This window comes from Bufo bufo, chromosome 4 (genome assembly GCF_905171765.1).
Source record: "Bufo bufo chromosome 4, aBufBuf1.1, whole genome shotgun sequence".
Taxonomy (NCBI): Eukaryota; Metazoa; Chordata; class Amphibia; order Anura; family Bufonidae; genus Bufo; species Bufo bufo.
This window is the reverse complement of record NC_053392.1, coordinates 22,291,296-22,352,243: the sequence shown is the minus strand read 5'-3', so window position 1 is coordinate 22,352,243 and position 60,948 is coordinate 22,291,296. Positions and strand designations below refer to the sequence as shown.

General features: G+C 44.6%; 1 protein-coding gene across 1 annotated transcript; it reads right to left on the bottom strand.

Annotated features, from left to right (window-relative positions):
• Positions 1–477: 477 nt before the first annotated feature.
• LOC120998903 (vomeronasal type-2 receptor 26-like) lies at positions 478–30,441 on the bottom strand. Its single transcript, XM_040429781.1, has 4 exons — positions 30,418–30,441; positions 29,661–29,784; positions 25,357–26,259; positions 478–656 (listed from the first exon to the last, which is right to left on the bottom strand). The coding sequence occupies exons 1-4, from the start codon at positions 30,439–30,441 to the stop codon at positions 478–480; spliced, it is 1,230 nt and encodes a 409-aa protein (XP_040285715.1).
• Positions 30,442–60,948: the final 30,507 nt, after the last annotated feature.

Below are 60,948 nucleotides of genomic sequence, written 5' to 3'. Positions count from 1 at the left end.
TGCTGTCAGAGGTGTCTTGGTTTATTTTTGGTGCTCTCCTGGTCTGGTGGGGGCCCATTCCTGGGAACAAATTCCTGCTGCACACTTCAAACCTGCTGCTTGCTGTCGTGCTGAGTTAGGCCAAGCTATGTGTAGGCCTTTTACTGGACCCTTAACATCTACCTGCTGCTGATGCTAAAGTCTGTCCTGACCCTGATGACTTATGTGTAGGCCTTATACTCCACCGTTACCGATACTTGCTGTTGTAGGTCCTGACACTGCTGAGTTATGTGTGGGCCGTATACTACAGTGTTACCATGTACCTACTGCTGTCTGTCCTGCTGTCTGTCCAGATCAAGATGAGTTTGACCCTGGAATAAAGTGGCCTTACAACTAACTTATAAAATTACACCGTAACATTACATTATAAAAAACGAAAGCACGCTGTATCAAACTGAAAAACAGTATTTATAACAAACATAATAACAAAACATGCCTCTAGGACAACTTTTGGAGCTTCGATAATAGCTCGTCCATTTGTTTAAATCTGAGAAGGTACTTTTTCTCCATTTCCCTCTCTTTCTTATTGACTCGCTGACGCATCATTTTCAATTCCATCATGTCTTTGCAGTATTCTTGTTTAAGCTCTTCAAAGTGCTTTCTGCACTTCTTCACTACTGAAAAAAAAAATGAAAAAAAAAAAAATTTCAATTACGATTACTTACAAGACAATTAGTGCATTGTGTTTAGTATGTGTTTAAACACTGCCTATTTACATCTAAATACAATAACTATAGATCTTTATGTTAATTATATTTTGGTCTTCTTAGTGATAGTTCGGATAGAGTATAATGTTATTTATTTGGTTAGTTAATAGTTTTTTGGTAGTTTACAGAGAATGGTTCATTATTTTTTTTTTTCTATTACACTAGTTTCTGTTGTCCCCTCATTGTTGCCACTTTTAACTACTTCACAGCCGGTCATTAAGAGTAGGCCTCAGCGGGACGTGACTTGACGCAGAGGGACAGTCTATTACGGACCAACAGACACCCTGCCCCCGGGCATAAACGTTTGTGAACCGGGGTGCAAATGCTGCTCAGCTAAACAGGCAGCCATGTTAACTAAGGGCGGCTATTTTTCAGATTCATTACACATGTGCATTGCAGCTCCGGAGATGCAGGGTGGTGGGGGGATCGTGGGATGCTTGTGAATATGTTATGTATACCAAATTATAGTAATGTGTGCACATATTTACCCTCCCGATGGGGGGTGTAGACCACCTCTTCCTCCTGTTCTAGAGCTGGGGGGGCAGAATCTGGTGGCCGGGAAGGTCCAGCCTCCTACTCAGTCGCCTCTGTCTCGCCAACATCTTGGGGGGAAGTGGCCTCCACATTTTCTCCCTTCTCCTGCTCCTCTCACTTCTCCTCCTCCATGGGCACCTCCTCAGTTTTTGTTTTTTTGGGTTGGCGGACGGAGGGAACGGGTCGACCTGTAATAATGACACAATTTTAAGAATTTATACAAACAACTCAGAAATCATAATAAAGGTAAAGATTAAGAAATTTCTATATGGAGGAATCTGCATGGGATTATGAATTATACCAATAGTGGATTTGCCTCATTTTGTTGGTAATAAAAAAGTTATATAGATGGGTGGAATTTGTTAGGAAGGTGCCCTATAGGGTATTGTGACTGGGTAATTGACATTTAGGGAAACAAAACAACAGTTCGGAAATTAGATAAGGGGTTATTGGATGGTGTTATGTTGGGTATATAATTTTTTGTGGCTGCCAGCATTAGACTGTCTGCCAAGCCGCATTTTGAAGATCTGCTGCCAGACCCGCCCTCCCTCCCTGTTCATTTAGTTGTCATGAGAACTTTATAATTAGAAGGAGGCTTAAAGTCTCCCCCTTAACTGTGACTTTGACGGTGACCGCCCCTTCAACAGTGACTTTGATTGTGACCGCCCTTTTAACAGTGACTTTCACGGTGACCGGCTCTTTAATAGTAACTTTCACGGTGACCGGCCCTTTAACTGTGAATTCCACAGCGCCCGTCAGTTGGCAGTTAGGATTTAAGTAAAAGGCTGGCAGGCTTGTATTGGATAATACAGGTAATTTTTTGGGAATATCTCAGGAACGGTACGTCATAGAGAGCCGAGACCCCCGCAAGATTTCTTTCCAGGTAGCAGGGAATGTGTATACCAAGTTTCGTTGAAATCAATGGTTGCGTTTTTGTGTTTTTGCGGAACATACACACATACATCCTTTATATCCCATGCAAATTGTGTGGGGGATGTATGTAATGGTCGGGGACTTTGACCGGAATACTGATTGATGTTTGCAGTTTATGTGGATATAAACAAAAATACCTATATATATTTATGTGTGTGTGAAAGGTACGAAATCATCCGGTGACATCATACATCAGTACCGCGCTGGTATAACAATATATATACAATCTCAGCGAGGTAGAGATGTATGATGTAACCGGAAGATTTTGTACGTGTCACACCAGGTATTAAGTAATCATTTGAAAAGGGATGAAATACGGATGTAGTAGAGAAAACACACATGCTTTATGAGACGTGTTATGTAAACTTAATGCAATTAAATGCGTTAAGATATTTTATAAAATGGCTTTTGTTTCAAGATTACGGGATGAGTTAAGAAATTTTAGTTAAGAGTTTGTGTGTTAACCATACTACATCTGTACGGATTAGCAGCATAACTGAATATATACATTACTGAGTGTTGTAGAGAGAGATACACAATTCATGTAAGCATTGTACCTGGGCGTAATCGCCTACTGCAATCTTCTACACGATCTGGGTGCAGGCGTTTGAGGTCGCAATATTTTTTTTGAATGGCCTTGGGGTCATGTCATATGCCGCTTTTTCATTTTAATTCCACCCGGACAGACCGTACAATGGCCTCTTTTTCAACCCTTTTCTGGGTCCAAGGGTATCCCCGCTCCAGAAAGCGCTGAAAGATAAAGATAAAAGGCCATCCTTCATATAAGATAGGGCCAGGGACTATCCATAGGATTCGGTATATTGGGCAGACTAGATGGGCCAAATGGTTCTTATCTGCCGACACATTCTATGTTTCTATGTTTCTATATTGTACAGCATGGTATATGAATTATACTGTACAGTCGTGGCCAAAAGTTTTGAGAATGACACAAATATCAGTTTTCACAAAGTTTGCTGCTAAACTGCTTTTAGATCTTTGTTTCAGTTGTTTCTGTGATGTAGTGAAATATAATTACACGCACTTCATACGTTTCAAAGGCTTTTATCGACAATTACATGACATTTATGCAAAGAGTCAGTATTTGCAGTGTTGGTCCTTCTTTTTCAGGACCTCTGCAATTCGACTGGGCATGCTCTCAATCAACTTCTGGGCCAATTCCTGACTGATAGCAACCCATTCTTTCATAATCACTTCTTGGAGTTTGTCAGAATTAGTGGGTTTTTGTTTGTCCACCCGCCTCTTGAGGATTGACCACAAGTTCTCAATGGGATTAAGATCTGGGGAGTTTCGAGGCCATTGACCCAAAATTTCAACGTTTTGGTCCCCAAGCCACTTAGTTATCACTTTTGCCTTATGGCACGGTGCTCCATCGTGCTGGAAAATGCATTGTTCTTCACCAAACTGTTGTTGGATTGTTGGAAGAAGTTGCTGTTGGAGGGTGTTTTGGTACCATTCTTTATTTATGGCTGTGTTTTTGTGCAAAATTGTGAGTGAGCCCACTCCCTTGGATGAGAAGCAACCCCACACATGAATGGTCTCAGGATGCTTTACTGTTGGCATGACACAGGACTGATGGTAGCGCTCACCTTTTCTTCTCCGGACAAGCCTTTTTCCAGATGCCCCAAACAATCGGAAAGAGGCTTCATCGGAGAATATGACTTTGCCCCAGTCCTCAGCAGTCCATTCACCATACTTTCTGCAGAAGATCAATCTGTCCCTGATGTTTTTTTTGGAGAGAAGTGGCTTCTTTGCTTCCCTTCTTGACACCAGGCCATCTTCCAAAAGTCTTTGCCTCACTGTGCGTGCAGATTTGCTCACACCAGCCTGCTGCCATTCCTGAGCAAGCTCTGCACTGGTGGCACTCCGATCCCGCAGCTGAATCCTCTTCAGGAGACGATCCTGGCGCTTGCTAGACTTTCTTGGACGCCCTCAAGCCTTCTTAACAAGAATTTAACCTCTTTCCTTGAAGTTCTTGATGATCCTATAAATTGTTGATTGAGGTGCAATCTTAGTAGCCACAATATCCTTGCCTGTGAAGCCATTTTTATGCAACGCAATGATGGTTGCACGCGTTTCTTTGCAGGTCACCATGGATAACAATGGAAGAACAATGATTTCAAGCATCACCCTCCTTTTAACATGTCAAGTCTGCCATTTTAATCCAATCAGCCTGACATAATGATCTCCAGCATTGTGCTCGTCAACATTATCACCTGAGTTAACAAGACGATTACTGAAATGATCTCAGCAGGTCCTTTAATGACAGCAATGAAATGCAGTGGAAAGTTTTTTTTTGGATTAAGTTAATTTTCATGGCAAAGAAGGACTATGCAATTCATCTGATCACTCTTCATAACATTCTGGAGTATAAGCAAATTGCTATTATAAAAATTTAAGCAGCAACTTTTCCAATTTCCAATATTTATGTAATTCTCAAAACTTTTGGCCACGACTGTACATTACTGAGTGTTGTAGAGAGAGATACAAAATCCATGTAAGCATTGTACCTGGGCATAATCGCCTGCTGTAATCTTCGACACGATCTGTGTGTAGGCGTTTGAAGTCGCAATATTTTTTTTGAATGGCCTTGCGGTCATGCCATATGCCGCTTTTTCATTTTAATTCCACCCGGACAGACCGTACAATGGCCTCTTTTTCAACCCTTTTCTGGGTCCAAGGGTATCCCCGCTCCAGAAAGCGCTGAAAGATAAAGATAAAAGCATATAATCACAATTTTTTTATTATACAAATATTCAAAAAAATAATCCACTACAAAAGTTACATATTTAAAAGGAAAATATTAGATTTAATGTTACCGATATAAGATCAGATTGTATTGTGATTATATGTATATTGGCCAGCTAAGCTGCGATGTACCTGCCTCGTGAAGTGACGGTACGGTATTGGGTGTACTGCTGGTTTACCTCCCCATGTTGCACCCTGCAAATACTTTTGATCCGACAAAAAAAGCTCATGGACAAAAAATTTAATCTACAGTATATATATTGTGTGTATGGTATATAGTGTGTGGTATATATTGCATGGCAGGAAAATGGACGTGCTATGTGAATGTGATAGATATTTATCTGCTGTCCATACATACATGCTACTGACATAGTGCTGTGAAGTAACAAGAATACTCAGTGCATCAATTTAGCTAATATAATGGTATAATCTTCTTTGTCTAATAGTTGTAACTTTTTTCTCTTCTGAACTTCTGATTTAAAAAGAATTAAGACTCTTAAAAAAAAGATTATAGCACTATATTAGCTAAATTGCTCTATGTTTGTATTTTACGAATATTTGCTAAATTGCTATATATTCTTGAAAACGAATATATAACAATATAGCGAATATATTCGTTATTTAGAATATTCGTCAGTTTTTTTCAATATGAAAAAATTATTACTTCCAGCTTAATTTGCTTGTGGATCAATGAATCATTGGCCCACAAGCAAGAAGCAGTGAGGAATCATGTTTTCAGATGTTTAAAAATCACGAATATTCAATATAGCGAATATATAGCACTATATTCAAAATATTTGCAAATTCTCAAAGTTGCGATATTCGCTAAAAATATTCGTTATTAGAATATTCTCGCTCAACACTATTCAGCAATAGCAAAATGGGCTACTTCTAGTCACTGTTTCAATTTTCCTCCCCAGAAGTCCATGGGGTCAGGAAATAGTGTTGTACTGATATCCTTCACCCACCGCTGCCTCACTCCTTCCTGTAGGCCCAGACACTGCACTACTCACAGTGGCCCCACTCCTCTTCCTTCCACAGCTCTGGTTCCACCCACCATGGTCTTCTGTGAGCCAATCATACTTTAAAGGCTTCCAGGCCTGCTCTATAGTGCACATGCATGGTTACTCTCAGCCTCTTAAAAGGTCAGCATGCGCACGTCCAAATCCTTTCCCACCCTGTCCCTAGGTATATAAGTTGCCCTCCCCTCTGAAAGGGAGCTTGAGTTTTAGGTTTTCTAGTCTCTAGTAAAACGCTAAAGTGTATTTTCTGTCTGACTACCCATTTACCTTACTCCAGCCTGACTACCGACTCTGACTTCTAGTTGCCTTCCCTGACCTAAACCTGTTTCTTGGATTACCCTACTGCCACCGGTCCTGATCTCAGCCTTGTCTCACGGATATCCTTGTATGCTGCCTGCTCTAACCTCGGCGCATCTCCTGACTAGAGATGGCCTTGCGGTTCGCCCGGCGATCGGTTTGCGGCAAACTTTATTCATTCGCGGTTCGCCAAACATGCGAACATATGGCGATATTCCCCGGCGCCATATTCTTTTACATTGTGAAGAACTTTGACCCATGACACATCCATCAGGTGGTACAGGACAGCCAATTGAGACATTTCAGCACATGGACATACCCCCTACCTTATAAATAGACCTGATCTGGCTGCCATTTTACATTCTGTCTTTTGTCAGTGTAGGGAGAGGTTGCAGTGTGGAGCAGGGACAGGCTGTTAGGGACACCAAACGCTAGCTAATAGGTCCACAAAAGTCCTTTTAAGGACTGGTATAGGTGTGCAGTATATAGGGGTGTAATACACTTATAATATACTTTCTAATATAGAAAGCATATTATAGAAGATTTGTATAGTGCAGCATTGTGACTGGTGATCGGTTCTGCAGCGATACTACAACTACAAAGAGTGACAAACGCAATTAGAAAGAAGTATTATAACTGGTGTGATAGACCAGTGGCCCCCAAAACAACATATTGAAGCGGGGTGTTATCTAAGAATATACTTTTTAAATAGTGTATTTGGGTACTGCAGAAATGTAGCCTCTTTCACTGCGTTCCCTCTGCTACACACAGTGAGAAAATTTACAGGAATTTTTTTTTATAACTGGTGTGATAGACCAGTGGCCCCCCAAAATGACATATTGAAGCGGGGTGTTATATACCTTCTTCCACATACACTGCACTTCTTTAGATACTTTTGTCCCAGGGTCATTAAAAAAATGACAGGCAGAGGAAGAGGCAGGCCCTTCCGCAGGGGTGGTAGGGGTAGGGCAGGAGCACCAGGCTGGAGCCTAAGTGGGAAGTTGCAGAAGGTGCGTTCAATTACGTCAAAGGACGCACCAGACTTGGTTGAGTGGCTTACTCAGCCTTCCGCTTCTGCACCCTCCTCATCCTCTCTATCTGCACCCTCTTCACTCTCTGCTGTGTGCACCCCCAAAAACACCACCACCAACACCACCACCATCATATACCCTCCGCCTGAGTCACAGGAATTATTTTCCGATCCATCACAAGACATTTCCGATGCACAGCCATTCTTGGCATCGGATCAGGAAGAGGAGGTAGCAACAGCCGCCACTCAGCAGTCTGACGACAGTACCCAGATCAGCCCAAGGAGGTTGGTCCCCACTGTTGCTGGTGTGTGGCCACCAATGCTTTTAATACTGGGGAGGGAGGGGGGGCCGCACTGGCCACCAATGCTTTTAATACTGGGGAGGGAGGGGGGGTCCGCACTGGCCACCGATGCTTTTAATACTGGGGAGGGAGGGAGGGAGGGAGGGGGGAGCCGCACTAACCAGCAATGCTTTTAATACTAGGGAGGGAGGGAGGGCGCCGCACTGGCCACCAATGCTTTTAATACTGGGGAGGGAGGGGGGGCCGCACTGGCCACCAATGCTTTTAATACTGGGGAAGGAGGGAGGGGGGGTCCGCACTGGCCACCAATGCTTTTAATACTGGGGAAGGAGGGAGGGGGGGTCCGCACTGGCCACCAATGCTTTTAATACTGGGGAGGGAGGGAGGGGGGGTCCGCACTGGCCACCAATGCTTTTAATACTGGGGAGGGAGGGGGGGCCGCACTGGCCACCAATGCTTTTAATACTGGGGAAGGAGGGAGGGGGGGTCCGCACTCGCCACCAATGCTTTTAATACTGGGGAGAGAGGGGGGTCACACTGGCCACCAATGCTTTTAATACTGGGGAAGAAGGGAGGGGGGGGGCGCACCTGGCCACCAATGCTTTTAATACTAGGGAGGGAGGGAGGGGGGCATACTGGCCACCTATGCTTTTAATACTGAGGAGGGAGTTTTATTACTGGGGAGGGAGGGAGGGGGGGTGCACTGGCCACCAATGCTATTAATACTGGGGAGGGAGGGGGGCCGCATTGGCCACCAATGCTTTTAATACTGGGGAGGGAGGGAGGGGGGGCCGCTCTGGCCACCAATGCTTTTAATACTGGGGAGGGAGGGGGGGCGCACTGGCAACCAATGCTTTTAATACTGGGAAGGGAGGGAGGGGGGGCCGCACTGGCCACCAATGTTTTTAATACTGGGGAGGGAGGGGGGCTGCACTCGCCACCAATGCTTTTAATACTGGTTAGGGAGGGGGGGCCGCACTGGCAACCAATGCTTTAATACTGGGGAGGGAGGGAGGGGGGCCGCACTGGCCACCAATGCTTTTAATACTGGGGAGGGAGGGAGGGGGGGGCGCACTGGCCACCAATGTTTTTAATACTGGGGAGGGAGGCTGCACTGGCCACCAATGCTTTTAATACTGGGTAGGGAGGGGGGGCCGCACTGGCAACCAATGCTTTAATACTGGGGAGGGAGGGAGGGGGGCCGCACTGGCCACCAATGCTTTTAATACTGGAGAGGAAAGGAGGGGGGGCCGCACTGGCCACCAATGCTTTTAATACTGGGGAGGGAGGGAGGGGGGCCGTACTGGCCACCAATGCTTTTAATACTGGGGAGGGAGGGAGGGTGGGGCCTCACTGGCCACCAATGTTTTTAATACTGGGGAGGGAGGGAGGGCGCCGCACTGGCCACCAATGCTTTTAATACTGGGGAGGGAGGGGGGCCGCACTGGCCACCAATGCTTTTAATACTGGGGAGGGAGGGGGGTCTGTCCCCCTGCTGCCTGGCAGCACCCGATCAGGGGGCTGAGATCCGCACATTTAACCCCTCAGGTGCGGCACTGCCCCCTGAGGTCCGCAGGGGGCAGTTATGTACACAGTTCTTAGTATATTCTAACTTGAAGCGTCCCCATCACCATGGAAACTCCTCTCTGTTAGAATATACTGTCGGATCTGATTTTTCACGATAGTGAAAACTCAGATCTGAAAAAGCTGTTATGCAGATGGATCCGCACTGAACGGATACCATTGTTTGCATTTATAGGTGCGAATCCGTCTGTGCAGATACCAGATGGATCCGCACCTAGCTTAGGAGTGAAAGTAGCCTAAAATAGGGACTCTTGACTTTACATTGAAAGTCAATGGGGGATGGATCCGTTTACAATTGCACCAATATTGTGTCAATGTAAACGGATCCGTCCCCATTGACTTACATTGTAAGTCAGGACGGATCCGTTCGGCTCCGCACCGCCAGGCGGACACCAAAACGCGCCAGCAGGCACTGCCAGTTTTCTCAGCCACCAGTCAGCGCCAGCTGTTTCAGCCATCAGCTGCAGTCTCAGCACCACCAGTCAGTGCCAGCAATCAGTGCCAGCAGTATCAGCCACCAGTCACAGTGCCAGTGCTCTCAGCACCACCAGTCAGTGACAGCTGTATCAGTCACCAGTCACAGTGCCAGTGGTCTCAGCACTACCAGTCAGTGGCAGTCATATCAGCCACCAGTCACAGTACCTGCAGTCTCAGCCAAAAGTCAGTGCCAGTGACGCATATTACAGCTACATATAAGTCAGTATTACAGTAAGAGAAAATATTATCTATACTAATAAAAGCCCTGTGTACGTGCGTGCGTGTGTGCCGATTATAGAAGTGCGCATGCGCAGCGGACGGAGACACACACACACAGGCCAATCCAGGTCGCAGAGCCGGGCTCGGGGCACAGCAGCGCTCAGGGAGGAGGACGCCGGGAGTCGAGCACAGCGGCTTTCAGTAGTTGTACTCTGCCCGGAGCACACGGGACAGCGCAGCCGTCACAGATCCCGGGGAGCCGTCCACACTGAGAGACGACTATCTTACTCAATATGCCGCACTGCGCATGCGCCCGCTTCCCCACACGCGCAGGGCGGCCAGACGCCGCTCCATCGGCACACACTCCACAGACACTACATGTGCAGCATCCTATTGTAATGGCAGCGGGGGTCAGTCACTGTATTGCACCGGCCCCGCTCACTTACTACATGGTGAGGCAGGAGGCCTGGCGGGCGGCCAGGCACTGGTAGCATAACTCACTAAGTGACACCCCTGCTCCACCCACTGCATGAATGAAGCAGGCGGCGCAGGCGCATGACCTAGTGAGTAAAGCTGCCAGTGCCTGGCAGCCCGCCCGGCCTTTTCCCTCACCATGTAGTAAGTGAAGAAGTGAAGATCGTTATTATTATTACAGTTATTCAAAGTATTACTACTCTGAGCGAGGCCGGTGCAATACAGTGACTGCACCGGGCCCCGCTGCCATTACATTCACACTAAACAGCGACACTGTTATGGGGGGATCTGTGGATGACACATAGCATAAGATGCTATGTGTCATCCACAGATACCCCCATAACAGTGTCAGCCACAGACCCCAATAAGTGTCACCCACAGACCCCAATAAGTGTCAGCCACAGACCAGCCCCATAACAGTGTCATCCACAGATACCCCATAACAGTGTCAGCCACATATACCCCCATAACAGTGTCAGCCACAGACTCCAATAAGTGTCAGCCACAGACCAGCCCCATAACAGTGCCATCCACAGATCCCCCATAACAGTGCCATCCACAGATCCCCCATAACAGTGCCATCCACAGATCCCCCATAACAGTGTCATCCACAGATCCCCCATTACAGTGCCATCCACAGATCCCCCCATACCAGTGCAATCCACAGATCCCCCATAACAGTGTCATCCACAGATCCCCTATAACACTGTCATCCACAGATCCCCTCATAACAGATTCATCTTGTCACGGATGGTGTTGCAGAAAGCTGGAACTTATAAATAAACATCCGACTGGCTTGATCCCAAACTAAGGAGCATATGGGTGAGCCCTATAAAACCCCTAGAGCTCTCCCCGACTGCTATGCCCATGCAAAGATCTCCATGGTAGACAATTGCATGTCCTCGTACCTTATACTATATGACACCTGAAAACCCTATAATAGTGAGGTTACACGACCACCGGCTCCCTGCACTTAACACGGACGGAGTCAGGGTCACCTACAATCAAGCCAGCAAGAAACACAAATAAAGGAAACAGACTTATCTGAGGAATCAGGAGAAGCAGCCTCCAGCAGTGAACACAATCCAGGAAGAAATATAAACCGCAAAGTGAGGCAGTATGGGAGGGAATATAAAGGGAGACAATCAGTGCAAATAGGTGACAGCTGGGAGAAGAAAAGGAGATGAGAAAGTGAAAACAAAGAACATCATACAACAGGTAGAGAAGAACGTCTGACAGACCTTCTCACAGAGCTGGCGGTGACACATCCACAGATCACCCATAACATTGACATCCACAGATCCCCCATAACAGTGTCATCCACAGATCCCCTATAACACTGTCATCCACAGATCCCCCATAACAGTGCCATCCACAGATCACCCATAACAGTGCCATCCACAGATCCCCCATAACAGTATCATCCACAGATCCCCTATAACAGTGCCATCCACAGATCCCCTATAACAGTGCCATCCACAGATCCCCTATAACAGTGCCATTCACAGATCCCCCATAAGAGTGCCATTTACAGATCCCCCATAACAGTGTCATCCACAGATCCCCCATAACAGTGTCATCGACAGATCCCCCCCATAACAGAGCCATCTACAGATCCCCATAACAGTGCCATCCACAGATCCCCCATAACAGTATCATCCACAGATCTTCTATAACAGTGCCATCCACAGATCCCCCATAACAGTGCCATCCACAGATCCCCCCGATAACAGTGCCATCCACAGATCCCCCCATAACAGTGCCATCCACAGATCCCCCCATAACAGTGCCATCCACAGATCCCCCCATAACAGTGTCATCCACAGATCCCCCATAACAATGTCATCCACAGATCCCCCATAACAGTGTCATCCACAGATCCCCCATAACAGTGCCATCCACAGGACCCCCCATAACAGTGTCATCCACAGATCCCCCATAACAGTACCATTCACAGATCCCCCATAACAGTGTGCCATCCACAGATCCCCCATAACAGTGTCATGCAAAGATCCCCCATAACAGTGCCATCCACAGATCCCCCCATAACAGTGCCATCCACAGATCCCCCCATAACAGTGCCATTCACAGTTCCCCCCATAACAGTGCCATCCACAGATCCCCCCATAACAGTACCATTCACAGATCCCCCCATAACAGTATGCCATCCACATATCCTCTCCATAACAGTGCCATTCACAGATCCCCCATAACAGTGCCATCCACAGATGCCCCCATAACAGTGCCATCCACAGATCCCCCATAACAGTGTCATCCACAGATCCCCCCATAACTGTGCGATCTACAGATCCCCCATCACAGTGCCAGCACTACTGTTCTAGCGCCCGTTATTGTAACGGGCTTAATGTCTAGTATATTATATTCTGACATTCCTTTTCACTATGTGTTTGACTCTCAAAATTGTTGTTGGAAATTGCGTCAACGTGGTGCAGAAAAAATTATTGGACAAATGTATTCTGTCAACTTAATATCAGATGCAGAGCGTTACTGTCTGCGTCTACTATTGCTGCATGTGGCTGGTGCAATATCCTTTAATGATGTGAGGACGGTACATGGAAATGTCTATCCCACTTTCCAAGATGCTGCAAAAGCAAAAGGACTTATTAATGATGATGACGTGTGGGAGAACACTCTGGAAGATGCTGTCCACTTCACAATGCCTAAACAATTTAGGGAATTATTTGCATATGTCTGCGTTTTTGCATCATTGCAAAATGTGAATGCACTTTTTCTAAAATATGAGCAATATCTCATAGAAGATTTAGTTCACAAACATAAACAACACAATGATGATTGCACAATTTGTCGAAGGTTCGCACTTACAGAAATAGCCAACATTCCGGTACTACATGGCAAAAACTGTGAAGATTTTGGATTGCCTTCCACAATGCCAAATACTGATCAACTTTGGAATATGTATGACAAGGAATTACAAAATACAAAGCTGAAGAAATTGAGAAAACATTAAACATAGAACAAAATAGAGCTTCAGAAAAAATATTGTCTGCAAGCAGAAATGACAACCTTTGCAACCGTTGTTTTTTCTTGGATGGTCCAGGAGGCAGTGGTATAACCTATCTTTACAAAACTCTTCTCAACACAGTTCGTGGAGAAGGTAACATTGCACTCGCTGTAGCCTCAACAGGTATAGCAGCCAGTCTTCTTGAGGGTGGAAGAACATACCACTCACAGTTCAAATTATCTGTTCCGATAGTTGAGAACTCAATATCAAATATGCGTCTCAATTCTGATGATGCTAAAAGTTTGAGATCATCTACAGTACTCATTTGGGATGAGTGTACAATGGCCCCGTCTATTGCTCTTACAGTGGTTAACAAACTGCTAAAAGAAATAATGGATAACTAGAAAGTTGGAGGAAAAGTTTTATTACTTAAAAACTAAGATAAAAACATCCTGCACGGTATGATATACAAATGTGCGGATGTCCCTGGCCATATTATTGAAGAAAACCACAGAAATAAGATAATAATGCACTTAGTAAAGTAGATGCAAGCATTATATATATTGACAAAGTCCTCACTCTGATATGATAATATCTGAGACACTTAGTCAATATATTTTGATCAAAACACATCTAAGCCCGCCTACCAAGCGCCAAGGTGGTCTCAGGTCAGGCGGGTCCTACGCTAAACCTACCTAAGCCATTGGGCTTCTATGTTCAGGAGCGCAGACGCCGCACATATTTCTGTGGTTTTCTTCAATAATATGGCCAGGGACATCCGCACATTTGTATATCATACCGTGCAGGATGTTTTTATCTTAGTTTTTTCTGTGATTTTTTTGTCTATGTAGTATTTGCTTGAGGGAGTGGCACCTTCAAGTGTGAATGCGCACCTATTTTATCTTGGGAGTAGCATTCCTCTGCACTTTTGCCCTTCCTATCCAATAGAGCGCCTTGATTAGGTGGTACATATAGGTGTGCTGGCTCCTCCTCCCATTGGCTGCTTGATGCACATGGAGGTGACTAGGAGCAGCACACCATATGTGCGGCGTCTGTGCTCCTTAACATAGAATCCCAATGGCTTAGGTAGGTTTAGCGTAGGACCCGCCTGACCTGAGACCACCTTGGCGCTTGGTAGGCGGTCTTAGATGTGTTTTGATCAAAATATATTGACTAAGTGTCTCAGATATTATCATATCAGAGTGAGGACTTTGTCCATATATAATGCTTGCATCTACTTTACTAAGTGCATTATTATCTTATTTCTGTGGTTTTCTTCAAAAGTTTTATTACTTGGTGGAGATTTTCCTCATGGTGACCGGACAAAAATTGTTGAAGCATGTATAAAGTATAATAAACTGTGGCAAAACTTCCAAATACTTAACCTTACAAACAATATCCGTTCAGTTGATACTGAATTCAGCAATTGGTTGATCCAAGTTGGCAATGGTGATACACCACACATTGATGGTTTGCCTGAAGACATAATTGAAATCCCTTCAAAAATTTTATGTACAGGGAATATTGTCAACGACTTATTTGGAGAAAGAATTTTAGTTGCTGATGTCTCAAAGATAACAAAAAAATGTATTCTTTGCTCAAAGAACTCTGATGTTGAACATTTTGGAAAGAGATACTGTGACATTCCTTAGCTTAAACTCAATTGATGACTTAACTGAGGAAGATATGTAGAACTATCCTATTGAGTTTCTTAATGTGCTAACTCCAACAGGAATGCCGAGGCATAAACTGAATCTTAAAAAGGGAGCAATAATTATGGTCCTCAGAAATATAAACACTGAAAGAGGATTGTGCAATGGATCCCGCCTCTTTGTTAAAGACTTGAAAAGAAAGCTCATTATTGCTTAAGTAATAACAGGTTCAGTTGAAGGGGACATGGTCTTTATTCCACGTATTGATTTAGCTCCATACTCTACTAATTTGCCATTTACCTTAAGAAGGCGACAATTTTCAGTTGCATTAGCCTTTGCCATGACAATTAAGGGGCAAACCTCAGGGGCAAACCTTAGATAAAGTTGGCATTTACTTGCCAGAACCAGTATTTAGCCACGGTCAGTTATATGTTGCATTATCTAGAGTTAGAACTTTTTCTGATGTGGTTGTAAAGGTTGTAGATGGTCCTGAACAAGGCAAACTGTTGCCAAATTCAGATAGAATATTTACAAGAAATGTTGTGTATAAAGAAATTTAATAAAAAAAATTTCAAGAGGTAAAAAAATACAACATTTTTCCTGAATATCTGCTTCAGGTATTGTATATTGCAGATTGTTACAAACTATACTTACTGTATTGTGATATATACGTTTCATTTTTATACATTTTTATTTTATTATTAATTTACTTTTGACTTCTTTCCAAAATATTTTCGACAAAAAAAAATTAGACAAGAAATACAATGTGGTTAAATTATCTTACTATTTAATATAGACTGTTCCTACTAAAGTTTATGCACTACTGTTCTAGCGCCCGTTATTGTAACGGGCTTAATGTCTAGTTTATGAATAATTAAATGACCTGCACAGTATATTCATAGATTTTTTTGTCTCTGATAACAAAACCTGACATCTCATTGCTTTCCATCACTCTAATATTATATCCCCATGAAACCAGATGAGAACATAAAAACACTGAAGATTGACAGTAAAAAAAGACCACATGGTCCATCTACTCTGCCCTTCTATTATTTCATTTTTAGATTTATCTTAGGATAGATAAACATTTATGGTTAACTAGATTAATAAGTGTCGCTAAAATATAACCTTTATTTGGTATCTCTTAAAATGATTGGGGAAGTTTTTATATATCATAAAATATAGTCCTATCCCCTTTGTTACTCAGTGATACTACACCAGATGGACAGCTAGAAAACTGCAGGCTCCGCTATCCACCTGGGAACTAGTGTTAATGTGGGGGAGGAGGAGTATATATTCAGTGCAGACAGCACAGGTGGTTTATGATCGTCACCACCCTGTGTATCTGGTAACTATGTTACCTAATATGTGCACCTGGACCTAGTGTTGTCGCTCATATCATTCAACAAACAAGCAGTCACCAATAGTCTCTCACACACCTGTTTCTTTGTGAGCCTCCAGTGCTATCCACCCACCAATTAACTAATGCTGGCTATGCCAAATTAGCTTTGCTGGCTATAACATATTAGTTCTAGCTGTCTCATGTGCGCTATGAAAAATTCAGATACTGTCCTGATCAAAAGTTTAAGACCACTTGAAAAATGGCAAAAAATCATATTTAGCATGGCTGGATCTTAACAAGGTTCCAAGTAGAGTTTCAACATGCAACAAGAAGAAATGGGAGTAACACAAAACATTTTTTGAGCATTCAATGTAATGAAAATAATGAATAAACTGAAACAGGCTGTTTTTCAGCTGATCAAAAGTTTAGGACCACACCTCCAAAAAAAAAATAAACACCCCCAAAACAGAAATCAAACTTCCAAACATGATCTCAGTAATGAGTAGCTCCGCCAATATTGTTTATCACTTCCAAAATTCTTTTCGGCATGCTTGATGCAAGCGTTTCCATGAGGTGAGTGGGAACATTTCTCCAAGTGGTGAAGACAGCCATCTACTGTCTGGAACTGTTGTCCATTTTTGTAAACTTCCCTTGCCATCTATCCCCAAAGGTTCTCAATTGGATTTAGATCAGGGGAACACGCAGGATGGGCCAAAAGAGTGATGTTATTCTCCTGGAAGAAGTCCCTTATCCTGCGGGCATTGTGTACTGTAGCATTGTCCTGTTGAAAAACCCAGTCGTTACCACACATACGAGGGCCCTCAGTCATGAGGAATCCTCTCTGCAACATCTGGACATAGCCAGCGGACGTTTGATGCCCCTGCACTTCCTGAAGCTCTATTGTTCCACTGAAGGAAAAAGCACCCCAGACCATTATGGCGCCTCCTCCACTGTGGCGCGTAGAAAACATCTCAGGTGGGATCTGCTTGTCATGCCAGTAACATTGGAAACCATCAGGACCATCAAGGTTACATTTTTTCTCATCAGAGAATAAAACTTTCTTCCACCTTTGAATGTCCCATGTTTGGTTCTCACTTGCAAAGTCCAAACGAGCAGTTCTGTGGCGTTCAAGGAGACGAGGTCTTTGAAGCCCTTCAGTCTCAGATGCCGTCTGATGGTTATGGGGCTGCAGTCAGCACCAGTAAGGGCCTTCATTTGGGTCAAGGATCGTCCAGTGTCTTGACGGACAGCCAATTGGATCCTCCGGCTCAGTGCTGATGAAATTTTTTTGGGTCTTCCACTTTACTTTTTTGTTCCATAACCCTCAGAATCATTTAAGAAATTCCAAATCACTGTCTTAATGCGTCCCACCTCAGCAGCGATGGCGCGCTGTGAGAGACCCTGCGTATGCAGTTCAACAACTCGACCACGTTCAAAAAGGGAGAGGTTTTTTTGCCTTTGCCATCACAACGTGTGACTACCTGACAGAAATTGACAATGAATCCAAATCTGTGCACAGATTTGGCCTTTTAAAAGCATGTGGTCCTAAAATTTGGATCAGCTGAAAAACAGCCTGTTTCAGTTTAATCGTTATTTTCAATTAATTGAATGCTCCAAAAATGTTTTGTCTCACTCTCAATTCTTCTTGTTGCATGTTGAAGCTCTACTTGGAACCATGTTAAGATCCAAGAATGTAAAATATGATTTTTTGCCATTTTTCAAGTGGTCTTAAACTTTTGATTAGGACTGTATTACTGCTGTCCTATACTTAAACCCTTGATGCGTTTCTGAGGCAACTATTAAACATTAGCCTCTTCATCAGGAGCGGTTTATTTCAGCAGCAGACAGACAAACATTCAGACATGCTGCACACTGTTAGAGACGAATACATTTTGGGAGAAATCACGGAACCGTGCAGCCTTTTTGAAAACTAGACATTTTTTACAGAAAGGTTTCCAGAAATATACAGCAGAATTAGATTCAGACATGCTGCACACTGTTAGTATCAAGCGTGCAGCACACAGAGACAAAGCCTACGGCACCGGGATGGCGGTAACACGGCCGCTCAATGTGCCTGTTTATGTAGACCTATTCCCGCCCCCTCTGGGCTGTGTCGGCATCGCGGGATCCAATCAGCTTCGGGGGAGTGTCAGGTCAGGCACTCCCCTGCCCCACCTCTTCATCGCTGGAGCACGAGAGGGTAAGTGATATATGAAGTAACTACAGGCGGCTCAAAAGACTCATACAGTGACTGTATAACCCCCATACCAAGCCAAGGAATTAACTGGAGTTATCATCAGCTCGCTTACAGTGCAGATTGTACAAGTACGGATCAATTCTACTGTCTATTGTGCTCAATGCACGCACTACACGTACCATCAGACACAATATAGATATGGGGCACAGTGTGAACCATTACCTGACACCATTGGAAGACATGTCATAACACATATATATTGGTCACTCGTTATGGAAAAAAAAAATCCCCAGGTGGATAGCGGAGCCTGCAGTTTGCTAGCTGTCCATCTGGTGTAGTATCCCCGAGTAACAAAGGGGGTAGGACTATATTTTATGATATATAAAAACTTCCCCAATCATTTTAAGAGATACCAAATAAAGGTTATATTTTAGCGACACTTATTAATCTAGTTATCCATTCAATACATTGGGTCGTCAAACGATTTACATCTTTTTATGAGTTAATCCTAGATAAACATTTATCAGCATTCGCTTCTTTGGTTTGGCGATAAATATCTATCCACTGTGATCAGGCGGAAATGTGTAAAAATCCTCATGGATCCATGAGTCTGATTTATTTTAACAAAGGTAATGTGTTGGACACTTATACAGGATAATTTTGCCCACTTGAGTGTAAAGACGGCACCTGCCGAGTTGAAATTACACTGAAGGCTGGACAAGACAGTTCAGCGACAGCAAACTGGGCCAGTTCCAGCCACTGTTTCAATCTGCCTTCCCAGGAATCCTTGGGATCAGGAGATAACATTGCCCCTGCTGTCTCCCTTCTTTCTGTTGGCACAGATGTTGCACTACTCACAGTGACCAGCCCCACTCCCCTTTCTTCCACAACTCTGGTTCCGCCATCCTCTGGCATCCTCTGTGAGCCAAGCCTTGGTGTCTACTTTACAGGTCTCCATCCCTGCTCTATAGGACATGTGTGCTTCTTCTTGGCCTCTTGCAAGGTCAGCTTGCGCACGTCCAAAGGGTTAAAGGGTGAATACCAGAGGATTGTCTGGATACTGCTTGCCCTAACCTTGGCCTATCTCCAGACTACACATATTCTCTCATCCTTCGCTGCGTTTCACTGGTGTCTCTTACCTGCCTGCATCAAAGTTTGTCCCTGTCAGGGGTTAAAGGGTGAATACCAGAGGATTGACTGGATAAAGCCCTTAGTGTTACCCCTAAGCCAAACCGGTCTGTTGGTATAGTAGGTTCACACCCACTGCCCATAAACAGTGTATGTGTCAGAGAAAGGGCACACAGTCATGTACAACACAAGACAATTTTAAATAATTTAACAAAAGACAGCCGGCCAGAAGTGCAAATATTATGTAGCAGAATAAAATGTGGTTGAAGGCGCAGAACTGCGCAACATTTTGAAAATGAAGCAGTATTTACACACAAATGGCCATAAGTACCAATGCCATAGAGAAGAATACAATGTGGGTGAAGGGGCAGAAGAATGAATTAAGAAGAAGAATGAATTTCAAAATTAGACAAATTTTACAGACAGCTGTCAAGAAGTAATACTGCCATAGAGACGAATACATTTTGGGAGAAATCACGGAACCGTGCAGCCTTTTTGAAAACTAGACATTTTTTACAGAAAGGTTTCCAGAAATATACAGCAGAATTAGATTTGGTGAAGACATGGAACTGGGCAATATTTAAAAAATGAGACAATCTTTACCTGCAGCTATTAATAATTAATTACATTTGGTGGAAGATGCCATTTGCCTCACTGAATACTCTGTACGACAGTACAATGGAGGCTGGACAAGACAATACAATGCCTCCCCAGAAGTCCATGGGGTGAGGAAACAGGGTATGTGCCAGACAAAGGGCATAATCATTTAGAAAAGGAGACAAATGTAAAGGGTTTCTGTCATACACATTTCACTGATATAACTACTAGTGTTGATCGAGCACCTTAGTGCTCGGGGCTCGGGCCGAACACATCGTGATATTCAGGTGCTCAACCGAGAACCTGAGTATAATGGAAGTCAATGGGAGAACCCGAGCATTAAACCAGGTACCCCCTGCTCTGAAGAGGGGAGGGTGTCTGGTTCATAAGAAAATGTCAGAAATTATTGGTAACACCACCGAAATGGTTCTGTAACAGCATGGGGCGGATGTATGGATGCATCTGGGACTCGCTGGTCGCTGCTGGGAACTATGTTGTCCAAATAGTACGCCACTTTTACATAATGACAATAATACGCACAAAAACAAGGGGGAAAAAAAGATTTTAGAGGAAAAATTGATAGAAAACATTCTTTCCTGAATATAAAAAGCAAGTACAAGGAAGAGGCACTCCGATACACCCTTAGTTACACATAAAGGAGGGCATCCTACACACTCTTTAAAAATTATGACTGATGGCCTGCTGGTGACCCTCAAAAACATTAGGAGTAAGGGCCTGCTGATCTGACCATCTAAAACCTTAGGGGCGAGGACCTGCTGCCGCTTTGGTGACTCTAGTTAACCTGGGGCCGATGGCACGTCCCCGTGACGGTGACGATCTATTCGGACGTCAGGCCTATCAACTTTCTATGTAATTGTCTGCTCAAAACCATTGTAAACTACGGGTAACGGGGAATCAGTGTTTAATTCTGGAGAGGGATCCTGAGAAACGGCAAACACATCCAAGGAAGGCAAGCGGGTGGGGGGCAAATCACACACTCCCGACTCGTGGAGGTAGTGGCGATAAATAACAATACAGGACTCTTAAGATGCACTGTTTTTGGAATGAGTAATAAAAAATGTTAGCTGTCATATTGTTTAGATACATATAGGTGTCATATAGCTTAGATACATATAGGTGTCATATAGCTTAGATACATATAGGTGTCATATAGCTTAGATACATATAGGTTCTCATATAGCTTAGATACATATAGGTGTCATAGAGCTTAGATACATATAGCAGTCATATACATTAGATACATATAGCAGTCGTATAGCTTAGATACATATAGGTGTCATATAGCTTAGATACATATAGGTGTTATAGAGCTTAGATACATATGGGTGTTATATAATTTTGATACATATAGCAGTCATATAGCTTAGATACATATAGGTGTCATATAGCTTATATACATATAGGTGTCATATAGCTTAGATACATATAGCAGCCATATTGCTTAGATACATATACTGTAGGTGTCATATAGCTTAGATACATATATCATTGATAGAGCTTAGATACATATAGCAGTCATATAGCTTAGATACATATAGCCGATATATAACTTAGATACATATAGGTGTCATAGAGCTTAGATACATATAGCTGTCATATAGCTTAAATACATATAGCTGCTATATAGCTTAGATACATATAGCTGTCATATAGCTTAGATACATATATCAGTCATAAAGCTTAGATACATATAGCTGTTGTATAGCTTAGATACATATAGGTGCCATATAGCTTAGATACATATAGCAGTCATAGAGCTTAGATACATATAGGTGCCATATAGCTTAGATACATATATCAGTCATAAAGCTTAGATACATATAGCAGTCATATATGACCCATATATGTATCTAAGCTCTATGACACTTATATGTATCTAAACTATATGGCACCTATATGTATCTAAGCTCTATGACACTTATATGTATCTTAGCTCTGTGACAACTATATGTATCTAAGCTATATGACACCTATATGTATCTAAGCTCTATGACACCTATATGTATATAAGCTATATGACGGCTATATGTATCTAAGCTATATGACTGCTATATGTATCTAAGCTTTATGACACTTATATGTATCTAAGCTCTGTGACAACTATATGTATTTAAACTCTATGGCACCTAAATGTATCTAAGCTCTATGGCACTTATATGTATCTAAGCTCTATGACACCTATATGTATCTAAGCTCTATGACACCTATATGTATCTAAGCTATATGACGGCTATATGTATCTAAGCTATATGACACCTATATGTATCTAAGTTCAGTGACAGCTATATGTATCTAAGCTATATGGCACCTATATGTATCTAAGCTATATGACACCTATATGTATCTAAGTTCTGTGACATATAAAAGAAAAAGAAAGAAAGCAGCACACAAAAAAGGAACGGGTGCAAAAAAATCCTCCCAGGAGACCTGCGACCAAGATCCCAAATGTAGATAATGTAGCAAAAGAAGGCAGCACTCCAGATTGCAGTAAAAAAGTGGACGGTTTATTCACTCATCAGCAACGTTTCAGCTCTCACATTGGAGCCTTTTTCCAGCTGAGTAACATGTGCAAAATCACATACATATATAGTGCAAGTAATTACCAAAATACAAATTGACCCATCATATAATAAAGTGCAAATGCATAGACATAACCATCATATTACAAATATAGTCAGTGTATTGTCATAATTTGATATAGCAGCAGTACAGACATAACCGTAAGAAAATTCATAATATAGTAAATGTGATATAAAATCACCAAACTGTCATAATGACCAATCAAATGTGAGGGTGAACAGGTGTGTTTAAACATGATATAACAATCAAAAAAGATTAAAAACCTTTGAATGAGTCACTTGCGGCTGACAGGGCATGGTAGGAACTGTTGGCGTCCGGAAAGGAGCATGGCGCATGCGCCGCTCCAACCACTATCGCGAGATTCACTGAGGTAATGTGTGGTAAAACAACCACATCAAAGATGGCCACTTTGAAACAATGCTTTAGGGCGCATGCGCGTACCAATGCTACCGCCCATACGAGTTTGACAGACACAGATACAGTGTCCGAGCGCCGCAGTATACAGCAGAAACAGCTGATCTATTCATCGGGGGCCGACGGGTCAACGTGGGTCACCAGTGAGATATCTGTACATGTGGGATGATGCGGTTGTCACACCGTTAGCATCCCACTGTCCAGATTGCCCTTTTTTATAATCTTGTAATAAGTTCTATTAATATTCATGGTCAGTACCGGTCTGTGCGATGGTGTGACTCAAGCCCCCTCTGGGACTGGGGTGACACCTACACAGACGGGCACAGTTGACCTATTCTATATACATCTATATATACTATGAGCCCCGATGCAGTTCTATCTGTGTCCTTTAGGCCGATTTCAAGTGGACATTGTCTACTGTATGGCTATAAGGGACATGGAGCGGATATGCTGGCAATCTGGACAGTGGGATGCTAACGGTGTGACAACCGCATCATCCCACATGTACAGATATCTCACTGGTGACCCACGTTGACCCGTCGGCCCCCGATGAATAGATCAGCTGTTTCTGCTGTATACTGCGGCGCTCGGACACTGTATCTGTGTCTGTCAAACTCGTATGGGCGGTAGCATTGGTACGCGCATGCGCCCTAAAGCATTGTTTCAAAGTGGCCATCTTTGATGTGGTTGTTTTACCACACATTACCTCAGTGAATCTCGCGATAGTGGTTGGAGCGGCGCATGCGCCATGCTCCTTTCCGGACGCCAACAGTTCCTACCATGCCCTGTCAGCCGCAAGTGACTCATTCAAAGGTTTTTAATCTTTTTTGATTGTTATATCATGTTTAAACACACCTGTTCACCCTCACATTTGATTGGTCATTATGACAGTTTGGTGATTTTATATCACATTTACTATATTATGAATTTTCTTACGGTTATGTCTGTACTGCTGCTATATCAAATTATGACAATACACTGACTATATTTGTAATATGATGGTTATGTCTATGCATTTGCACTTTATTATATGATGGGTCAATTTGTATTTTGGTAATTACTTGCACTATATATGTATGTGATTTTGCACATGTTACTCAGCTGGAAAAAGGCTCCAATGTGAGAGCTGAAACGTTGCTGATGAGGGAATAAACCGTCCACTTTTTTACTGCAATCTGGAGTGCTGCCTTCTTTTGCTACATTAAGTTCTGTGACAGCTATATGTATCTAAGCTATATGACACCTATATGTATCTAAGCTATATCACAGCTATATGTATCTAAGCTCTGTGACACCTATATGTATCTAAGCTATATCACAGCAATATCTATATTATGGACAGTGATTTCCTCTGTGATGTTCCTGGAGTGGATTTGAGCTACCAGCTGGGGCTAGTAAAGATCGCCAGACGCAGGGCAGCGGGCACACTGGTGGACCGGAGGGAGGGAGCTTTGGAATCCATGGAATCTTTCTTCGCGGCTGCCGGCACTGATAAGGATTGCGCATGAGCGATCCCGCACAGGAGCCGCGGCAGCCAGATACAGAGAGACAGGGGCGGGCACCAAAGGCTCTGACGTTTCGTTTACAGAGCCAGGCCCCTACCTCAAGCAGGGAGAAGCCTGTAAACGAGACGTCACCGCCGGAGCCCGGGGTCACGTGACCCGCATCGGGCGTGTGGAAACACAGCAGAATAAATAATGAATGTACCTTAGAATGTGTTTTTAATAATGTTTTAAGCCACCTTAACATATATTGATTTAACTCGGATAACCCCTTTAATTAAAAAACAGATTGAGGAAGATCCAGACCGATACGAGAGTAGATATATAACTAAATAATACAAATTTAAAAGAGTAATAAATACAGATGCAGCCGAGCTAAACTTGATGGTTAATGCATTAAGTAAATAATAGGAAGAGAAAGGTAACTAACTTTCCCATGGATTTCAATGGCTTTTGTCACGAGAAAACCAAGATAAGACTGTGCCATGTGTTATCAGAGTCAAGTTTGGCTCGGCTACAACTGTACATTGAAACGCAAATCAAAATTCTCCTGTACAATGTCTTCTTATGACCCTTATATTGGACTTTGTGTTGAGTTCTGGTCTCAGTAGGATAATGTAACATTTGGGAATGAAGATACAGCCCAGAAGTCCAGCACTGGAACATGAGATGGCAAAAACTTCCACAGCCACCATGTACTTCCCCTTGGTGCTGAGATAGGCCGGGATGAAGGAGATCCACACACTGCAGAACACCAGCATGCTGAAGGTGATGTACTGAGCCTCATTGAAGGTGTCTGGAAGTCTTCTGGCCAAGAAAGCTACAATAAAGCTCATCATTGCCAGAAATCCAATGTAGCCGATGGACAAGTAGAAAGCAATGGCAGATCCCTCAATACATTGTAAGATTATCTTTCCAACCTCTATTCCAGTGTTATAATCTGGGAATGGTGGAGAATAAAACAACCAGAGGACACAGATCAAAACTTCTCCAGATGAACCTATAACAAGTAAGGATGTGGAGAGGTGTCTCTTCATCCACTGCCTCAGTGTCCTGCCTGGTTTAATGGCCTGAAAAGCCAAGACTACAGTCACTGTTTTAGCTAAGACTGAAGAAACCGCAAGGCTAAAAATGATTCCAAAAGCCACTTGTCTGAGGAGACATGATATATCTGATGGATGTCCAATGAATAAAAGAGGACATAAAAATGAGAAGATGAGTGAGAGGAGAAGTATGAAACTGAGATTCTGGTTATTGGCTTTCACAATTGGAGAATCTTTATTTTTTATAAATATCCCCAACACAACTATAGTCACAAGGCAAAATGTAAGATTTATAATAATTAGAGATGACCCCAGTGTGTCTCCATAAGACAGGAATTCAATCGGTCTTGGAACGCAGGAATCTCTTCTTCCATTTGACCAGTGATCGTTAGGACACACTAAGCATGTTCCCATATCTGCAATCAAGAAATGATTATATTTTACCATTGTAAATTTGGCGGAAATGTCAATTTTTAGTAGTAGTCACGACATCACTGGAAAGAGCAAGAAGGCCGAGGTGCTACATCCAGTGCCAATGCCTTCTCAAACAGCTGATCGGCAGAATTCCCGGTGTCAGACCCCCACCGATCAGATGCTGATGATCTCTGCAAATGATACATGACCAGTAATAAAAAGCTACAGAACCCCTTTAATGACCCACATTTTGTATCATTTGAGGATGTAGTGTCACGAGGGTGTCAAGAGCCACGCCTGACTCCGTTATACCCGGGGTCAGGAAGTCGCAGTGGGTGGCTGCGCGCTCTATGTAGAAAGATAGTGCTGTTTCTTAATGGTAGCTTTCTGGGTTTGCCTTGCAACCCTTTTTGGCTCACTCAGGGATCCGTAGCTCCTTCTCCTCAGCTGTTTCTTGTCCAGCACTCCCAACCTCCTTATATTCCCCTCTCCCACTTCTCTGGTTGCCAGATATAGAGCTTCCTGCCTGGACTTCTATACTGACCCACTGGAGCAGTGTAGCTGAGATTCCTGGTTGTTGTTCCAGAGCGTTACCCTCCGGATCCCTGTTGGGCTTCTGTTGTCGCCCACCTGGGATTATATGTTTTGTCTGTATTGTCTGTCCTCTCCTTGGTGTTTTCCTTTAGTGTTAGTGGTGCGGACTAGTGTTCCCACCGCCCTATTCACTACGTAGGGCTCATCTTAGGGAAAGCCAGGGTTTAGGCACGTGATCGGCGTACGGGTGAGGAACCCGTCTAGGGACGTCAGGGCAGTCAGGTGCCAGCCTCAAGGTGAGTTAGGGGTCACCACCTTTCCCTCTCCCTTGGACAGGGCCTTCCCTTTTCCCTCCCCTTGCGTCACGTATGTGATCGGCACGCCGATCATGACATGTAGCCAGTTTATCTCATTTTGCCTCTTTGCATTGGGGCTCCCAGATTCTTTGAACCTTTTCCCTTATAAAGCTTCATGAGGTTTTGTTTTTTAATAGGATTAGATGAACTTTCCCATGGTGCTGAGCTAGATCAAATATCCTTTCATTACATGTATTTTTATTTTTGATCTCAAAAGGAAATTTTAATTGTGATACTTATTTTATGACTATAATGAAATATACAAGTGTTCTGATAGTATGTAATCGGTTGTTGGGATATTTGGAGAGGACATCTGGACACTGCACTGCGGACCTTCAATAGCTATACATAATTTTTACCAAACCTAATTATATGATAATTTCCCTGTTACATGGGCGGCTCAAGCTCACTGCTGCTGCTTTACATCCTAATCTTCACCAACCAATGACTAGCAACCAGTAGATATTTAAGGCATCTTCCCTGGTAGTGGTGCCTACCTCTGCCTGTTTCTTGATTGTTTCTCTGTTGCCTAACCTGACCTGTGCGTGATTTTTCATATTGATCCAGTGCCGCTTGCCATGACCTTGGTTATGATTCTTAAATTTGCATGTATTCTGCCTGTCCTGACCTTGGCCTGTCACTGACTATGAGTTTGATTGATCTCTCGATGCCCTGCACCAGTGTCTCTGACTCCCAAAAGTCAGCTACCCAACCACATTGGGATTATTCCAGAAGGTAGCGGCCTGGTGGTTCCCTGCAGTGAAGTCTAAATCCCTGTTTGGGGATAAAGGGTGAATACCTGCGGACTGGCTGGATAACACCCTTAGATCTAGCCCAAAGTCAAACCGGTTGGTTGGTACAGTGTTTCCACACCAACTGCCATAACATTCCCTTGATTACAATTTCTTTGTATTTCATGGCCAGTTTTTATACTGACATGTTAAAGTGTTAGAACAACTGGCCCATTTACTCACATTTATCTTAGGATACATATACATTTATCAGCAGTTGCTTCATTAGGTTGGTGATAAACATCTACTGTCAACAATTGCAGATCTATTCATTGTCATCATGGTAAAATGTGTGCAAATCCTCAGGCATTCATTTTGATAAAGGTAATGTTTTCGACAATGGTGCAGGACAATGTTGCCTATTTGGGTGTAATAACGGCACCTGCTGAGCTGAAACCTCTCTCTGAAATCACAGTGAAGTATTGACAAGACAATTCAGCAATAGCAAAGTGGGCTACTTCTAGTCACTGTTTCAATTTTCCTCCCCAGAAGTCCATGGGGTCAGAAAATAGTGTTGTACTGATATCCTTTGCCCACCGCTGCCTCACTCCTTCCTGTAGGCCCAGACACCGCACTACTCACAGTGGCCCAACTCCTCTTCCTTCCACAGCTCTGGTTCCACCCACCATGGTCTTCTGCGAGGCAATCCTACTTTAAAGGCTTCCAGGCCTGCTCTATAGTGCACATGCATGCTTACTCTCAGCCTCTTCAAAGGTCAGCATATGCACGTCCAAATCCTTTCCCACCCTGTCCCTAGGTATTTAAGTTGCCCTCCCCTCTGAAAGGGAGCTTGAGTTTTAGGTTTTCTAGTCTCTAGCAAAATGCAAATGTGTATTTTCTGTCTGACTACCCATTTACCTTACTCCAGCCTGACTACCGACTCTGACTTCTAGTTGCCTTCCCTGACCTAAACCTGTTTCTTGGATTACCCTACTGCCACCGGTCCTGATCTCAGCCTTGTCTCACGGATATCCTTGTATGCTGCCTGCTCACTAAGTATGTCCCTATACTATCCCTGCAATACCCTAAGATGGCTGGCTTGAGTTTGTAATTGGGGTCTGCCGAGTCAGACAGACTCATGTGACACAAGTTCACAATGGCATCTGTGCTTCAGACATACCGCAGAGCCTGATGGGACAATATCTATCCAGCCACATGATAGGCTGTCTGCAAAGCCCGCCAGCCAGGGTTTCCCCCAGAGTCATGTGATCTGTCTTCCCCATCTTCCCCGCTCTATTTCTCTTGCATTTTAACAGTAAAATTTCAATCACTGTTTTGGCAAATCCTAAAAAGCAAATTGCCTAAACTACGGATTTGTTTGGCAGAAGAATTTTTGTGAAATTTATATAGAATAATTCCATCTTCACTACTTTTATCCCTTTAACAAAAAACCTTCTATGGAGAATGATAAAAATATGGATTCCTCTATATGATATTCATATTAAACACCTGGAGGAATGGAAACTAGAAAAATGTCACCTTCCAAAATATGACTGATCTACCCGACATACAGATGTAGCCAATGTTATCTTGACTGGCTTAACGTGTGAATGCAATAAAATGATATTACAGTGATCATGTTACAGTGACCCTCCTGGCATGCCTGGAGCCAGGATAATGTTGGCTACATCTGAACACATGAGCTCAAAATGAATGTTGTCTGATCGGTGCTAATGCCCATCTTGTAGATTTGTACTTTCATGTGAAATTGTCCCTACTCACCAGTCTGGTTGGAGATTTCGCCTTCTGCACAGGGGGCACAGTAGTAGCAGCATTTCTGTTTTCCTTCCAGTAGGACTTTTCGGTATCCATGGAGGCAACTCTCACTACAGGTGGAGCGCGGTGTCTGGAAAAGTCATATACACATGTACATATATACGTATTTAATGCTTGACTTTTGAGACATAAAGGTGCTCTCCCTTTTATAATATATAATCTCCAGATTTTGGGACCTGTAGAGGAATCCATACTCATCTAGTCCCTGCTACTCCATTATGGCCCTCTGACATCCAAGCTGTCTACACTGCACTTCTGGTCCCAGCCAATTACTGGTCTCAACAGTGATATGTCCCAAAGTGGCAGATCACTGCTGGGTGATGTACTGCTTGGAGATATGTCACCTTTGAGGCCACTCAGTGGAAGCAGAGGATAAAGTGACCCTGTCCATGCAGGAAGTTTACATATAGAGACCAGAAGTCCAATGAAGAGCCCTGGAGCGAGGGAGTCAGAACCGAGCAATGGGGACTAGATGAGTACAGATTTCTAAGCAGGTCCCAATTTCTGTAAGTTGCAAAAATAAATACTAGCTAATTCCCCAGGCCGATGTTAAAAGCTGAGAACTTTGCCAATATCTTTCAGCCAGGAACATATTGGAGCCCCTCATGCACCACGTCACGGTGTCTCAGCAAGTATGGGGTCCTACCACTAAACTACCTGTGGTGTCTGAACAAGGTCTGAACATTGCTAAAAACCAACTCACAGCTTGACTCTTACATGCCTCCATGGTGGTATCACCAATGCACTGTGCTGTGAGTTGGTTTTTAGCACTGTTCAGACAAACACTGCATGTATATGTGCTGGGTAGCAGCCAGATCTCCATTGAATACCATTGTAGTTAATGGGACTGTCAATCTGTTTTCTGCCGGATCAGCCTGCCGGACACTGGTAAATGAGATGTGCAAGAGGCCTTAGACTACAAAATGTACAGTATGCAGCAGGTATTCTGTTTTCAAAGTTCTTGACTTAGTCCTCATGCACAAGACCGTATGTGTTTTATGGTCCACAAACTATGGCTCCTCAAAACATGCCTAAAGGCAGTGTACTGTAAATGTCATCATGTTCTTTCTCCCTTTTATAGGAGTGTCCTCTCCTTTTCTGTATAACGGACAAGTGTAGCACGTTTTGTTTACAATAATTATATTTTTTTGCAGAACTGCAGCACTGAGATACAGTGGGTTGTCTACATTTTTTGCAGACTATTGAAATGAATGTGCCCGCATTTGAACCACTAAAAATGTGGATTAGATGTGGAAGGAAAATCCGGCGGTGTGCATAAGGCCTTAAATAACAAGGAAATTATGTCTTGCAGATGGAAGCAAAATACAGTAGAAAACATAGAAACATAGAATGTGTCGGCAGATAAGAAACATTTGGCCCATCTAGTCTGCCCAATATACTGAGTACTATGAATAGCCCCTGACCCTATCTTATATGAAGGATGGCCTTATGCCTATCCCATGCACGCTTAAACTCCTTCACTGTATTTGCAGCTACCACTTCTGCAGGAAGGCTATTCCATGCATCCACTACTCTTTTATTAAAGTAAGACTTGGCACAACCCTGCATGGTAAGCACAATCTGTGTATTTAATATTACTGTCTGTAAGGTTCTACACACGAGGCGCTGCCTCCTTTTGCTTTTCTCTTCTAAAGTAATACTTCCTGATATTACTTTTAAACCTTTGCCCCTCTAATTTAAATCTCTGTCCTCTTGTAGCAGATTTTCTTCTGTTAAATATTCTCTTTTACCTTGTTGAATCCCTTTATGTATATAAAAGTTTCTATCATATCCCCTCTGTCTCGTCTTTCTTCCAAGCTATACATGTTAAGGTCCTTTAATCTTTCCTGGTAAGTTTTATCCTGCAATCCATGTACTCGTTTAGTAGATCTTCTCTGAACTCTCTCCAAAGTATCAATATCCTTCTGGAGATATGGTCTCCAATACTGCGTACAATACTCCAAATGAGGTCTCACTAGTGCTCTGTAGAGCGGCATGAGCGCCTCCCTTATTTTACTGGTAATGCCTCTCCCTATACACCCAAGCATTCTGCTAGCATTTCATGCTGCTCTATAACCTTTAAGTCTTCTGAAATAATGACCCCTAAATCCCTTTCCTCAGATACTGAGGTTAGGACTGTATCACTGATTTTATATTCTGCTCTTGGGTTTTTACGCCCCAGGTGCATTATCTTGCACTTATCAACATTACATTTTAGTTGCCAGATTTTTGACCATTCCTCTAGTTTTCCTAAATCCTTGTCCATTTGGTGTATCCCTCCAGGAACATCAACCCTGTTACAAATCTTTGTGTCATCAGCAAAAAGACACACCTTACCATCGAGGCCTTCTGCAATTTCGCTGATAAAGATATTAAACAATATGGGTCCCAGAACAGATCCCTGAGGTACCCCACTGGTAACAAGACCATGGTCTGAATATACTCCATTGACTACAACCCTCTGTTGTCTGTCCCTCAGCCACTGCCTAATCCATTCAACAATATGGGAGTCCAAGCCCAAAGACTGCAATTTATTGATAAGCCTTCTATGTGGGACAGTATCAAAAGCCTTACTAAAGTCTAGATAAGCGATGTCTACTGCACCTCCGCCATCTATTATTTTAGTCTCCCAATCAAAAAAATCTATAAGATTAGTTTGACATGATCTCCCTGAAGTAAACCCATGCTGTTTGTCATCTTTCAATCCATGGGATTTTAGATGTTCCACAATTCTTTCCTTAAGTATGGTTTCCATTAATTTCCCCACTTTTGATGTCAGGCTTACTGGCCTATAGTTGCCCGATTCCTCCCTTCTACCTTTCTTGTGAATGGGCACAACATTTGCTAATTTCCAATCTTCTGGGCCGACTCCTGTTACCAGTGATTGGTTAAATAAATCTGTTAATGGTTTTGTTAGTTCACCGCTAAGCTCTTTTAATAGCCTTGGGTGTAAATTCAGAAGGAATTGGTCATGGAATGCTAAGTACCCCAGAAAAATTTTTCACAATTTAGAAATACCAGTAAATGATGAATATTATGTATGTTCCTAAACGTTAACATTTATATCATTTTAACAAAGTGAAAAAACAGCAGAGACTCTGTACACACAGACAAAATAAGGAGATTTATCAAGCCAGGCATCTCTAACACCAGTCTTGGTCTTAAGTGCTGTAGCATGAGATACCTCAAAATAATAAAAAACAGAGATGAGTGAATTTATTGAAATTGGTCATAAAATTTGATTTGGGTCATGAGATGAGGAAATCTTTTCTACACTAACAGGATTCTAACTGAATCTCACAAAATGTTTCTTCCAAATGAATCATAATTGCCTAAATAAGCACTGATCATTTTATTTTCAAAATGAAGTACAATAAAGTGGGAAACAGGACAAGGAGTATAAGGATGAAAGATCACATGGCTCAGACAGGGTTATCTTTGCAGGCAGCCTGACAGCCAATCAGGAGGCAGAATATTTGCTGGTCTATTAGGCTCTGTGCTAGCTGTGAAGCTCAGCCACTGATGTGAGAAGATGTGTTTGCCAGACAATGATTGCAGACACAAGCCATTAATCTTAGGTTCTTGCAGGGACAGTGAAATTGAGTTAGGTAGATTGAACTACTAGGTAGAAAGTCAGGTTATACCAATAGGGAGTGCATATGCAATGAGCAGCATACTGGGTCAATAGGGCTGCTATGCAGTGGGTCAGATTTAGGTGTGAATAAGTTTGTGACGCCAGTTGCTGCTTGCGCAGGTACTGTAAAAGGGCCCTTTAAGATGGTATAGCTCAGTACCAGATTAGGAATGCCAGAGGGCGATATTGTCTCTGTATTGTGTCAACGGTGTCTCCTACCTGTAGTACGGCTGGACTCCTGTATCCTGGCTCACATGCAACAAAATTTGAGTGCAGTCAATAGGAGTAATGGAGGAATGATGGAATTCCACACAGATCATAGGGTCCAACTTGTCTTTACTGATGTTATTATATGCAGCTTTAAATCCATACAATGTTACAGCAATAGTCTAGGATCCCAGCAGGTATTGGCAATATGTGGCAGGAATTATATATATATATTCTGCATCTAGTACATACGCCTTTAAGAATCTGGCAGGTATCTGTCTTCTGCTCTGTCTTGAGTTCTGCTTGGTTTGGGCCTGACTAGCTATGGAGGTACTTATCTTCTCCTTGTATTTGGAATCTGTACTTACAGGACTGCTCGCAGGGTATGGTGGTTTCTTCCTGGAGATCTGATAGTTCTGAAGATGGCTGCTTCTCTTGGTCCTCCAGCTGAGGTAAGGGACTCAGGCTGGGGATGTTGATCTTGGGCCTCAGGGAGGCTTGGATCCCTGGTTGGGGTCCCTATTTCTGGGAGCTCCTATTCACACAGCCTACCCCAACAGGGGTGGCTGGTACACTCCCTAGAACTTTCTTTCCTTCCTCTGAAGTAGGATGTGGAAACATTCCACTCCTCCTCAGATAGGGGGGAGCTAGCCTGGAATGGTCTATTCCAGTCTAGGTCTATTAACTAACTATGTTCTGCCTACATATTGCTGCCACCTGCTGGTGTACATTAAGAATTACAGCAAATATATACAATACAGACATAGAAATGACAATGCACAGTTATATTACAGCAGATGGAAACACATTAACACTTTAACATCACATAGCAGGGTGACAGAGTTTTAGTGACATACTCTGGGATGTTACATATATCACCGGGTGTAGGCCATTGGTGTACAACGTCCCTATGATGACAGTCCGTATGAAGGGGGAAAGAACAAGAGCTGTAAAAAGGCACACTTTAAGTAAGTTGCTACAATTTTGTTAAGTGCAATGGTAAGTGCAATCATGAAAAACAGTGCATAAATGCACATTGTGGCACCTGGATGGATAATACACACAATGGGCAGGATACTTTAACGTTACATAACATTTGTAAACTGGTTACAATGACATAAATTATTAAATAGCATGACAATTATATGCAAGCTTTTATGTTGCCAACATTTTATAAGATAGTGCAAGTTTTATAAGTGCAAATGTCAATGTCAGGTGAGGCTCAACAATAATTTGAGTCCTTTTTCCTGAAAGTGCTTAAAGTTGCAGAAAAGTCCTTTGCAATTCACAGGGCAAAATAGTTAATTGTAATCCAAAGGGTTAAAAGTGTTATAAAATAGCAGCAGGCTATCAGGTAACCTGAGAAAGGGAATAAAACTTTCAACTTGGAAATAAAGGGGTTAAGTGCTGATGGGGGAGTCCTTACTGACATGACCATCTGGATGAGGACAGAACAATGGCAACCTGGAACAAAAGGTTAAAACACACAAACAATGCCAAACAGGTCCTCACCCGTCAGGTAATCAGTCCATGGCGTGGCTCCCAAACAATGTCAATTGTAACATAGTAACATAGTAACATAGTACATAATGCCGAAAAAAGACATTTGTCCATCCAGTTCGGCCTATTATGCTGCAAGTTGATCCAGAGGAAGGCAAAAAAAACCTGTGAGGTAGAAGCCAATTTTCCTCACTTTAGGGGAATAAAAATTTTTCCTTCCCGACTCCAATCAGGCAATCAGAATAACTCCCTGGATCAACGACCCCTCTCTAGTAGCTATAGCCTGTAATATTATTACACTCCAGAAATACATCCAGGCCCCTCTTGAATTCCTTTATTGTACTCACCATCACCACCTCCTCAGGCAGAGAGTTCCATAGTCTCACCGCTCTTACCGTAAAGAATCCTTTTCTATGTTTGTGTACAAACCTTCTTTCCTCCAGACGCAGAGGATGTCCCCTCGTCACAGTCACAGTCCTGGGGATAAATAGATGATGGGATAGATCTCTGTACTGACCCCTGATATATTTATACATAGTATATTGTTGATTTTCTTTTGTAGTGGGGACACCTTACAGGTAGGTATCCAGCTCCTCGTCACTACTGGAACTATTAAAGTGCATGAGAGGTAATTCCTGCCTCTGCTGGTAGCTAAAGGGTAGTGTTGGTGGTAGTGCGCCAGCGCCCTCTATCGGTTACAGTAGGGATTTGTTGTACAGCCAACCTGGAAAATGTGGCTGTAGCTTGCTGCAGACCCTGATCCACAGCCGGTGCAGGAAGGGGTAGAACTTCTGGCTGCATTGGTGCAGTGAGAGCTGGAGCAGATTGTGCAGACTGCTTCCAGGGCAGCATATAAGGGGGCAGGAAACATGGCTGGACCTTAGGGTTGAAGGTCAAGACACTGTTGTTGATTTGTCCTACCCTCAGGGTTGGTGGCGGCGATAGGTCAGGAACGAGAGGTGCAGGGGCTGGTTGTGCCTTTTCCTTGAAGATGAGGCGGCCGTCTGGGGTTTCCTGCAGGCACCTGGTCCTAGCCGCAGAGCCTGGATCCTCCTGCCAGGTCTCTGGGGTGATGGCAGGGGAGAGCGGTTTCTGCAGCAGGGTGACTCCAGCCGCAAACAGTCCCTGCATAGACCGCATGAAGGTATACTCGACTTGGTCCCCAATATACAGGTTGTTCCTCTCCTGGGGCAAGTAGTGGCGTTTTACTGACCTGCGGCCTACAAATACCTCAGTTCCTGAGTGGTTGTCCTGGAGGAATCCCACACCACGCTCCACAGAAAACCACAGGAAGGTTCCGGTACGTCGGGTCAGGATGGGGTCTCCGGACTGGGGGCTGTCAATAACCTGTTTCACCCACTCTTCTACGGCCGACTTGCATTCCCAGGCCGTCTGGGCAAAGGCGGTTTTCTCGTGCGGTACCTCTGGGTTGAGGCTACTGAGCTGGCTGTAGCTGGGCAGTGGAGTGGAATCTCCAGCCGCCTCCACCGCACCAGTAGGTGACTGTGGCTTTGCAGGCCTGCGATTGAGGACCGGCGTTGGGGTCTTTGGACGTGGCGGAGGGGCGGACACGGACCGGGCCTGGGTCTCAGGGAGCGGGGTAGCTCCTACCTGCTGTCGCGGCCGGGCGGCCGGTTCCGGTGTCTCCTGGACACGCTCCTGCAGCTCCTTCTTCATCTGCGCCGCAGACTGGATGCTGGTGATGTCAACGACGGCCCCTGCGTGGATGACTCGACGTCTACGTCCATCTGTGTGGCTACGTCGCCTTCCACGGGGGTTCCTGAGAGAGCAGAGGGATCCACAGCCTCTGAGTACTGGAGCATTTCCTTGTCCTCAGCATCAGGGATATGGGCTTCAGTAGCGGCTTTCTCTGGTTCCTCGGTGACACTGGACAGGACAGGCGATGCTGTGTCTTTGTACACGGAGGATTCCACAGTTGTTGGGTTGCGTCTCTGGATGAGCTGAGAGACTCGGATCTCCAATGGCTGCTCAGGATAAACATCCTCTCCATCGACGGCCATCTGGTTCCACTTTGGACGCGGGTACGCCATTCTTCTTACTCCTCTGCATACGCTGACCGCCAGTACTAAGGGAGGGGCGCAAAGGGTGGAGCTTTTATCATCTCGGGCCAGGTCAGTGACAAGTCCATGGAGGGCGTTCTCTATTTTTCCCGCTCCTGAAGGGGCGTATTCGACATCTTCGCGCCTTTCTTGAGGGGGTGTCGCTAATTTTTCCCGCTTCTGGGGGGTGTAGACAGCATTTTCGCGCTCCTGGGAGGGCGTTTCTTGGTTTCTTTGTCCTTGGGCATGAAGACGAAGCGCCATCTTTAAACGAATATGGCGAATCTCCACAATACCAAATTAACTCTTCAAGTGCTGCAGCGCACGTGCAGCACTTTCCTTGGCACAGCAACACAAGTAAGAAAGTCACTCCTTTAGCGGTTTTGGTACAATCTTCAGCCCTGATTGTTATACTGTGAAACATGCGGTTTTTAAGTCAGTTTTTACACACAATTAGATGCGGTTCTGTTGCTAGGTATGGACACACAATACAATCCGATCCTGTTCGTGACGCCACTTGATGCAATGAGCAGCATACTGGGTCAATGGGGCTGCTATGCAGTGGGTCAGATTTAGGTGTGAATAAGTTCGTGACGCCAGTTGCAGCTTGCGCAGGTACTGTAAAAGGGCCCTTTAAGATGTAATGAGCTCACGTACCAGGTTAGGAATGCCAGAGGGGGATATTGTCTCTGTATTGTGTCAACGGTGTCTCCTACCTGTAGTACGGCTGGACTCCTGTATCCTGGCTCACATGCAACAAAATTTGAGTGCAGTCAATAGGAGTAATGGAGGAATGATGGAATTCCACACAGATCATAGGGTCCAACTTGTCTTTACTGATGTTATTATATGCAGCTTTAGATCCATACAATGTTACAGCAATAGTCTAGGATCCCAGCAGGTATTGGCAATATGTGGCAGGAATTATATATATTCTGCATCTAGTACATACGCCTTTAAGAATCTGGCAGGTATCTGTCTTCTGCTCTGTCTTGAGTTCTGCTTGGTTTGGGCCTGACTAGCTATGGAGGTACTTATCTTCTCCTTGTATTTGGAATCTGTACTTACAGGACTGCTCGCAGGGTATGGTGGTTTCTTCCTGGAGATCTGATAGTTCTGAAGATGGCTGCTTCTCTTGGTCCTCCAGCTGAGGTAAGGGACTCAGGCTGGGGATGTTGATCTTGGGCCTCAGTGTCATGGTCTTACCTTCTTGCTGTTCTCCTTCGTTTGACATGTGCTGGCGTTCATCTTGGTTTCTGGGTTTCTTGTAGCCTCCCACCCTGCGGCTCCTCCTTCCCACTGGGAGGAGCTGGATGCCCAGCTCATATATATAGGAGGTCTGTGGCTTCAGTTCCTTGCTTGGTCCTCCTGTGTTCACATGCTTCTAGACTGCTGCTGCTTCTGGTTCCTGATCCTGGTTTCGTCCGACTACCCTGCTGGTTCCTGATCCTGGCTTCGTCCGACTACCCTGCTGGTTCCTGATCCTGGCTTCGTCCGACTACCCTGCTGGTTCCTGATCCTGGCTTCGTCTGACTACCCTGCTGGTTCCTGATCCTGGCTTCGTCTGACTACCCTTCTGGTTCCTGACCTCTGGCTTCGCAAAGACTCTGCTTCGGTTTCGCCATCCGTTTGGACTTTTGCTTTACAGCTTTATTTTCAATAAAGCCTTCTTATTTTCACTTATCCCTTGTTGTACGTATGGTTCATGGTTCCGTGACATTAGGACCAAGCCATGAATTCTGACGGTACAGGGCCATCCTCGCTACCCACGCTGGTTGCCAGACTTGATCAGCAGGATCACCTGTTGGGTCGGTTCGCTGTGGCGTTGCAAACCCTGCTTGAACACACGGCTCATTTCGCTCCCGTTGCCGATGGGTCGGTTGTCGCTCCTGAGCCCGCTCCTACTGCCGCTCCGGTTGTTGCGCCAGAGTCTACCCCGACACCTGTTGTTGCACCTGCGGTGTTTCGGGGTATGACCGGTTCTGCCCCTCTTCCACAGCGCTTTGGGGGAGAGCCAACTCAGTGCCGAGGTTTCCTTAACCAGGTGGGCATTTATTTCGAGTTGCTGCCACATGCCTTTCCCACTGAGAGATCAAAGGTGGGCTTCTTGATCTCGCTGCTCTCGGACAAGGCCTTGGCCTGGGCCAGCCCTTTATGGGAGAACAACAATCCGGTGGTTGCCGAGTTTTCCGGTGTTGTTGCTTCTCTTCGGAAGGTATTCGATGTGCCGGCTCGTGCTGCCTCTGCTGCGAAGCTCCTTATGTCCATCAGACAGGGTTCACGATCCGTAGCTGAATACGCCATTGAGTTTCGTACCCTGGCAGCAGAGGTGGGCTGGAATAATGAGGCTCTGGTCGCTGCTTTCTCTCATGGTCTCTCGGATGCCTTGAAGGATGAGGTTGCAGCTAAGGACCTACCAGTGGAGCTCGAGTCTCTTATTTCTTTCCTGATTTTGATTGACACCAGACTCAGGGAGAGACCTTCCTTTAAGGAGAGCCTGCGGAGGTTTTCTAACAGATTGGCGCCTACGTTTGCTGTCCCACCCGTGCCTCCCTCTCCTCCCACGCCTCCTGGGGATGACTTGTCTGGGGGTGAACCCATGCAGCTGGGGTTTGCTCGCCTGTCCGAGGGGGAGAGGGTACTCCGGAGACGCGAGGGCCGATGCATGTACTGTGGTCTCGGTGGGCATTTTCGGTTGGCATGTCCGAACCGTCCGGGAAACGCTCGCACCTGAGATCCTGTCGGGGGCAGATCTTGGGTGGAGTCTCCTCGTCCCCGGTTTCCCGTGTTGACAAACCACTGATCACTGTTGTCCTCTCCTGGGTCAGGGGCTCGGTGACGACCCAGGCGTTGGTGGTGCTGGTGGTTTGTTCATTGATAATGTGTTCGCTGCCGCCAATTCCATTCCTCTGCAGGCTCGAGGTTCCCCACTGGCTCTTGAGGCGATAGACGGCAGACCCCTTCTGCCGCCACACGTGACTCATGAGACCCTTCCAGTGGGGATAGCCATTGGTGCCGTTCACAGAGAGTCGGTCTGCCTCCAGGTTATTTCGTCTCCACACTACTCGGTGGTCTTGGGGTACCCCTGGCTCCGGAAGCATAATCCGACTTTCGATTGGAGATCGGCCGAGATCCTCTCGTGGTCACCGCAGTGTGGGGCTAGTTGCATCCATGGGTCTGTCAAGTTGCTGTGTACTTCCTTGGACTCTCTGTTGCCTCCTGAATACGAGGAGTACCGGGATGTATTCGATAAGGTGCGCGCGGTTGCCCTACCTCCGCACCGCCCATACCATTGTGCCATAGAGTTACAATCTGGTGCCGTTCCTCCTCGTGGCAAAGTCTATCCACTGTCGGTAGCGGAGAATGAGGCCATGGAGGAGTACGTGAGGGAGGCGCTTTCACGCGGACACATTCGCAAATCCTCGTCCCCGGCAGGGGCTGGATTTTTCTTTGTGAAAAAGAAGGGCGGTGAGTTGAGGCCTTGCATCGATTACAGGGGTCTCAATCGCATCACGATCAAGAACGCTTACCCGATACCCTTGATTTCCGAGCTGTTCGATCGCCTTAAAGGGGCCACGGTCTTTACCAAACTCGACCTGAGGGCGGCATATAACCTGGTAAGGATCAAGGCGGGCGATGAGTGGAAGACCGCGTTTAACACCAGGACCGGTCATTATGAATCCTTGGTTATGCCCTTTGGGTTGTGCAATGCGCCCGCAGTCTTTCAGGAATTCATCAACGATGTTTTCCGTGACCTGTTGCAGCAGTGTGTGGTGGTCTATTTGGATGACATCTTGGTATATTCTGAATCCATGGAGGCCCACATTCTGGATGTCAGACGAGTGTTGCAACAGTTACGAGAGAACAAGCTGTTCGGTAAGCTTGAGAAATGCGAATTTCACCGATCCCAGGTAACCTTCTTAGGTTACATCATTTCCGCTGAGGGGTTCTCCATGGATCCTGAGAAGGTTTCGGCTGTCTTACAGTGGCCCCAGCCCAGTGGTCTTCGTTCCCTGCAGCGCTTTTTGGGCTTCGCCAATTATTATCGGGAGTTCATCAGGGACTTTTCCATGCTAGCCAAGCCTCTCACGGATCTGACCAGGAAGGGCAGTAATTCCCAGGTCTGGCCGCTCGAGGCCATCCGAGCTTTTGAGGCTCTAAAGTCCGCCTTTGTGTCGGCTCCGATTCTGTCGCATCCCAACCCTGGGTTGCCCTTTGTCCTCGAGGTGGACGCGTCTGAGACGGGAGTAGGCGCCCTTCTGTCTCAGCGTAGAACACCAGAGGGTCCTCTGCTTCCTTGTGGGTTTTACTCCCGGAAACTGTCTTCCGCGGAGTGCAACTATCAGATTGGTGACAGGGAGTTATTGGCCATCGTGCAGGCCCTTAAAGAATGGAGGCACTTGCTCGAGGGTTCGGTGGTTCCGGTCCTCATCCTGACGGACCACAAGAATCTGACCTACCTTTCTGAGGCCAAGAGATTGACACCACGTCAGGCCAGATGGGATCTGTTCTTGTCACGTTTTAATTACGTGGTCTCCTACCTACCCGGTTCCAAGAACATCAGGGCGGATGCCTTATCACGGCAGTACTCCGAGCTGTCCAGGGAGGAGTCGATTCCGACTTCGGTCACACCTCTGAATCAGATCTTGGCCGCCATTCGCACCAGCCTGACCTCTCCCCTGGGTGAGCAGATTTTGGCGGCTCAATCTGGTGCTCCCTCTGGGAGACCCAACGGCAGATGTTTTGTGCCTGAGGAGTTGCGCACTCGGTTGTTGCGAACCTACCATAACTCCAAGACCGCGGGGCATCCTGGAAAGAATCAGCTGTCCTGGGCTGTTTCACGTCTGTTCTGGTGGCCTTCCCTACGTTCCGACATCGCCGCATATGTAGCGGCATGCTCCGTTTGTGCCCAGAGTAAGTCCCCTCGGCACCTTCCGTTGGGCCTTCTGCAACCCATAGCCACCGGGGAGCGCCCATGGTCACACCTGGGGATGGATTTCATTGTGGACCTCCCTGCATCCCGAGGCCATACGGTCATTCTCATGATTGTGGATCGGTTTTCCAAAATGTGCCACTGTGTTCCTCTCAAGAAGTTACCCTCTGCACAAGAGTTGGCCACGATTTTTGCCAGGGAGGTCTTCCGGTTGCACGGTTTGCCCAAGGAAATTGTGTCGGATCGGGGGAGTCAGTTTGTGTCCAGGTTCTGGCGCGCCTTTTGCTCCCAGTTGGGGATTCATCTCTCCTTCTCCTCGGCCTACCACCCTCAGTCCAATGAGGCCGCAGAACGATCCAATCAGGCCTTGGAGCAATTCCTTCGTTGCTATGTCTCCGATCACCAAGACAATTGGGTTGACCTCCTGCCTTGGGCTGAGTTTGCCAGGAACACGGCGGTGAACTCTTCCTCTGGGACGTCTCCCTTCGTGGCCAATTATGGGTTCCAACCTGCCGTGTTACCGGAGGTATTCTCTCCCCAGGATATTCCGGCTGTGGAGGATCACCTTTCCGTCCTACGTGCTTCTTGGGTACTGATCCAGAAGTCCCTTGAGGTCTCTGCGCAGCGCCAGAGACTCCAGGCTGATCGCAGACGAGCGCCTGCTCCTTCCTACCAGGTCGGAGACCGTGTATGGTTGTCCACCCGCAACCTCAACCCCCGCTTTGTTGGTCCCTTCCGAGTGCTTCGCAGGGTAAACCCGGTAGCCTATGCCCTTGCGCTTCCTCCTGGCATGCGGATCTCCAACGTGTTTCATGTCTCCCTGTTGAAGCCACTGGTGTGTAATCGTTTCACTTCCTCGGTTCCTCGGCCTCGTCCGGTCCAAGTGGGTAATCGTGAGGAGTATGAGGTGAGCAATATCCTGGACTCACGCCTGGTCCGCGGTCGGGTGCAGTTTTTGGTCCATTGCCGTGGTTATGGTCCAGAGGAGCGTTCCTGGGTTCCCTCCGCAGATGTCCATGCTCCTGCCTTGCTCCGAGCCTTCCACGCACGCTTCCCTCAGAAACCGTTCTTTACTCCGCGGAGGAGGGGCCCTTGAGGGGGAGGTACTGTCATGGTCTTACCTTCTTGCTGTTCTCCTTCGTTTGACATGTGCTGGCGGCCATCTTGGTTTCTGGGTTTCTTGTAGCCTCCCACCCTGCGGCTCCTCCTTCCCACTGGGAGGAGCTGGATGCCCAGCTCATATATATAGGAGGTCTGTGGCTTCAGTTCCTTGCTTGGTCCTCCTGTGTTCACATGCTTCTAGACTGCTGCTGCTTCTGGTTCCTGATCCTGGTTTCGTCCGACTACCCTGCTGGTTCCTGATCCTGGCTTCGTCCGACTACCCTGCTGGTTCCTGATCCTGGCTTCGTCTGACTACCCTGCTGGTTCCTGATCCTGGCTTCGTCTGACTACCCTTCTGGTTCCTGACCTCTGGCTTCGCAAAGACTCTGCTTCGGTTTCGCCATCCGTTTGGACTTTTGCTTTACAGCTTTATTTTCAATAAAGCCTTCTTATTTTCACTTATCCCTTGTTGTACGTCTGGTTCATGGTTCCGTGACACTCAGGGAGGCTTGGATCCCTGGTTGGGGTCCCTATTTCTGGGAGCTCCTATTCACACAGCCTACCCCAACAGGGGTGGCTGGTATACTCCCTAGAACTTTCTTTCCTCCCTCTGAAGTAGGGTGTGGAAACATTCCACTCCTCCTCAGATAGGGGGGAGCTAGCCTGGAATGGTCTATTCCAGTCTAGGTCTATTAACTAACTATGTTCTGCCTACATATTGCTGCCACCTGCTGGTGTACATTAAGAATTACAGCAAATATATACAATACAGACATAGAAATGACAATGCACAGTTATATTACAGCAGATGGAAACACATTAACACTTTAACATCACATAGCAGGGTGACATGGACTCAGGCTGGGGATGTTGATCTTGGGCCTCAGGGAGGCTTGGATCCCTGTCTGGGGTCCCTATTTCTGGGAGCTCCTATTCACACAGCCTACCCCAACAGGTGGTGGCTGGTACACTTCCTAGAACATTCTTTCCTCCCTCTGAAGTAGGGTGTGGGAACATTCCACTCCTCCTCAGATAGGTCCAGACTAAATAGAGATCAGTAATGACCACAAGCTACACATGGGATAAGAGGTGTGGCCATTACTAACAACAACACTGCAACAAGTGGATACAGAGAGACTGTCAGATAACCTCACGTGCTGCCAGTCTCTCAGAGCTTCTAACCTCTGTTATGGGAGAGACCGTGACAACAGTACTCCTATTTTCTGTGCATGAGTCAGCCTTTTTTTCCAACAATCTGTTAGAAAGCTGCTTCAATTAATAAGTGTTTTACAGACATATTCTGAGAACCACCATCAGCATATATATTTTGTAGCATACACTGCAAAATGTTCCTTTTTGTTTCCAAAAAAAATCTGCAATTTTGATAAAATTAAAAATATTGCACAATTCAGTGCATTTTAGGGCATCAATATCAGTATGCATTGTGTTTATAGAAGATCATGTTTATTTTAACCAGTTAATTACTAAAAATATCTGTTACATTTTTATACTATTTATAGTTGAACAATTTAGTGTATTTTAGCACGTCAATTCCAATGTGCAGTGTGTTCGTAGAAACGGACGTTTAATTATGCTTCTATTAACTACAAAAAACTGTTACAATTTTGCTACTGATTACAATTGCACAATTCATTACATTTTAGTGCATCAGTACCAGTGTGCAGGGTGTCCATAGAAGGGCAAGTTAAATTGAGGTTGTGTAGAATGTGTAATGTATGTAGAATGACACAATTTATTGACCCTAAGTCCAATTTTGGTACCGTTAATACTTGCACAATTCAGTGTGCAGTGTATTTGTAGAAAGGATTGTTTGATTGTCTGTTAATAAAAATAAAAAAAACACTTGCTATTTTAATACCGTATATACATAAGTGGCACAATGACAGAGTGGCAAAATGACAGTGTGGAGGTGGTGGCAGCAGCATCAGGAGACCACAGAGTGGCAAGGGACAAAGTGTGAAGGTGAAAGCAGCATCAGGAGACCACAGAGTGGTAAGGTGACATAGTATGGAGGTGGCAGCAGCATCAGGAGACCACAGAGTGACCAAGTGACAGAGTGGGGAAGTGGCATCAGCATCAGAAAACCACAGAGTGGCAAAATAACATAGTGTGGAGGTGACAGCAGCATCAGCAGACCACAGAGTGGCAAGCTGACATAGTGTGGAGGTGACAGCAGCATCAGGAGCTCACAGAGTGGCAAGGTGACATAGTATGGATGTGGCAGCAGCATCAGGAGACCACAGAGTGACCCGGTGACAGAGTGGGGAGGTGCGTGGCAATCCAAGTACCAGCTGAAGATTGTGGGTGAAAGAAGGAGCACTTTGCATCAGATGTGTGGCAATAGGCAGGTGGCAGCATCAGAATAGTAGCTGAGGCGGGTAGCCAGAAGAAACCGGTCTCTTTTGTTGGGGTGGCACCATGGATCATCTACTCTGATGCATCAGGCATTGGTGGTTGGAAATCCTGGCTGATACACGCCTGATTTATCTTGACAAAGGTCAGTCCTTCCACATTTTGGGTGGACAGGCGAGTTCTTCTTGGGGTAACTATGACCCCCGCCGCATTAAACACCCGCTCTGATGCCACACTACTGTCTGGGCAGGACAGATTTTCCAGGGTAAACTTGGCTAGTTGCGGCTTCAAATCCAGTTTGGATGCCCAGTAGTCCAGTGGATCTTCAATGTGGGGTGGCAGGGTGCTATCCAAGTATGCCACCACCTGCTGGTTCAGGTCCTGCTCCAGGTCTAGTTGCTGCTGCTGGTGAGTAGTTTCTTCACTAGGCAGGTGAAGAAAGCTGCTCATCAGTGACTCAACTCAAATTGCTGCTGATGGAGCTGGCACTGCTCCTATCCCCCACCCTGCCACAGCAGCCATGGCAGAGGAACGTGAGAGTAGAGGGCCCCCCCCCCCCGATCAGACCTATATTTGCCGCTTAGCGGTGCAATTATCTGTTTTTGCCGTGTATTAGTGGCAAACCAAATATATATTTTCCAGTCAGCGGCGCTGTTACCGTATATGTTTTAAAGCTTTTTGTGGCATGTACTACCGTAAAAAGAAAAAATATATTTGCCGGTCAATGGTGCATTTATCTGTTTTAAAGCCATTTTTGCCATTTATTAGTGGCAAACCAAAAATATATTTGCCGGTCAGCGGGGCAGTTATATGATACTCCATATGGTATTACTGTAAATAGAAAACATATATTTTCCGCTCAGCGGTGCAGTTATCTGTTCTAAAGCCATTAGTGGCAAACCAAAAATTGAATAGAAGTTGGAGTGTACTCAAGTATCTGGTGTCACACAGAGTACTATAATTTATGGTAATATAAACACATTTATTGACAAAAAATTTCAATTCATAAAAATACACATAAAACACACCGTACTGATAACGGATCAAATCTCCTATGTAGTAACTTGTAGAATATTAAATCAATACGCAGTTGATATTTGTAGTGTCCTTAATCAAAAACCAATAATCATTTCTTTAGAAATCAGAGAACGATGATAACCAGCGGAAAAATATACTGAATATTGGTAGTATAATATCTTAATTGTTCATATTGTCAATTATAGGTTCTCCACAATAATACACATTTCTATTGCTGATTCATATAAAAAATAAAGAATAAAATAAAAATTGATGCAAAGAAAATAAAATGTCGTCTAATTCAGTTTCGTGCATGTATATAGGATCAGCTGGACCCAATGCTGAGTGTAGATTCAGTTCTCAGATAACAGACAATGGGTCAGTCTCTGATAATGCTGATCTGAATTGAAGCGTTCCGCTGTTGTTCATATATTTGGCGGGTAAATGCAGACTGCAAGATTCATATGTAATAAAACATATTCAGTGTGTGGCCACAGCAAGTATACATGAATCACTGCTATATTTATAATAGAGCAGCGTCAATAATAAAGTTGTAACATGTTTGCAACTTGATACTTCATATGGTATTGATAGTGACCTGTATATAGGAGACCGCTGTATAGAGAAATTACAGTCTCCTCCCTAAATGAAAGTTCCGAATTATCAGTTAACACTTTGTGGGACGCTCATAAGCCTGTAATTAGGGGACATTTCATAAACATAGGCACGCACCACAAGAGAATGAGGGAAAGAGAAATAGACGACACCCTAGAAAATGTCCAGGGACTCGAATCTCAACACAAAAATAATTCCTCTGACACCAAACTTCAGGAGTTGTCGGAATATAGGGCCAAACTTAAAACCCTTCTAACATCTAGAGCAGCTAAATACTATATGAGCGCCCAACACAAATTTTTTGTGCACGGTGACAAGGCCACTAAGTTTGTAATGAACAGGGTTAAAGGTAGGAGGTCGGCAAACTACGTTCACCAACTTTCCTCAGAAGATGGGACTTCAATATTCTCGGTTGGCCAGATTGCAGCCCGATTCCGCTCCTTTTACAAAGATCTCTACAATCTCCCCACAACAATGAATCCAGAAGCTCGCGCCTCAATTACATCATCATTTCTGTTAGCCGCCAAATTACCTAACATTTCTGCAATTCAAAAATCGAGTTTGGAGGCCCCCTTTTCCCTAAACGAGCTCAAAAAAGCAATACATCAAATGCCGACAGGGAAAAGTCCAGGCCCTGATGGACTTCTGCTAACATACTATAAAACATTTCAAGAACTTCTTCTCCCCCACCTTCTAGAAGTCTGTAATCAGTCCCTTAAGGGTATCCCTCTTTCAAGGGATATGACGGCGGCCCAAATTACCTTAATTCCTAAAGAAGGGAAAGACGCCAAATTTTGCTCCAGCTACAGGCCCATTTCCCTCCTAAATGTGGATCTCAAGCTTCTGGCCAAAATGTTAGCTAACAGATTAGCTATATTACTTCCTCAACTTGTTCATGGGGATCAGGTGGGCTTTGTTCGCAACAGAGAAGGCAAGGACAATACTACCAGAGTGATTAATACCCTCTGCCATGCTAAACGGTTGTCCTCTCCTCTGCTTTTACTCAGCACAGATGCTGAGAAAGCATTCGATAGGGTGAACTGGTCGTATTTAAAGCAAGTATTGCCGAGCTTTGGTCTACCTGATCCTTTTATCAATGCAATATTCTCGATGTATGAACAAGCTACTGCATCAGTCCTAGTTAACGGCAATTTATCCTCCCCCTTTGCTATTAGAAATGGGACCCGTCAAGGTTGCCCCCTTTCACCCCTATTATTTATTTTGGCTCTCGAGCCGCTGCTTGCAACTATTAGACTGGACCGGGAGGTTGTGGGTCTATGTGTGGGAGGTAAAGAACAGAAAGTTGCTGCCTTTGCAGATGACGTACTCATAATGATGATTAATCCGAAGATATCCCTGCCACAAATTCAATCTCACCTTAACATATACAGCGCCATTTCAGACTTTAAAATTAATGCCAGCAAAACATTAGCCCTTTGCTCAGGGATTCCCCAGATAACTAAACGTCAATTGATGACTGACTCCCCATTCAATTGGTCTTCTCCCAATATCACATATTTGGGGGTCAAGATTAGCCCAGAAATAAATGATCTCTTTTCTCTCAACTATACTCCCTTGAAAAAATCAATTATTGAATCAATAGATAATCTGGCCCGTACCAACCCAACGCTTTCTTGGTTTGGTCGCAAAAACCTTCTCTCCTCCTTAATACTTCCCCGGCTCACCTACTTACAGCAAGTCCTCCCCATCCCTGTCCCTAAACATTATTATGATGAAATTACGAAAAAGTTCAGGTCATTTATCTGGAGTGGAAAGAAAGCGAGACTCTCGTTTACCCTCCTTACTAAACCTAGACATGCAGGGGGAATAGGCCTTCCAAATCCTGAGCTGTATGGGAAAGCTATTCTTCTTTCATGCGCAGTAGCCTGGTTAAGCCCTTCTTCTGCCTCCGCTGTGGTTCAGATGGAATTAGGCATTTTGAACAGTTCACCTAGAGCTCTTTTATTGGGGCATAAGACGGTCTTTCCTGGCCGCATGTCTCATTATCCAATTCTTAGGGCCACTCTGGAGGCATGGAAATGGTTATCTTCCACACATTGCTCGATCCCATTCCCCTCGCCCCTACTGTCCATAACAGACGTCATAAATACAGCTCCCCCTCCCTTAAGAGGCTCAACTTCTTTAGGGTTGATCTCCTCCTCAATCCCAATAACTTCCCTAGCCCTACCTGATGGATTATGGATGGACTCGAAAGACACTAACGCTCTGTTAAACCCTCATCCGCGAGATTTTCTCTCTGTGGCTTACCTCAGGGCCTATCTAAAGCAACACATTAAAGTGGGCGACCTTTTCCGCCCTCTAGTCTGGTTAGAGGCTTTGATTTCCTCACAAACAATACCCAGAAAACTCATCTCACTGATATACAGTAAGCTGCGCTTACCTCCTATGATAGCTAAACCATCCTTTATTAGGCAATGGGAACTAGATTTAAACATCATAATTCCCTACGCATCCCTACCTAAATTACTAGAATCCCCACATGATGTCTCCCGCTGTGTCAGAATCCAGGAAAACAGTTACTGTATAAAATTCTTACCAGATGGTACAATACACCGGATAAGACAGCAAGATACACAGGGTCCACACCTGATACCTGCTGGAGGTGTCATGGGGAGAAGGGAACTTTCCTACATATTTGGTGGACATGTCCGCTTATTCATGAATGGTGGTGTGAGGTATTCTCAACTGCTAATAAAGTCTGTGGTTCCTCGATCCAACCTTCCCCGCAAATTGCACTTCTTTCCTTCTCTCAGGAAAAGAAGACTCTCAAACAGCCATTTGTATTCTCACAAATGATACTGGCGGCTCGTCTCCAACTCCCTAAATACTGGCTACAACCGACAACCCCTCCTTTAGATCAGTGGATTCAAAAGATTGATCAGATTCACAGATTTGAGGAACTTTCTTCTTGGGAAACTCGCACACATATAATATTCCTCAAAAAATGGATCAAATGGTCCAACTACAGAACCCCTAAATCCCAGAGCTCTATTGGAGTCAAAATATTTTGGTGCGCACAAGCTACCATCTTCCGCATCCTCTCAACACATCCAATGCCCTGATCATCAGACCTCTACATCAAAATACCTTTGCATCTGATATCACTACCCTTCAGTATATTTGGCATTGTACCCAGTATGAATTACCTTTCAACTGTTGCTGGAATGTCTCAAGCCTCTAATGTATAATATGCAAGCTTACCCATGTACTGTGTTATATAGAGTTATTCTCTATGGTCTCACTCTGTACTTAACTATACTATGATGCAGCCTGCGAGCATATACCTTGGTATTCCTGTTACCTCCTGTTATATTTGAAAATTTACAATAAAAATATAAATAAAAAAAAAAGAAATTACATTCTCTTTTAAATCACCTCGATATTGGTTGAGTGGCAATAGTAACAATTCATAGTGTGTATGGCAACACGTAGTAATGATAATGGTTACGTTACTAATAGTGATCAGCGAGCATGCTCGGCCAAATACCTAAGCAGCCAATAAACGTGCAGGTAAGTACTGCCATGTTGGCTGCTGGCATTACAGTGATTGGCTGGCCGGAACGCGTCATCGGGTGCTAAATAGTCATAGTCAGGGAGAGCAGAGGGTAGGAAGGGAAAGGCAGTGTAGGGAGCGAAATTCTCAGTTATTATTCGCAGAAAGCTTTTCAAAGACCCAAAAATCCTTTTAACCACTTAAGGACCACAGGTTTATACCCCCCTAGCGACCAGGCCCTTTTTTACAAATCGGCACTTCACAACTTTAACGGTTTATTGCTCGGTCATGCAACTTGGCACCCAAATGAATTTTACCTCCTTTTCTTCTCACAAATACAGTTTTCTTTTGGTGGTATTTGATTGCTGCTGAAATTTTTAGCTTTTCTGATATTAATCAAAAAAGACCGCAATTTTCTCAAAAAAAGTGTATTTTTAACTTTTTCTGGTAAAATTGTTCAAATATATTTACATTTCTATACAAGTTTGTGTCAGAATTTATTGTGCTACATGTCTTTAATAAAAAAAAATCCAATAAGTGTATATTTATTGGTTTGCGCAAAAGTTATAGCGTTTACAAACTATGGTACAAAAGTTTCCATTTCTGCTAACTTCTGGCAAAAAAAAAAAAATTATACCTTGGGGTGTCTACTTTCCGAAATGGGGTCATTTGTGGGGTGTGTTTACTGTTCTGGCATTCTGGGCGGGGCTAAATTGTGAGCAACCCTGTAAAGCCTAAAGGTACTCGTTGGACATTCGGCCCCTTTACGCACCTAGGCTGCAAAAAAGTGTAACACATGTGGTATCGCTGTATTCAGAATACCTTGGGGTGTCTTCTTTCCAAAATGGGGTCACTTGTGGGGTATTTATACTGCCCTGGCATTTTAGGGGCCCTAAAGCGTGAGAAGTAGTTTTGAATTCAAATGCATAAAAATGCCCTGTGAAATCCTAAAGGTACTCATTGGAATTTTGGCCCCTTGAGCACCTAGGCTGCAAAAAAGTGTCACACATGTGGTATCGCCGTACTCAGAAGAAGTAGGGCAATGTGTTTTGGGGTGTATTTTTACATATACCCATACTGTCTCACCCAGCATGGGTATATGTAAAAATACACCCCAAAACACATTGCCCTACTTCTCCTGAGTACGGCGATACCACATGAGTGACACTTTTTTGCAGCCAAGATGCACAAAGGGGCCCAAATTCCAATGAGTACCTTTAGGATTTCACAGGGCATTTTTACGCATTTGGATTCCAAACTACTTCTCACGCTTTAGGGCCCCTAAAATTCCAGGGCACTATAAATACCCCACAAGTGATCCCATTTTGGAAAGAAGACACCCCAAGGTATTCCGTGAGGGGCATGGCGAGTTCATAGAAGATTTTTTTTTTTTTTGGCACAAGTTAGCGGAAATTGTTTTTTTTATTTTTTTTATTACAAAGTCTCATATTCCACTAACTTGTGACAAAAAATAAAATTTTACATGAGCTCACCATACCCCTCAAAAAAGATCAGCGCTAGCACCACTCTGCTGCAAATGAGGCTCATCACGCGGGGTATGCAGAACACTGACATGGGGTCGGGTACGCCTGACCATAACAGGGACCTCAACCTCGTCATCTTCGCTAGCGGTTAGAGTGCCACTGCTGTCTACAGGTTCATATTCTGAACCACCGGATTCAGCGGGTGAGGCATCCCCATCGCTTTCATCCATCAGGGCCAGAATCCTGTAGGCCTCTTCAGCGGAATACCCCTTTTTTAAAATTTTGGGCTAACTAAATTTAGGGGGTATTCCTCTAAGACTACCCAGGAAAAAGAGCACACCTGCCTAGTAAAGAGCACACCTGCCTGTATTTTTACATATACCCATACTGTGTGCGAAAAATATTTCCATTTTCTTAATACAAAGTTGTCAATTTACAGAGATATTTCTCTCACCCAGCATGGGTATATGTAAAAATACACCCCAAAACACATTGCCCTACTTCTCCTGAGTACGGCGATACCACATGAGTGACACTTTTTTGCAGCCAAGATGCACAAAGGGGCCCAAATTCCAATGAGTACCTTTAGGATTTCACAGGGCATTTTTACGCATTTGGATTCCAAACTACTTCTCACGCTTTAGGGTTCCTAAAATTCCAGGGCACTATAAATACCCCACAAGTGACCCCATTTTGGAAAGAAGACACCCCAAGGTATTCCGTGAGGGGCATTGCGAGTTCATAGAAGATTATACACCTGCCTAGTAAAAGGAGTGCTTGCGAAGTAAAGCTGCGATCTCTAATAATGATCCAAAATGCTCAAAAGTGATCTTTATAGCGCCGCTGCGATTTTACGGTGTTTTTGCAGTGATCATAAAAAAAAAATTCTGTCACTGCGGTGGGGCGGACTGAACGCAAGTGTGGGCACAAGATCAGGCCTGATCGCGCGAACACTGCGTTTTTTGTAGAACCTAAGGTGACCCTAATGTACTGATATAGATCTGATTGCGATCAGTCTTGATCACTTACAGATACTATATAGTACTAGTGCTGATTAGCGACAGCGATGACGCTAATCAGCGACTAATCAGTGACTGTGGTGCGGTGGGCTGGGCGCTAACTACCTAAAAAGTAGCTAACTAACTGGCGGTGATAAGGGACCCTTACAGGGGGGTGATCAATGACAGGGGGGTGACAGAGGGGTGATCAGGGAGTCTATATGGGGTGATCAGGGGTTAATAAGGGGTTAATAAGTGACAGGGGGGTGTAGTGTAGTGTGGTGATTGGTGCTACTTACAGAGCTGCCTGTGTCCTCTGGTGGTCGATCCAAGCAAAAGGGACTACCAGAGGAGCAGGTAGCAGGTATATCAGACGCTATTTACAAAATAGAGTTTGATGTAGCCATTTGATTGGTTCTTTTAAAAATCTACAGCCCGCCAGCCAATGATCGCTGCCGGCAGGCTGTAGTTAAACTTGAATACTGCGCAATCCTGTGAACGCGCGCTCCTGTGAGCGCGCGTTCACTGAGACCTGAGAGCGCTGCCGTCCGGACGCCTATCGGCATTACCGTGACGGCAAGTGGTTAATGACTACTGTGTGTGTGTTTTAGAGCAGCAATATATTTTTACCTGCGCTAAATAGATCAGTCTCAGTGACATCCGTGCTGAGGAAGGGACAGATAGTGCAGGGAGAGAAATGTGATGTTTTTACTGCCAAAAGCTTTTCAAAGGCCCCAAAGTCCTTTTAACCCCTTAGGGACCGGGCTCATTTTCACCTTAAGGAGCAGGCCATTTTTTGCAAATCTGACGAGTGTCACTTTATGTGGTGGAAACTTTAAAAAGCTTTGACTCATCCAGGCCATTCTCAGATTGTTTTTTCGTCACATATTGTACTTTATGAAACTGGTAAAAAGGAGTCAAAAAATTCATTTTATTTATAAAAAAAATACCAAATGTGCCAAAAATGTGGAAAAATTTGCAAATTTCCAAGTTTCAATTTCTCTACTTCTCTATAATACATAGTAATACCTACAAAAATAGTTATTACTTTACATTCCACATATGTCTACTTCATGTTAGGATCATTTTGGGAATGACATTTTATTTTTGGGGGACGTTACAAGGCTTAGACGTTTAGAAGCAAATCTTGAAATTTCTCAGAAATTTTCAAAAAACAACTTTTTAAGGACCAGTTCAGGTCTGAAGTCACTTTGTGAGGCTTACATAATAGAAACTGAAAGGAATCCATGTTCTTTATTATGTCAAAATCAATTCTGCTTTTACTGAAGTTTCATTTCTATGTTAGGTACTAACTCTGATTGCTGTGAAACTAATATACTGTAAGGTTTCTATTCTCTGTAACCCTGAATCTTATCTCTTTAGCACTACTCCCGGACAATATTCCTAATATGGAAGTTCCGTTTTTGTTTCTATTTCTCTGACTGCAGAATGAAACGTGTTATTATGATAGGTTAAATACATAACATACGATGATGCTAATAAAGAGGGTAAAGCCCCCTCTATATAACCTGTGTGCATTAAAAATAAACCTCAGAGTGTTCATTCAGTACATCACTGTTGTGTCTTTTGTTACCTACTGAGTGAAGCGCTCTCCTGACGTCAGAAAAGGACTCAAACCAAGCCGATACTAGAAGTTTGGTGCCAGGGGTACCAAGTGGGACTCAGAGATTCCTATCAGTTGGGGGCTCGCGTCCGGGATCGGGAAGGTTTTCCTCGTGTTCGGTAAGGAAGGCATCTGTTATTGTCCTCTGGCCGATCCGAGGACCACGTCCCGATCTAGTAAGTAGAACCTACAACTTCTAGTATAATTACTGTATCAGGGATACAGGGTACAGACTCCGGGAGTCTGGGGGAGTGACCCGGGGACTCCGGGAGTCCGCCGTGAGGATCACTCAGAGAAAATATAGTGCGCACTACATAATATTGTCTCAGGGAGACAAAGACGGAGCTTGGTTTGACTCTTTACTTTTTAAAGCTGTTTTAAAGTATAAGAATATTAGAGTTGATATAAGGATACTGATGTCCGGGTGGTAAGTGTACGGACTGAAGTTCACTATTTGCATAGAGTTTTAAGAAAATTGCATTGTTGTTTTACTGTGTTGCGGAGGTCTGCAATACGCCCCACCCCCGGCTGGGAGCAATCCATTAACCAGCAGATAGGTGAACACAAGCGGCAGACCAAAGCAACAAATTATATGTTTGATGAAACTCTCTGATATATTGTGATCAGACCTGAGTCCTTTGCCTAGTTGACAGGATTAATTTCTCTGAGCCTTAAAGGTTCAGTGCAGCCAGTCCTAGGAAAGTAGTATCATTAAAATATCAGACGGAATGGGATCACAAGAGTCTAAAACCAATTATCCCAAACCTGAGACGGGAGAAACATGCAAAGTTTATGTTGCACGGTGTAGTCCCACAAATTACTTCCTAGTTAACCCATGGGTGGATAACTTAGCTGGATGGACTGAGTTCATGCAAGCTGCTAGCCCCTTTCCCAGGGACGGCGATAATAGCCCGTACCACATGGACATGATAAAGGGTCTTTGTCTGGAAGACAAAGAAGCATGGCCACATTTTGACCATGATCCGTCCTGGAATATGGATTACATGATACAAGGGGGTGAACAATGGTTGGAGATAGCCCCACATTGGTACAATGTACCATCAAATAAGAAGAAAGGGAAAACTAATAAGATTCCAAAAGATGACAGTCAGTTACATAAAATGGAGAAAAGAACAGAATTAAAAGACGTGTCTGAAAAGCCAAACCCACCACCTTACACTGTCCCGTCCGCCCCTGCACCCCATCTCACACTAAACCCTGTACACATATGTCCAAGCATGCAGGAGATACAGGACGAAGATATAGGTGCTACATTTATGCAGGTCCATGACGACCTAGAGAAAACAAAATACAGTCAAAAACAACAGAAAGCTGCAGAACAATATAAGTACCACACACGCAGCAAGGGAATAGAAGCTAAAGAAGAACAGGTAGAACTCAGTGCACCCTTCATAACAATAGGAGAACACTTAATGAAGAAACCCATGGACATCGAGGACCTTAATAAAATTATCAAACACTGCCCCAAACCCACAGTGGCTCCTTTGGGAACCATCACCTATCTTAAAAAGGCTTGTAAAGGCAGAAATTGTACACAAGAGGATTTAAGGCTCATAATAGATGGCATCATAGGGACACATACTGCTTGGGATTGGGATGAAGTCCCATCCATTTCTACACTAGTAGATGGAACTGTTGATGCCAGCCGGTACATATGCAATACAGAAGAAGGAATGAAGAAGATTTGGACCCAAGTTGAGGATCATATGAATAAGGTATTCAAACAAAAATCATCTCTGCCTATTGCTGTAGCTTGTAAACAAAAGCCCACAGAGTCTGTTACTGAGTTTTGGAAGAGATTCATGGACTGTTGGAGACTGGAGGCGGGACTCCCTACCCTCCAGAACGACAGCCTGATCATCTCCACATTCATTAACAATCTGTCGGACAAATTAACCCTTCCAGTGAAACAAGGTGTATCCTCATGGACCTCAGATGACACTGTCACTTTTGAAAAACACCTTTATCAAAAGGAATCAGCAGGATGTTTCGAAATCAGAAAAATCACACCCACACATGCCTATGCCAACAACAGGGGAGGGGGCAGAGGAAGGAGGAGAGGAGGACATACTAGTTACAACCAGAACACACAGTGGCAGCAAGGACACCCACAAGATCAGATACAAAATAACTGTTGTTATAACTGTGGGAAAGAAGGACATTGGGCAAGACAGTGTACACAGCCCAGGAGGCACCGGGGTAGACAGGGCCAAAGTCAGGTACCAGACACAAATACACAGTCTTTTAACCTTCCTCAACAAAGACCCCAACAAACAGGCCAACAACCAAGATTCCCCATTGATTGGAATCAGCAACAACAATCATATTGATGCTGCCCGGAGGGAGGTACCCCGATTTTCACACAGGTCACCACACACTGGAAAGACACACCTGTTATTCTACTGAGAGTGGGAGGAAGAAGAGTAGGATTCATGGTAGATAGCGGTGCAACTTCAAGTGTGTTAAGTAAAGATTTATACAAGGGACCATTGAGAAAATCTGAGCCCTCTATGGGAATTAATGGGGTTTTAACAAAAACTTTCAAAACTGACTCACTACCACTTGGGACCATGGACAAGGAGTACATCACAGACCATGCCTTCAGCATTATACCAGATTGCCCTGTCAGCCTGTTAGGGAGAGATTTGTTCATTAAGCTTGATTTACAAGTGTCAGCCAAAAATCAGGGCATAAGAGTACACTCAGATCTCATTCCAATCTCTACACCAGTGCCACTGATTCTTGCAAACATACAGGACCACCCAGAACTCAACAACATCAACCCTGCATTATGGTCTTCAAATGAATATGACACGGGGTTCATAGATTGCACACCTTACAAGGCTACTGTGATATCAGGTGTCCTCTCAGTGTTCCAGAAACAGTACCCGTTGTCCACAGAAAAAATTGAGGGCTTGAGGCCAATGATCGAAGAGTTTTTAAAGGAAGGCATCCTGGAAGAGGTGATTTCACCCTTCAGCACTCCCATAAATCCTGTGGCAAAAGCAGATGGTTCAATTCGCTTTGTGCAGGATTTAAGGGAAATCAACAACATCATTGTGCCTATAGCCCCTATTGTACCTGACATTACTCAGTTGCTATCTGCCATTCCAGCAGACGCTGTTTGGTTCAGTGTGATAGATCTGAAAAATGCATTCTTTTCTATCCCAGTTGACAAGAAGACCAGACTACTTTTTGCTTTTTCCTTCGAGGGGCGACAACTAACCTGGGCAAGAATGCCGCAGGGATATGCTGATTCACCTGTAGTGTTCAGCATTGTCCTCCAAATGACTTTAAAACCATGGCACCCCCCCCCAAGGTTCCGTGTTGTTGCAATACGTGGATGATTTACTGTTGTGCAGTATGTCAGTGGAGGCCAACATTGAGGATGGTATATCACTGTTACAATGGTTGTTTGAATGTGGACACAAAGTGTCATTAGGGAAAATGCAATGGTGTAAACAGCAAGTCGAATACTTGGGGTTTGTCCTGACAAAGGGGGAAAGGAGGATCAGTCCAGGGAGAGTTCAGTCTGTAGCGGGATTGGTCACCCCGCACTCCAAGAAGGAAATGCTATCCTTCCTTGGAATGATAAACTACTGCAGACAATGGATCCCAGACTGTTCCTACCATGATAATATCTTGAGACAGGCAACACTGCAGGACAAACCTGATTTAATAAGATGGTCTTCAGAAATGTACAATGCATTTGATTATCTGAAATGTTCATTAATGTCAAGTCCAGGATTAGGCCTCCCTGACTACAAACTGCCCTTCCACATGTTTGCACGACAAAACTGTAAAACCATGGCGGGAGTGCTGACACAAGAACATGGAGGCAAGTTGCGCCCATGTGCATTTTTCTCGAAGGTAATGCCCACCTCTGTCCAAGGGATGCCGGCATGTCTGCGTTCTCTTGCAGCCTGTGCTATGATGGTAGAGTTGGCAACTCCTTTTACAATGGGACATTACACCATTTTGCACACCACACATGATGTTGTAGGCCTACTCAAGGGCATCCACACACAACACATGTCTGCACAAAGGCTTTCAGGATATGAGGTACTACTGCTCAGTGACCCTTCACTCGAAATCAAGTATGCTTCCCACACCTCAGGGCCAGCACCAATACTGAATGCTCTCTTAGGCCTTAAAGGACAGGAAGATTGCCTCACAGATACACATGATTGCTTACAGGTCCTGGAACACGAAACTTCTCCAAGACATGATTTGTCATCCACACCCATTATAGGTGCTCCAGAGGTTTTTGTAGACGGTTCATGCACCAGACCAGATGACACCAGTTACTGTACAGGCTACGCCATTGTCATGCTCCCAGATGTTGTACTAGAGGCAAAGCCCATAAAGTTTCAGTCTGCACAGGCAGCTGAACTCATTGCCCTTACCAGGACATGCATTCTACATGCTGAAAAACCAGTCACCATTTATACTGACAGTAGGTACGCACATGGGGTAGTGTGGGATCATGGAATGATTTGGCACAGAAGAGGTTTCACTGCAGCAGATGGTAAACGCATCTCACACTCACAGTTGGTCGCAGATCTACTTGAAGCCATCAGATTGCCTTCACAATTGGCAATTATCCACTGCAAGGCACACACCAATGGTAAGGATCATGTCTCACAGGGCAATGCGCTGGCAGATAGGGAGGCGAAACGAGCGGCCGACTACAGCCCCTCAGGTCCATGTAAACATTGGGAGATGCCATGTTTGGCACCTCCAACCCTTGAGATGTCACAAATGCTTACCGATCTTCAAAGATACGCCACTGAACAGGAACGGCAAGACTGGTGTTATCCAGTATTGCAGAAAAATTCTAAGACAGAATTACTCTGCAAAGAGGGGAGACCATGCATTCCCCAACACAGTGCTTCCATCTTCATAGCACATTTCCATGGAGCAGGACATAACAGCATACAGACAACTCAGTCATTGTTGAGTCAAAATTTTTACATTACTGACATCAAAAAGTTAGTAACAGAATATGTACACAGGTGCATTACATGTTTGAGGAACAACCCCAACAACCCCTTGAAGGTAGTCCATCAACACCTTGACTATCCCACTACTCCATTCACCCATTTACAGGTAGACTTTACACATATTCCCAAAACTCATGGTAGACAGGAATATGCTTTGGTGATTGTTGACATGTTCTCCAGATGGCCTGAAGTATTCCCCACCAAATCAGAGGATGCTAAAACAACAGCAAGGATACTTACTCAACAAATCATTCCTAGGTGGGGATGCCTTCTGATGATTGAATCTGACCATGGGCCAGCATTCACCTCCAAACTCAACAAGGAAATTGCTAAATTACTACATATAGAATGGAAATTTCACATTCCATATCACCCGCAAAGTTCTGGCATTGTGGAACGCATGAACAGGACTATCAAAGATAAATTGAGGAAGGCCACTGCAGGTACTTTTGAAAAATGGAAAGAGATCCTACCCATAATATTTGCAGAAATAAGGATGACACCTAATAAAAGGTTAGGGTTATCACCATTCGAGATACTCATGGGAAGGCCTTTCCCCACCCCCTGGGCAAGACGCCCAATGATAGTGCAGGAAGGTGATCTTGATTTAATAAGGGAAGAATATGTCACCAAATTGATACAGGTTCTTAATAAAACTGAGAAAAAAGTTGCTTGTAAGTCTCCCTCTCTTCCACAGGAACCCACCCACCCATACAGGGTGGGGGATGAGGTAGTGATCAAAACACTGAAGAAAGGAAAATCCCAAGGTGACTTCGCATATGGCCCACCCACTACCGTGGTTGCAGTGACCAGAACAGCTGTGCTGACTGAACAATCTCCAACTTGGATCCACGCCACCCGAGTGAAGCTTGTGAGAAAAAGAGAGGAGGCAGGAACGGAGGCAGACAGCCTTGGCCTTGAAGAAGGACAAGAGGTGCTAACGAGGGCAGACAGCCCTGACCTCCAACAAGGCCTAGAGGTACTAACGGGGGCAGACAGCCCTGACCTCCAACATGATGAGCTCCTCACTCCTTTCTGGGAAATGGTTGAATGTACTGACTAAGATTGCTTCAATAATCTTGTTGATTTTACCAATTAGTAGTAAGGGAGAAGTAGCCGCAACTAGCAAGGGCGGCGTCATCACCTTTTG

Coding starts and splice junctions, on each gene's coding strand:
- LOC120998903 (XM_040429781.1), bottom strand. CDS start 30,441: ATGGAGGCATGTAAGAGTCAAGCT. Junction 26,260..29,660: donor CGAAATCTCCAACCAGACTG/GTGAGTAGGGAC, acceptor TCTTGATTGCAG/ATATGGGAACATGCTTAGTG. Junction 657..25,356: donor AAGGGTCATAAGAAGACATT/GTACAGGAGAAT, acceptor TTTTTTTTTCAG/TAGTGAAGAAGTGCAGAAAG.